At 45.6% G+C, this 69711-nt stretch overlaps 5 protein-coding genes and 2 long non-coding RNA genes across 7 annotated transcripts; all 7 read right to left on the minus strand.

Moving 5' to 3' along the window:
• Positions 1–9496: 9496 nt before the first annotated feature.
• Positions 9497–12632, minus strand: LOC146756105 (uncharacterized). Its single transcript, XM_085524920.1, has 8 exons — positions 12538–12632; positions 12237–12356; positions 11587–11710; positions 11173–11259; positions 10985–11089; positions 10534–10673; positions 10289–10356; positions 9497–9810 (listed from the first exon to the last, which is right to left on the minus strand). Exons 1-8 carry the CDS (start codon positions 12589–12591, stop codon positions 9723–9725), a joined length of 786 nt encoding a protein of 261 aa, XP_085381046.1. The 5' UTR covers positions 12592–12632; the 3' UTR covers positions 9497–9722.
• Positions 12633–28900: 16268 nt separating this feature from the next.
• On the minus strand, positions 28901–33115 carry LOC146756106 (uncharacterized). The gene is made up of 2 exons (XR_014937595.1): positions 32569–33115; positions 28901–30302 (listed from the first exon to the last, which is right to left on the minus strand). It is a non-coding gene; the product is annotated as an uncharacterized LOC146756106 (long non-coding RNA).
• A 3632-nt stretch (positions 33116–36747) lies between these two features.
• LOC146756107 (obscurin-like) lies at positions 36748–38054 on the minus strand. The gene is made up of 2 exons (XM_085524802.1): positions 37757–38054; positions 36748–37128 (listed from the first exon to the last, which is right to left on the minus strand). The coding sequence occupies exons 1-2, from the start codon at positions 38052–38054 to the stop codon at positions 36749–36751; spliced, it is 678 nt and encodes a 225-aa protein (XP_085380928.1). The 3' UTR covers position 36748.
• Positions 38055–39217: 1163 nt separating this feature from the next.
• LOC146756108 (obscurin-like) lies at positions 39218–41137 on the minus strand. The gene is made up of 2 exons (XM_085524803.1): positions 40827–41137; positions 39218–39842 (listed from the first exon to the last, which is right to left on the minus strand). The coding sequence occupies exons 1-2, from the start codon at positions 41135–41137 to the stop codon at positions 39809–39811; spliced, it is 345 nt and encodes a 114-aa protein (XP_085380929.1). The 3' UTR covers positions 39218–39808.
• Positions 41138–41679: 542 nt separating this feature from the next.
• LOC146756109 (myosin-binding protein C, fast-type-like) lies at positions 41680–48697 on the minus strand. The gene is made up of 5 exons (XM_085524804.1): positions 48630–48697; positions 46203–46330; positions 44185–44346; positions 43460–43564; positions 41680–42559 (listed from the first exon to the last, which is right to left on the minus strand). The coding sequence occupies exons 1-5, from the start codon at positions 48695–48697 to the stop codon at positions 42114–42116; spliced, it is 909 nt and encodes a 302-aa protein (XP_085380930.1). The 3' UTR covers positions 41680–42113.
• Positions 47550–52745, minus strand: LOC146756110 (uncharacterized). The gene has a single exon (XM_085524862.1). The coding sequence runs from the start codon at positions 51222–51224 to the stop codon at positions 49770–49772; it is 1455 nt and encodes a 484-aa protein (XP_085380988.1). The 5' UTR covers positions 51225–52745; the 3' UTR covers positions 47550–49769.
• Positions 52746–52842: 97 nt separating this feature from the next.
• Positions 52843–55185, minus strand: LOC146756111 (uncharacterized). Its single transcript, XR_014937623.1, has 3 exons — positions 55130–55185; positions 54429–54545; positions 52843–53028 (listed from the first exon to the last, which is right to left on the minus strand). It is a non-coding gene; the product is annotated as an uncharacterized LOC146756111 (long non-coding RNA).
• Between the last annotated feature and the right edge of the window lie 14526 nt (positions 55186–69711).

Raw genomic sequence — 69711 nt, forward strand, 5'->3', positions numbered from 1 at the left:
TGAGTCCAGAGATGACAAGAGCAGCATTACCATCACCCCCAAAGGTATGTCTCTGGAAATGAAGGCTGACAGTGTGGAAGGATCCTTGGCTTCCCTCATCAGCCATTACAACACTGCAAAGCTGAGTTCATTTGTGTGTTTATGCTGTTCTTTGTGTTAACAACCAAGTACAAAACCTGTCTTTCTCTCTAAATAACTGTGGAACAACTGCTTCTGAAGAGCACAGCTGTTAAGTGGGCAAATCAGCCTTCAAGGCTGGAATTAAGCATCCCAAATGTAAGATGGGATTTATTTTACCCCTTCTTTGCCTCTTTTCTTCTTGCATCTTTGTAGATGCAAGGAGGATCTCCTCTACACGCAGGAGATGTGAGTGTGAGTTATGGTGATCACTTACTGCGAGTCATAAAATCTGATGCTTCCAATGAAATCATTGACTCTGTTGGCTCTTTGAAGGTGCTCATATATAATATGATAGCAGGCTTTGAGTATATAAAAGGCTTTTAGAAAGTGGAAGCAAACAATCTGTTCTCTGTGCAGAAATAAGGGACTTCAATTGCAATGACAAAGATGCAAGTTCTACAACAGAAAAGCTTTTTAATGGTTGGATGAGTGGATAAGTCATTTGGAGGGGCTTTGAAGCCTTCACTGTGGGATTCAGAAAAGGTTAGTGAAATATCTGGGGCACAAAGAGCTGAGCATGTCCTGGAGCAATGGAGAAGGGCTGGATGATTTTTGCGGGTATTTTCAGCCATAGAATTTTGTGTTCTGGTGGTATCAGTACATTCTTCTGTACAACATGGACGGGTTGGTTTGTTGCATTGGTTCAGACTTTTGTACTAGGAGCTCAGCAGTGGTTAAAGCTCACACTTGTGCAAAGTAAACAAGCTCCTGCAATTCGTCTCTACTCTGTTTTAGCTGTGGATTAGCTTGACAGTTCCCTTCCATAAGCTTTATGGTTCCCTTCTGTAAGTCTACTTACATAGAGTGAGTTGCTTAACTTTAAGTCTTGCTCCAGGACTTTAAGCATATTATTAGCAAAAAATATCACAAATAATTTCACCAACAATTCTCCCCACCTATATGTAGCTTTCTTTTTTTTCACTGGAAGGTTTTACACTGGCAGATAGGGTGGGCATGTAGAAACAACCCCATTAATTCTGACAAAGCTCTGATTTCTCTGACTGGCCTTTGTTTTGTGATTCTGCATGCATGCCCTGTAGCTAAAGCCTGGATGTCTTCCCCCAACACCTTCAGTCTCCCATCCTTACTTAAGTTACTCCATTGTAAATCTCTCTGCTAGTCCAAGAGAGTTTTTATTTTACCCCTTCTGTGAGGCAGCAGCTGGATGGGAAGGATGAGATGAGGACAAGGTTGTTTGGGTGGCTTTTTTTTTTTTTTGCCTAAGAGCCAACTGGGAATCAAAGATACCAAAAATTGAAGACAAACTGTGTCATACCGAGCAGGGTTTGTCAAATCACTGGCATGCACTGTTAGGACAACTTCATCATCAACATATTCTGGGCTGACAGTTGTCACAAAATTCTGCTTCTGTGTCCCAGAATGTGCACTTATCACTTCTATTGGCAGTTGCTCATCTTTTCTCCAAACTGAATGGTTGTAGGAAATAAAACAGACAAGCAAACAAACCAAACAACCCGCAGATATTAACTTGCAGCTGATTGTCAGTGCTGATCGTTGGGCCATGTGCATCACTTCACATACTTCTGCGGCCAACAGACATTGGAAAATACAAAGACCTTCAGAGACTACTTGAATTTCTAGATGCACTGAATTACCCTCTAGAGTGTATTTCTGAATATATATAGAACCACGGGTGACTATGATCCTGATTTATATCTAGGTTCAGGCTTACTGTTTCAGTTAGGTTAGATGAATAATAGTTCCAGAGAAGATAGGGAAATACAGCACTTCATTGATACCACATGTCGAAAGAATGCAGCTCAGTGCTGGGCAGTTTGCTGCTTCATTCCCTCTTACAAGTTGCACCCAAGGCTGGAAAAGACCACTGAGATAGCTGAGCCCAACCCAGCCCACCCTCACTGGACTTACTAACCACGTCCCCAGTGCCACATACCCGTGGCTCTTGAGCACCTCCAGTGACTGCGGTATATCAGCGTGGTTGCTTCAGCTGTGTGAGTTTTCACCACTGGATGTTGTTCTAGCGAGGCAAAAAACCCAAACTGATGGAAAAGTGTCTATACAGGAAGCAACTGGCTGTCCTGATGGCTGCCAACAGTTTTGCACAAGGTGTGTCATGCAAGCTTGCATGAGTCTGGTTTAAAAACTTGCTGTTCTGATGGAAGGAGAGGATGTTGGTGCAGGATAACTGCGGGATTTGTGCTCTCCCGACATCCAGTTGCAATCACAGCTTATTGTTGCTATAGAAAACAGCTTCTCTGTAGACAAACTGAGTTAGTACCATTAAGTGGCTGAATCCCTAAGTGATCCAAGGTGAAGCATGATCCAAAATGGAATTTAGCTAATTGTAGTAGGGAATCCAAGCCTTAATGAGCTGAGTTATTTAAAGTATGAGTCTTCCATCTAAAACAGCATTGAACTGTTACCCTGGTTGATGATAGAAGTGAGAGTTGAACAGCAGAAGTCTGAAGTTATGCTCCATATTTCTCATCACTCAAGAGAATATTTGAATATGTGAATTCCTTTGGCTATGTTAGAGCTCATAATGAGGTAAGCTGATGTTCTTTAAATGCTCGGAGTCTAGCAATGTGGGGAAGTGGACTGCTATTTGCTGTTGAGCTTTAGGCTAAGAAGCCTGATTTTAGAGGACAGTGGACTTCCCCTTTCCCTTCCCCTCTCCTCCCCTTCTCCCTGGACTGATCCCGCATGGTTTGTGAATGATTTCAGAGCAAGGTAAATGAGGAATAGCCATGTGAAAACCTGTTGTTTTACTGCACTGTAAAAGACACTTAGTCAAAAGACAAGTGTGTGTTCCAAGCTTGAGATTGCAGGAGATCCTAGAAACAACCCAGCTGCTCAAACCTGTAGTCTGGCTGAATATTTTATTGTCAGTTTTGGTCAGGAGGAGATGCTTGAGTAAGACAAATAAAAGGTCATGAGTAACTTGGTCCTTCTTGTGATATACTTCTAGGCTTTCATCAGGGAAAAGCTTAATTAGTCCAAATAATTATAGCAGAAACATCACACCAAGAACATGTGAGTGATATTTCAAATTTCTTGACGTGACGGTAAATTTTACCCCATTCTGCCATTCCCCAAATGTTTGTTTCCTTATGACAAGAAGAACTTTGCAAAAGTAATTTCTTTTCAGTCTTGTGTGCAACACAAAAAGGGGTAAAATCTAGGAGGCCACCTGAAATGTTTTTTCCATCTGGAAGAATCCATTTAAGAGCACCCATGGACCTGGTTATGAACAAGTTTTCTTCTTTGCAAAGGCTGTTGCTTAATTAGCAGATACTGTACCTGGGAGAGGAAGAGGGAAGTAACTTGTTTTGGAAGTCCTGATGCTATTCAAGCATTCAAGGCCGGGCTGGATGGGGCTTTGTGCAATCTGGTGTAGAGGGAAGCATCCCTGCCTACAGCAGGGGGGGGTTGGATCTGGATGATCTCAAAGGTCCCTTCCAACCTACACCTTTCTCTGATTCCTTTGATGATTCTATTTCTCAGCTGCTGGTGTGAGATCTCCAACCTGTCCCCATTGTCTTTCAGTGTGGCAGATGAAGCTGGTGAAAGGTCTGCAGCCCCTGGAATTCCCTGAGAAGGGAACTGTCACCTTTTCGGTGGAGGTGTCCCATGAGGATGTGGAAGGGACTTGGCAGAAGGACGGCGTGCGGCTGAAGCCTGCACCAAATATCACGATGGGTGTCCAGGGGAAGAAACATTCCTTGACACTTTCTTCTGTGACCCTTGAAGATGCAGGACTCATTTCCTTTAAAGCAGAAGGCATTAATTCATCGGGGAGGCTCACTGTGACTGGTATTGGTTGGTGCAAGGTGTCATTATCTGCTCCTGTCCCAGATTACTTGAACAGCAGAACCAGCTTTCCTTCCAGCTGCAAAGAATGTTATGCACTGGGCCATTGCCACCAGAATATCCCTCCAATATGAAGAGGATTGTTGTAACATGATTGTCCCTAGCACAAGTAATGATAATGGGCTCAAAACTGCAGGTTTTATTGTTGTTAATTTCAAGCTCTAATAAGCATGGAGAGTAGGCACTGCCTTTCATTATTCTTTATGCCAGATGCTCCTAGAGACCTCATTCCCAACTAAATACACATCCTTCTTTCTACTTCTCAGAATTGCCTTTGTAAATCAGCAAACCATTGGCAGACATTAGCATCACTCAGAAGGACAAGGTCACATTTGAGTGTGAGCTGTCCAGGCCCAAGGTGGACATCAAGTGGTTCAAGGTATGGCATGTAATGGAATTTTCCTTTCTGACTTCTCTGGAAATGAATGAGAGCCTTTAATTTCACTTCCAAGGGATGCGAGTCTGAGCTTTTGCCTGATAGCTTTTGCACTGCTCTCTTTTCTCTATGGTCTTTTACTTGCCCAGATCAGCACTCTTTGTTATTATGTCCTGAGTTCATTTATCAAGTTTAAATTGAAGTTTGTTTTTGGTTTCTTGTGAACTCCTGAGGTCTTGCTGTACAAAATATTGTTGGTTGGAGTAGAGTCTTGAGCTTCAACTCTAACACAGAAATTGTCAGCCAGGATTTTGTAGCCTTGTTGTGAACTGGGTTTTAGGGTGAAATCTCAGTTTTCTTTGCACCTGACAGTGTGAGAATTTGCTCTGGCACTTTGTGTACCTCCCTGGTGCTCAGTTGTTCCTTCCCTTACTTGGGGATAACGTCATTTATTCAAGATGATGTCCAAACGAGTTTGTTAACAGTCCTCCACAGTGGTTTAAGCTGTCATAGGTCAGCCAGAATTTCTGAATTTTCTATAGCCATTCCTACATGTTGAAAACACTTCACTGTGCTTAAGCTTCAGCATATGTGCCAGTAAGCACAGTTCCATTAATTCTAGGGGATTGGGTGAATTAAGCATAGATCTGAAGGCTGCATTTGCTCAGTGCAGAGATGGAAGGACTCATGGAGATCTGACTTGATATTTTCCCTTCTAGGATAGGAAAGAGCTCCATCAAAGTAAAAAAAGGGGGCATTACTTCCCAGGGAAATAAGAGAAGTCTCATTATTCACAAGTGGTGAACTCTCATTTTCTCTCTCAGTCTGCAACCAGGTTGGGTTGCTGTTTCAGTACTGGCTGTTTTATGCAGGAACTCTGCTCCTGAGGTTAATCCAAGTTGTATCCGAGCCCTTCAGAATGAAAGGGAAATAGCAGTACAGAAATATGGTCTGATTCTGACATAAATAAGTGCAGACCTGGAGATTTAAAATGGATTGTGTGATGTTCAAGGGATTTTGAAGCAAAGACGTCCCCTGGGTAAGATTTGTGGCTGACATTCCTCATACATAGTGGGCACACAAGCTAAGGAGAGACTAATGATGAGCATGCAGAGAAGCCAATGGTTCAGACAGGTTTGTTGTTTGGAAAATAAAGATGAGGTGATTGGTGGTAACCAATATGGCTTCATCGAGGTCAAGCCATGCCTGACAAACTTGGTGGCCTTTCATGATGGAGTAACAGCATCAGTGGATAATGGGAGAGCAACTGACATCATCTACTTGGACTTGTGCAGAGCATTTGATCCCGTCCTGCATGACATCCTGGTCACCAAACTGGAGAAAAATGGTTTTGATGGATGTACCAGTTGCAGGATAGGGAACTGTCTGGATGGTCACACTCAGAGAGCAGCAGTCAATAGCTCAGTGTCCAGGTGGAGGGTGGTGTTGGGACCAGTGTTATTTAACATTTTTGTAGGCAACATGGAGAGTGGAATCAAATGCAGCCTCAGCAAGTTTGCAGATGACACCAAGCTGAGCGGTGCTGTTGATGTGCTAGAGGGAAGGGATGCTACCCAGAGGGAACTGGACAGGCTGGAGAGGTGGGCCCTTGGCAGCCTCATGAACTTGAGTGTGGCCAAGTACAAGGCCCTGCACCTGGGTCAGGGCAATCCCAAGCACAGGCACAGGCTTAGAGGAGAATGATTTGAGAGAAGCCTTGACCCTGTTAAGAAGAGTTGGTGTGGAGGGAGGTGTCCCTGCCTATAGCAGGGGCATTGGAACTAAATGACCTTAAAGATTCATTCCATCCTATTGTTTTTCTAACCTTAATTTTGCTTGAAGAGTTTTAGAATAAATGAGATTCTGGTTTCCGTGAAAAGTGTTTGCAGGGAGCTCCATTGTAGCTAGTAAGTCTATCTTTAAGTTCAAAGGCAATAATGCATTTACCGTGTTGAAGAGAGAAATGACTCAGGAATGGATGATGGTTTAGAATAAAACATAATCCTACTTATTTTCCAAGCAAATATGTGTAAGGAAAAGATGCTGCACTCAGTTCTGGAAATACCCTGACAAATATATCTCTAGTGTTTCACAGCTGGAGATATCAAGATTGTTAAACCACTGGAAGATGTGGAAGTGAATGAATATGGGAGTGAATCTTTTGTCTGTGAGATTTCACACGATGAGGTTCAGAGCCAGTGGTACAAAGATGACGACAAGCTGAAGGCTGATGACAACATCAGAATGCGGCAAGATGGTAGGGTGTAAGAGGGAGATCTTTCTCCTGAGTGGGTTGTGGGTTGGAGATCAAGCAGAAAGGACATCTGAAATGAAGCGAAGAAAGTTCAGAAGGGAGTTCCCCTTTTGTTTTGGGACTGAGGTTATGGTGGAACAAGTGACATGGTGGGAAGCTTAGTGTGGGAAGTGTGATGCTATCCCACCATCCCACACTGCCAGGAGCAGGTAGGAAATGAGTGCAGTTCTTTCCAAAGTGGGGGTGACCAGGGCAGTCAGTTCACCTCTCCAAAGAGGTTTTGTCTGACAGTGAGTGTGATCCTTCTGTCTCAGGTACTTTAATGGTGACGGTGGCCGCATTCGGTCAGTCCTTGTAGAAGCCATGTTTAGATTCCACTTTGGTGGGGATGTGGATGTGGGGGAATGGGTGGTTTCATTGACATGAGAGAACAGGCAGTGATGCTGTGAAACCAGATGGGTGATGCTCAGCCTGGCCATGTGCCTCAGAACTCTTTGCTCAAGGAAGCCAAGTATAGTTGTGGGTTTGCTCTCAAGAGCACAGTTTGGTAGGGATGAGTTGGAGGTTGGACTAGATGACCTTAGTGGTCTTTTCCAGCCTTAGTGACTCTGTGGTTCTCTGCTTCAGTAAAGACCTACTTGCTGACTTACACACGTGTCCAAGTCAATGATGCAGCAGAAATCGAATTTGTAGCATAAAGGGCAGAATCTCGTGCCCATCTTACAGTTAAAGGTAACTATGCTTCTGATGATGATTTCGCTTAAATTATGTTATAAACCAGCTAACATCCTTTGCTTTAATGTCAAGGAAGTTAAACACCACCAGGACCTTTGACAAAAATAAAAACTCCTACCTACCTACCTTTGTGCCCACAAAATCTCCAGCTTGTCTTTTGGGATTTACTTTTGCTAAGTAAAACAGATTATTTTCTTAGGAGGTTGATTTTCTACCTTTAGTCTTCAGATTTGTGTTTGAATGTTGAGGGATAAAAAACATAGCTTGACTTTTTCTTCATTTTCTCTGTCTGTTTCAGAAGAGCACAGGTTTTGGGTTTTTTTTAATATATACAATGTTAGGGTATATATATGATGTTAAGTGTGATAAAGAAAATGGAGACATTTGAGTTAGCACACTACTCAAGAGTTCAGTCCCCAGCTTTGCCACTGTTAGAATGGTAAGGGCAAGAACATCCTGGAAAAGGAATTTCTCCTAAGTAGAGTCATTACATTTGAGCTACAGAGACCTTTACTAGGAGAAAACTTGTTGTTCAGAGCTAAGTTGCTGTATTTAACCAAAGTATTTATCAGTGTTCGTGTTTCATTGAACCTCTTTTCCATTTTGTAATGCGAGGAGTTTGATATTGGGATGGGAAGGTCATGGTTTGATTTGGATGTTGAACTGGGAATCAGAAGATCTGGGCTCTCTTCAGGTTGTCAGTCTTATTGTCTGACTTCTTAACAATATTCCTTTCTTTCTATTATTTTTTAATGATTTTTTAAGGCATTTTGAGGTGATAGGTGTAGTGTTCATGTGCAGTAATGCTGACGTGAGTAAGTAGGGTGATAATGTAAGAGTTTTTTACATTCTTTCTAAATATCTGCTTTCTCTTGTTCCATCCTTCTTAAAGAGCAATCCATTAATCTAGTAAAGGAGCTGTGTGATGAGGATGTGACTGAGCCTGAAGAAGCCAAATTTGAATGCGAGATATCCATTCCTTCTGTGAAACCTCCCAAGTGGTTTCTACGTGGGGAAGTCTAACAGGCTGGCAGAAACTTGATTATGCAGCAAGAAGGACAGCCCTCCTGCCCACGTGACCGCTACTGTCCAATCACCGTCTCCGCCACCCCCGCCCCTCGTGGTGCTGTGCTGTCCTGTGGTGCATTGTGCGGTGTCGGTAAGATGGCGGCCGTGAGTCTGAGGCTCGGAGACCTGGTGTGGTGAGTTCAGTGCGCTGCGCTGAGGGCGGAGTGCGGTCCGATCCCATCCGATGGAGTAGAAGGACGCTAAAGCCAAACATGGGGCAAAGCAATGGCAATGGCACCTGCAGCACGGACACCCCGCAGCTCTGCCCGGCCCTGCACCTTCATAGATGATCCCGCATCCTCCCCGCTGGGTGGGCGGGGAGGAACGAAAAGGGACGGGATGGGGATGGGGTGGGATGGGATGGGATGGATGGGGTGGGATGGGATGGGATGGATGGGGTGGGATGGGATGGGATGGATGGGGTGGGATGGGGATGGGATGGGATAGAGATGGGATGGGGATGGGATGGGGTGGGATGGGATGGGATGGGGAATGGGAGGGAATGGAAAGGAACGTAAGGGCTGTGCCAGCAATGCCGCCGCCAGAGGCCGCCCAGGCCCCGACCACCGGGGTACCACGAAGCCACGGCGGCTGCTGGGGCCGCTCCCTGCACAGCGGCTTTGCCCCCAGCTCCTGAATCCCCCGTCGTTGTGTTCCCCCATGAGCCCCTGCCCTGAGTGCTGTGCTTCAGCCTCAGTTATTGAGCCCACTGTTACTGCCTTCTCAAAGGGTTGCCCAAGGAATCAGAACAGCAGAGCTCCCATTGGGCCCAAGGCAGAGTTTTGCTGAGGGTGAAGGAAGGAGGAAGTTTCAGCCCTGGATGGACGCCATTCTGTGCCCACAGAGGAGCTTTGTGCCCTCGATGCTGAAGCAGCACCCAGAGCTGGCGGCGGGTGCAGGACCTGAACTCAGAGCCACAAGGAAATCAGAACAGGATGCAGTCAGTGCTGATTGTCACTGCTTTGACTCGGCTTTAAGACTGTGCAGAGTCTCAGAAATACCCACAGAGTAACAACAAAAAGGAGCAGGGCTGGAAAGGAACAGGGCTGGTTTTAATTGTTGTTGTTTTAAACTGTCCAATCAGGCGATGGTGTTAAGCCGTCATGTCGGACAGGTCCAGAAGGAGCTCATCCACATCCTCAACGTCACATCAGTTTCTCCTTCCAGTTCTTCTGTGAGCTCCATCAGAAGCTCCTCAAGGTTGTTGTCTTCAGTGATGGCTGCTTCCCCCGCCCCTGTGCAGCTCAGCTGCTAATTTTATGCCCCTTGTGAGGAACATGATGTAGTGCTGGATTCCTCTGGCTGTGCCATGGGGTCTGCATGGCTTCCTGGGAGCAGCTCCAGACTTGTGGGAAGGAAAAGAACAATCTACGTGACATTTCTGAGATGTGCTTTCAGCTCTGAGGTCTGTAGTTGACCCTCCCGCCCCTCACACCCACATAGGGATGGTGATTCGATTAACCTGCGGCTGCCTTTGGAGTTAAGGAAACCAGCAGGTGCCTTTTTCATCTGTTCAAGTAGAGCAGTTTGAGTCTGGCAATCAGGGGCTGGGCTTTGTAGCAGAAACACATTGCCACCCTCAATGCTTTGTCTGTAAACATGTCAAGAAATCTTCCTCTGCAAAATCCTGCTTGCTGGCTGAGGTACTTTTCCCCATGAACTCAACAGAGGTTTTGACAAAGCAGTTTCAATGATCTCAGATGACCTCTTCCTTTGTTGCATTATGCCATGACACATCTCAAACACCCCATTTTCCCCCAGTGTGAAAGAACTTCTGTCTGATGGGAAAAGGGCATTAAGGAAGAACAAGTTGTGGTCATCACCTGCTTGGAAGCTTTATGACTTCGGTGCTGAGCACGGTGTATTCGGGCGGGACTGAAGCAAGAGTCTCCTAGGAAGAAACAAGACAGAGTATGAAGCACAGGTCAGAGTTTCCACAAGTACCTTGTGAGACATCTGCTGCCTTCAAGGGAAACAGAAGAGCTGTAGAACACTTGGAATTTCTTCCTTTTCTTCAAGGGCAATGTAAACCTTTCATATCCACTACTGCTTTTTCCACTGCTCTTACCATTGGTAGTTTTTTAGCTGGGGGCTCATCCGCGTCCTCAGCAGCAGATGGATGAATTTCTGCTGCTTTTCGTTTCTGTCTCCGCGTTGGGGGGAAGGTGTTTTTCCAATCAATGGGCCTCACAGAGACCCTGCGCCCACCTAAAGTAAAAGGAAGAGAGAGCTGGTACTGTCTTGCTGCGCCTCAAGAGAGATCAAGTTCTCTTATCAGTCCCACCACCCTTCCACAAAGTTAAATACATTTGGCCAGTGGAATTGCAATGCCCTGTCCGGGATTCTCAGCCATGTTTTGCACACGGTCATCTCTGTGTACCAACAACGCGTACAAAGGAACAAAGAAACCCAATAGCTGCACTCAGTAATAATCCAGGGCAAGGAAAAGTCTGACAGAGAGCAATGCAAAATGACAGCACTGCTTTTCTGAGGCACCGTAACGAGTTCCTCGTGCTCACCTTTAACTCTTTTCTTGCAGGGCGATTCCCCCGCTTTTCCCTTCTCCTCCTCTGACCGTTTGCGTTTAAGTCCAGCCGGGCCATGGGAGGAAACTGGGATGTCAACTGCAAAGAGTCCCGGGAAAGAACAGTCAGATCTCAGTAGAAAAACAGAGCATCAAACCCAGGAGCCTGTTGAGTATCTGTACCTCTCTCTGGTGCCTTGTCAACCTCTGTCTGGTTCCCCAGACTTTTTGCAAGGCCGCTCTTTGGAGGAAGGCCACTGGTGTCAACTTCTGGCAGAAAAGAAACAAGGAATGATTGATGAGCGTCTCTTTGGGGGCAGGTTTGAGCACAGTCAACCACAAGCTTCACATTTTCAAGCACTGTTTGTTACATTTGCCTTCCGCTGCCCAAATGCTGTGCAGTCAGCACAGACCTGCAGTGCATCTTCCTCACTCCAGAAAAAGCCCAGCGCTGCTCTGACAGCCAAAGCACAGACGGATATTTCACTATCACGACTCTCCCCTGCCACCCCAATGAATGGTGACATGCATCCCGCACCCGCTCAGAACTGACATTCAGAATTGAGCCTTTCATGCTTCACGCCATCGGACACTCACTGTGGCTCAGCAGTGCAGTTGGTCTGTTCCCACCGCGTTCCTTCAGGTGACGAAAGGCGCAGTGTGGTTTCTGGCAGCCTCCGGGCTGGTTCTCCCAGAAGCAGGGAATCAAACTGCGCTGCTTCTGCAGAGAGAAGGAAAGAAAGGGCCATGGAAACGGGCACATCAGGTCTGCAGGGAGATGCCGCGCTCCAACAGCCATCAGAAACCATTGTGTGGAGCCTTAGCTCTGTACCCTCATTTCCTGCCCCTCCTTTCACTACTCCAAGCAGCCAGAATGAACTGCTCTGGAGAAATCCAGGATGGAGAAGGCCCGATAGGGCACAACCGAGCCCTGTTGGCAGGAGGGCAGTGCCACTCTCTCCTACCACCCAGCTCCAGCAGCTTTAGGAGGCTGAGCAATGCGAGCTTTTTGCATCTGGGGAGAAAATGCTTTTGGCTCCTAATGCAAACATCTCCCGCTGTGATATACCTAAGGCACTGAATTCTCTGCCTTCTTTACCTCCTCCCAGTCCCCTCTAGAAACAGAAACCAGTAAGATTTTCACAGCAAACATATCCAGCCTGCAGAAGTGCATTCAGCCCAACCACAGCCATGAAAAGTGGTGTTGTAGACTAAGCTGGAAAGCACATCTTTAGGCAAACACTCACATCAATCCTCATGTGACGGAACTTGCAGTTACTCCTCGAGCAGCCGCCCTCCATCCACAGTCTGCAGACTCGTTCGCTCCCCAGAGCCGCTTCACAGTGGCGGAAGGGGCAGCTGTCTCCCTGCAAGCACAAGGAAACCACAGGAAAATAAGAGCACAGCCTGAAACATGTCCATGCCATTAGCCCAGGCTGTTAGCAGCGCTATGAGGGTAACATCACCAGCAGGTCTCCCCTGCTCCACCACTTTCTCTTCAACATGAGGAAATGGAAGAAAACCCAGGCAGAAGAAAGTCAACCGTACCTTAGTGCAGGTGGAGTAGAAGTAGAAGTAGCAGTCGCCTCTTTGCTGAGACATGGTGAAATTCTTAGAGCCCGTCTGGGTTATCTCCAGAGGAATTCCCTGCTCTTGCAAAGAGACGGTTGTGCTCGAACTGCTTGGATCCCCAAAGAGTCCTCTCGGACCGGAACCCTACAGGAAGTGCCTACAAGGGAAGAATCATGAGGAATAAGCATTTTCCCAGCTTTCTTTTGATGCAGTTTGGGCTCTCGAGGAGGGCAATGCCTTGGAAGCAGCTGATTGCAAGAACTGTGCCAGCTCTGGAACCAATGTGTGTCTAAGTGCCATGACTTCCCCAGCAAGTGCTGTTCTCCATCCCACCAGCAGTTATATACCTTGCAGCATACATTTTGTGTTCCTGCCATGAGAAGGACTCCATCATCTACCCTTGCTGCAGCTGCAGTGGATGCAGCGCTACCACTCACACGTTTGAGAAACCTCCAGTTCTGGCTTACCCGGGCACAGCTGCAGTTCTCCTCCCTTCCAGCTAACACACCAGTGCAATGGCTGGGCAACACTGTCAGTGAGAGCAGGTAGCACCAGCAGCCACCACCACCGTCACTGCCAGCCGGGACAAGGGCTGACACAGCGTGTCCACACTCTGCGCAGCACTCACGGCTCTGGCACTCACTGGTGGCAGCCGTGGCCCCAGGCAGCGCTTGTGAGCTCACTGTGCTTGTGATGTCACTGCACAGCCCACGGCCCAGCTCAGCACCTGGATCTCACCAGGACTTCAGGGGGTTCTGTTAAAAATGTGCTGGATCCGGGGGTCAATAAAGCACAAGTTGCACTCCATGAAGTCTGTGCTCTCCTTCCCTTCTAATGTCTAAAACAAAGGCTGGGGACCAGCAGCAGTTCTGCAGGGCTGTAGCAGCGATGCTCAGTCACGGCTTGAAGCAGAGATTGAGCACCTGGTGGGATGGCAGGGCCAACCCAGGGCAGCTCAGGCACATGCAAACCCCTCCCAGACATCACTGAAAGGTTGGCAGTGCAGGTGAGGGTGTCTGACTGGAGATCACTGCCTGCCTGAGCCCTTCCAATGGTCAGCAGTTTTTTCCTTCCTTTCTGTGCCCCACAGCTGCTGCACTCGGGCTTATCCTCACCTGCTGCAGCCCAGGACTTTGATACCCCATTATCACTGCTGTGCTTTCCATTGCACTGCAGCATCACACAGGGCAGTAATGGCAGTTCATCATCCTCACCAAAACGTGTGACAGAATCTCACAAGGAATCAATTTCCCCTGCAAACAGCCACTCGGAAGGGCCTCCATTGAGCTGGGAGCTCCTCCCCAGCCCAGCTGTTCTGCTCAGACTCCTTCCAGCAGCCGCCCAGCACCAAACCCAGCTCACCTTATTGGCCTGGTCAGTCCGGGCTGTGCCCAGCTCACACACACGCCGCAGCGGTGCCTGCAGTGGGCTCCCAAAGGATGATCTCCAACAAGGAATGCTCACAGCTCAGTGTCTGTGTGCAGTACGCTCACCAGAGCACCAGCTCTGCTCGACAGCTGGGGGCCAAACCCTCCCAACCCAGCAATGACTGTGACCTCACACAGACCCACATCACTGCTGCTCTTTCATCATAAACACAGGCAGCCAGCACCTCCTAGATCCAATTGTAAGAGACCAACACAAGGGTCACCCAGTGGGGTTATCTGAAGTAAAGTAACAGAGAACTGAGGTGACTCTTGTCACAACACTGGGAATGGGGACCAAACCTTCAGGCCAGGTTTCTTGCAGTTAAGATTCCTCAGAGGGAGGTTTGCAGTCCCAGAGAAGCCCATGAGCTCCTCTGCACGATGCTCGGAGCAGAGCTGCCTCGTGATTCATCAGTGCTCCATTCCATAACTAAGTACATCTCAGATGAAATAATAATATTTCATGGTCACTTCTTCCTTTCTGTGAGACAAGCCTTAAATGTGTCTTTTTAAAGTCGTCGTGCACCGAATCTACAGCATGCTAGCAATATAGGTATAATGACATCACATAGAATGGAGTGTTTGCAGGGCTTAAGGCCGTGAATCACGGGTGAGATGTGATATTCCCACTGCAATGATGCATTTAGGGCAGGTTTAAGTGCCTTCCGCTTTGTGTAACGTGGAGTCTGTAGGATGACAATAATGATTGTGGAATCACACTCATCTTTGAGCTCTAACTCACATCCACGTCAGGAGCCTTCCCAAAGATCAGGCCCTGGTTTGCCTGCCCTGCTGGGCCCAGCTCAGTGCAGGACAGGAGATGGATTTCTGCTGTCCCTGTGCTCAGACTCCAAAGCCCAAGATAAGCTGCAGCTGAGATCTCACAGAGCACTCTGAGGTTTCTCTGCAGCTGTTTTCTGCTGCTGTTACACAGCACGGAATAGCTGGGATCCCCCAGGCACTGCCCTCGCACCAATAACTCCATTGTGCTCAGGAAGTCAAACTGTGCCATGTGGGTTTCACACAGATCGAACACAGGCTGCAGATCTGCTGGCAGCCCTCAGGAGCTCCCCTGCCCTAATCCCACTCTTGCACTCCTTCCCTTCGTGCAAGGGAAGTGCTCTTGTGGCCTTTAATAACACCGTGACACCTGACAGCCTCCTCCTGTCTGTAAGCTGTCATTTTATGCAGCCGTTTCTCTTCCGTTTACCCCCCAAACTGAAGATGTTTCCCTGCAGTGAATAAGCGATGAGGTTCTTTTCACCTCTCCTTGGACAACTTCCTTTATTGTTTTTTCGGAGCATTAGGGACTCTGAGACCCTGGAGTGTGTCCAGAGAGGAGCAATGGAGCTGAGAAGGGCCTGGAGCTCAGTGGGGTCCTATGGGGGTGACCAAGGGGACGGCAGGCAGCCAGTTTTCCCTGTTTTTCTCTCTGGATCCATCCCCGCCTCAATGGGGCCATCAAACCCTTTTGCTGCAGAACCCGCAGGCACTTCACCTTGAAGGATCATTACCTACATTGAAACTACTGTTACATGCAGGCGCACAGGAGTGCCCTGGTTTTCACAGGCTCTGGGCAGGGACGTTCAGGTCTGGAGGCGTTTGGGGCATCACTAATTGAGCTGCAAAATGAGCCTATAGCTCCTGACTCCTCCCATCCAGAAATATCGCTCCTATATCGGCCCGCGCTGCCGGAGCTCACGGGACTCGGCTCCCCGCCGCGGGGATTGGGTGGTGCGTGCAGGGCTGGGGGTCGGGCTGTATTGTGCTGTTGTGTTGTGTTGTTGTGTTGTGTTATGTTGTGTGTTCCCGGTGTTCCCCTGCCGCTCTCCAGCTCGGCTCGTTCCGGCCCCGCATCGTTCTGTGACTCCCCCCCCCCCGCCCCTTGGCGGCTCCATACATGCACACGGCGGCAGCGCGGCCCGCACGGCGCACACGGGGATGCCGCAGCTCCGCCCCACCCCGCCCGGCTGCAGCTCCGTCCGCTCAGCGCCGCGTCTCGGTGTCGGGGCGGCGCCGCGCGGCTCATTGGGTCCCGTTGGCGGGCAGAGCGCGGTGGGTCTCGGCAGCGGCGGATTGGAACGGAGCGGATCGGAACAGAACGGAGCGGATCGACGCGGGGCGCAGCGCATCGCTGTGGGGCTGGCACGATGCTGGAGATCCAGCTGGATGATGGCGGCGTGGGGGGGTACCCGGGCAACGACTATTGCTCGGGGTCGGTGATGTCGGAGCGGGTGTCGGGCCTGGCCAACAGCATCTACCGCGAGTTCGAGCGGCTCATCCACTGCTACAACGAGGAGGTGGTGAAGGAGCTGATGCCGCTGGTGGTGACGGTGCTGGAGAACCTGGACTCGGTGCTGACCGATAACCAGGAGCACGAGGTGGAGCTGGAGCTGCTGCAGGAGGACAATGAGCAGCTGCTCACACAGTACGAGTGGGAGAAGGTGCTGCGCAAACAGGCCGAGGAGGTGAGTGAGAGCGGCCCAGCGCCAACGGGGCCCGGCATCCATCTTGTGCGCGGCGCCAAAGGCCGGGGATGTGATGCAATGTGATGCGATGATATGATGCGATGCGATGTGATGATGTGATACGATGTGATGTGATGTGCTGCGGCGGTACCCGCATCGCAGGCCGCGCTCCCGGCCCCGCTCCATCTGCTCCGCACAGCCCGTGCGGAGGGGAAGGGGAATGGCTGGGAATGGCTGGGAATAGCTGGGAATGGCTGGGAATAGCTGGGAATGGCTCCGCGTTGCTGCGCTGCCCCGAGCTCGAACACCGGCTGCACGGGGATGACTGGAGGATTCCTGCCGGTTTCGGTTTTAAACGCGGCCCTCAGATGGTTGATGTCTTCCCTGTACTTCCCCTGCCCTGGAGATGGTTCCCTGTCTGATCTCAGCGGCCTTTCCCCGGGTGCTGCGGGTCCCGGATCCCCGGGGCTGCGGCAGGTGCTGGGAGCGGGCGGCATTGGGGCACAGCGCCTCATGCGGGGACAAAGGAGCCGAGCTGAGCGCGCTGCTCCGCACTGAGCGCTCGAGTCCGCTGACACCACCGGCATCTTTCTGGCCATAGGCGTGGCCGGGCGGCTCCGGCCTCCAGCAGGGCCGGTCTGCGACGTGCCGGACACATTGGTACCGCTAGAAGTGTAATGCTGTCGTGTCATCAGCATGTCTTTGCAAAGCTGCTGGGAAAGGAATGTATGCGTCTGTATTGGCTGTGTTTTAACACTGGGAGAGTAGAGGGTTTTTTCCGTCCCAGGAGTCTTGCTCAGAGTCGGGTTTTGATTTGCTTAGATGTGGTAAATGAAATCCCTTCATGACTCCAGAGTAAAGCGCCGTGCAGTATTTCAATGGAGGTGCTCTGGGTGCTGGATGGTGAGGACGTGAGCCCAGGACATTTATCGCCCTGTACTAATGCTGGTCAATTTGGGTTGTAGCCTTAAGTTTTAAGTATGTGTTAATAAAACTTACAGCTGATCTTTTCAAATTCATATGAAGGCAGGGAGGGATTGAAAAGCAATTCCAAGTGTGGGACTTCATTCCACAAGCCGGTATTTTGTAGCTTCTGAGAATTAAATACTTGGAAATGTGCTGCTGCTGGGGAGGAGTGGGGCTCGGGGCGTGGGGTGGAACAGCCCCATGGATGGATCCTGCATCTTTGGACTCGTATCTTTCTGCTCTCAGTTTACCAGGTACAGGGGGTGCTGCTTCCTGCTGTGCCTGCTCCTGGAAGCAGATGTGGTGACAACATTTACGTCCTGCAGGGACGCTCAGACCCACAGCATGGTGCTGTTGGCAGATGTAAAAGCACTCTGTCATCCTCAGGTGCATCTGAGCTGAATGGGCAAAAAAGTATCTGCATAGGGCCTTGTTAGCAGAAAGGAATAGATAATGTGCTTCTATGAGAACAAATGGGTTTTGCCCCCTGTGTAGCCTCTGCTATCAGCTCACGTGTGTGAGATACAGCTGTCATTCCCTTTGTGTGTGACCAAAGCACACCATTACCTGCAGCAGTTTCCTGTGTGCCTCTTCCTGTGCAGTGGATTACGTGTTATGGAAGTGAAAATCTCTTATGCTACAGAGAATTCTGCTGTTCATCAGCTCATTGTAAGCAGAGAAATGCACCCCCCACCAGAGCACGCCTTGCACTTCTGTAGCAGGGGAAGCCCATCTCCGTCCCTGAGCAGCACTCGGCGCTGTGTGCTTTGCCTGTCCTGGGTCTGCAGCTTCCAGCCCCACCTTCAGTGGGGGTTCCACCTCCAGGAGCGATGTTCAATCCCTTGCTGTTGAGTTCTTTGCGTGTATCAATGATCATTTCAACAGCTGCAGCAATGCTGGGGAGCTGGGAGTCGGTGATCACAAAGTAATTTGTTCCTGTATTGCAATATCATGTCATGGGCGTCTGATTACATCGTTAGTTTATTGATGTTAAGTGAACTGAAACCAGCAGTGGATGTTATTCTCTGGCATAAAAGTTGTGTCGTATCCTCCTGTTCCCGCTACTGCAGAACCACCAGATCTTGTTTTACATAAGCGTGCACCCAGCCATGTCCTGCTCCATTGGGGCAGCTTGCACAGCCTTCATTTCCCTTCCTCTGAAGCAGAGGTTTCTGTCTCCATGTTCTGCCACTCATTTCCCCAGGATGGTTGCATTCAGTATCTTTCAAAATACTCTCAGCCAAAAGCGAAGCTTTTCTGGACACTTTGACTGCAGAGTGACTCAATATTTTCCACTTGCACTAAAATAGGGCAGCAGAAGCACCCGGACAAGAGCACTGAAGTCAGAAGTCCCTTGAAATGAAGCAGTGCAGTCAGTCTGTGATTGCAGGGCTCAGAATGTCACATTTCTTTTCCTTGACCTCCAAAACACTGAAGCTGTGGAACAGCGTCAGCTTTTCAGTATTGCCGTGTTCTTCCACCTGCTTTGCATTGTGTGAGCGCAGGGTAATGGCTGCACCTCTCCTAGAGCCCATTTAGGGGCTGACTGCTGCTGGCAAGGGTCTCTTTCTGGAGATCCCCCCTTGGTGCAGCTTTCCCATGTGAATCCGAGATCTTCTGCTCCAGGTGAGCGATCTTCTTCCCTTCCTTTATAGCACCTCTGTTGTGCCGCTCCTGTCATTGCACAGAGCTGGGGCTGCCCTGTCCCAGTGCAGAGTACAGCACTTCCCTTGTTAATCCTCATGTGGAGCCTAATGCACATCCCACTAACTCGTCAAGCTCTCACTGCAAGGCCTCCCTACACTCCAGGGAGCCAGCAGCTCCCACTATTTAGTGACATCTGCAGCTTATGCATAGGACCTTGCATAGGAATTTTCTTCCTGCTCTGTAGCGGGTGTTAGGATGGCACCCACTTGTAGGAGCACAGAACTGGGAGGGACCTGCTGACTCAGCAGCCCATTCCTCAGCACTGCAGGCAGTTGCATTACAGAAGCTGCTTCATAAATGTATCAGGCTTTGTCTTAAAGCCATTACTTAAACCTCTTGCGTCTGCTCTTCTAAAAGTGACCTCCTCCTGAATTCCACTTTCTTTTTTTTTTTTAACTTGCAGCCTGTTTTTACTGGTTTGTTCTTGTGCCAGCATTGACTTTTACTCCAAGTAACTTCTGCCTCCATGAGATATCTGTGCCTTTGAAGTATTAATAGAAACCAGTCCTGCCTTTGGTCTCCATTGTGTTGGTGGCACGAGCCGAGCTCTGCTCGCTGCCTGCTGGAGGAGGGTCAGGTTGGAGTGCCCCATGGAGGGATCTGTGTGCAGCTGGTTTGGGTGACACTTGGCTGTGCCTGGTTTGATCCCTGGGCGTGTGGGGCTGCAATAGCAGGTGGCTTTCCTGGAAGGCTTCAGCATGAATTGGAGTGTTGCACTGTTCAAAATGACAATGGTAGGATTTATCTGGTGTGATCACCCTGCGTGTTCACCTGTGTGACATCCTGTTGGCTGGAGATGGCAGCACGTCTGTCTGTCTCCTCACACTGTGTTGCAGCTGACCTGGGGCTCATCTTTGCTTTCTGCTCAGCTCCCTTCTCTCAAGTCTTCTCATTGCAGTCACGATGTTTGCATGCCCTTGCCCAGTCCCAGCTCCTCTCTGACCATCAGCATCGCTTCGTTCCTCCTGTGTGATGTTTTGATTCTCTTCATGAGTGGCATCTCCCAGTCCGGTCTCATCTGCTGCACTCGAGTAGCACCTCCTGCCCTGTCAGCCCCACTTACCACAAGGCTGCCTTGAAGAGCTCTGTTAGCTGCCCGTGCTCCCTTTGTGCTCCTCTACAGTGATCCATGGTGTGCGGGGGCAGAGCTGTGTCAGGGCTGAGAAGAGCCCATCTGCCTGCCCTGGCTCTGCCATAGCACCAGGCCTGCTTCATGGAGAGCATTTAAAGGGCAGAGCATCTCATTCTTCAAAAAAAGGCTCAGATCCCTTGGAATAGGAATCCAGGAGATGCTTTTATTGATATATGCCAAAATAACAGCATTTGATTTCACAGAAGCATTTGAAGACCAATCTACAACTATAAAGTAGCTAACACATAAAAGATGTGCTTGTGAATCCTTGAAATTAGCAAGAGAAGCAAAAGCCCTTAAGGGCTGCAGTTGTCAAGGGGATGTTATTTCACTGAGGCTGTGTGCTCCTGTGCAGGTGGAGGTGTTCCTTCAGAGGAGTGTTTCTCTTTGGGGAGGATAGCAAAGATTTGAGCGTGGGGTGTAGCTCAAAGCATCTGCCCACCAGGCAGTACTGCGTCCTGCCACCAGTGGGTTCTGCCCTATTTCTTTGTCTTGGCCTCCTAAGACAGAATACTGTCAACGTAACTTCCCGAACTGCCAGTTAATTACTGCCCCAAATTGTGAGTTGGAGGCTGCACAGCCTGCATTGGCTCCCTGGCTGACAGCCTTCCTGCAGGTGGGGAGTGGAATGCGGTGTGAGTCCTTCCTGCCCTGCAGACAGCCCCCTCCTCACAGGCACCTGTGCGTCCAGCTGTGCATCCAGCTGTGCGTCCAGCTGTGCGTCCAGCTGTGCATCCAGCTGTGCATCCTCCCTGTTCTCCCGGGCAGTGCATCCCAGCGCTGCTCTCTGCCCAGCCGCAGGGTAAGGTGACGACTGAGCTGCTGCTGTTCCCGTCAGCATGTAATACGTGCTGCCAGCCAGCCCAGATTAAGACCTTATAATAAGATTTCTGCATATATGCACACCTAGCTCACTCTGCCTGATTTATTGTTAATATGATATGATGGTTTCTGACCGCATGCTACTATTTTTAGTCATTTTCTTCCTCTGAAAGCCAGTAATGCAGGAAGCTCAGCCATCTCCAGTGTACCGCTGCTTTGCAGAGGAATACTCGTTCTTTCACTTAAGATGATTTTGTGCTCGTTGTTTTCCATTTAACGATGAGCGTGTGAACCATGGTGCTGGTTGTAACCTTATCCTGAGATGTTAGAGACCAGCGATCCTGCTTGAAATCCAGGGAGAGGCTCCAGCAAGACTAATTTGTATGTGTACAGCAGCATCATGTTCCATCATTACTAACTGTTTAAAATATATCTGGCTCCTATAACTGCTGGAAAATTATCCTTTGAAAGCAAGTATGAAGGGATTGGAAAAAATAGTAATGCTGTGCTCGGCTTTGCTCTCCCAGGACAAGTGGGAGTGGGCTCTTTGTTCTTCCAGTTCACCCATTGATTTCATTGTAGTGGGGTAGAAAAGAAAGGAAGATTTTCCCTTCAACATCATTTGAATTACCTGTTCCTGAGGCCTCACTTCTTGAGCCTGTCCAGGCTCCATGGCATCCCTTCCTTCTGTTCTGGTGCAGTTTGTAAACATATGTGTGGAAAATAGATAGCTGTGTGTTACTGTCAGTTAACATCTGCAATGTTGAAGTCACCCATAAGGACCAGGGCAGCTGGGTTTCAGGTCTCTCTCAGTTCCTTAGAGAACAGTGCCTCCATGTCCCCATGCTTGCTGGGTGGCCACTCCCACGGCACCCACTTTATTTGCTTGTCTTGACTTTCTGATGCAGGGGGAGACACTGGCTGGGAGATTCTGATGGAGGAACAGCCAAGAAGCGTTTTGGAGCCAGACAGAGTGAGGAGCCGTTGGGTCCCTGTGCCCAGAGCTGGTGTTCGATCTCCGTAGGAGATGGAGCAGGATATTGCTGCAGTGCACTCACCTGAGATGCTCTTCTTCCCTGAGAACACTTAGAGTGGCATTAATTTTTAATGCTGCTGTCTCTGTTTCTTCTCCACGTGGTCGGCTCATTGCTAGTTTGCAGTTTGTTTGAGTACTTTGAGGCTGCAAGACAGACAGGACTAAGAAGAGCCTTAGTGTGGAATGTTTAATCTTCCAATCGGTTTCACTAAACTAAACCAAAGCAACGGTAGCAAATCCAGGAATCCTATTAAAGTTGACCTACATAGTGGGAATAAAATTGGTCTCCTGCTTTCTTTTGCTTCCTGTTTTACTGTTGAGAGTTCTGTGAATGTTTTCCTTAGAGTCAGTTAAAGTTTATTGCTACTCCAAGCACAATTCCTGCCTGGCTGGGTGGCACACGCCTGGGTGGGGAGCTGGGAAGAGATGGGCACCTTGTGCCAGGAGAGCTGCACAAGAGTGAAAGCCAAGCAAGTGAGAACGGAGAGGGATTTAGCGCTGGGCTGTAATTGGAAGTTTGTCAACAGAGCATTAGCATGGAGTGCTTCCAGCAAACCCTGAGAGGGGGCAGAGGGAAATACTGCTTTTCTTAGCATAGCTTCAACCAGTCCAAACCAAGTGAAATGGCTTCTTTAGGCCTGTTGCTCAGTGTGGCTGTCTTGGTTAGAACTTTTTCTTTTTTACTGATGCCCAGAGAAGACTGGCCGGGATTTTCTTGCTGTGAGGTCTCATCACTCACTGCTTCCATTCTGCACCAATTGAGGCATAACTCAACTTACAGAACTGAAAAAGTAAGACTCAAGTTTTTCTTAGCAGCTCTGGAGCTGAATGTGCCATCCTTATAGAATCACCTGTCAAAGTTGCTCTGGTTTTTACCATGTAACTCTCTACCCCTTCTCTGATGTGTGCCTGAAAAAACCTCTGGTCTGAGATCTGGGAAGTGGATTGCAAAGGAGACTGTGAGGTGTGACGGTTGTGGGTTGGTTTTCCACAAGGCTTTTATGTTTCCTGCAAAATTTAGATGCAACATCATTAATAGTGGGAACTTTCTGATGTCTGAAGGAGATTTCTGACGTAGGCACTTCTAAATGCGTGACCGTAGACACAGAATTTGGCTTTTCTGACATAAAACTAACAGGAATCCAAATTCAGCCTAGCATGATAAAGGTGTTGTTGAAGATGATGGAACCGTGTTGGTTTACATAACTTGCATTGGCCAGCAGATTATATCTTAATGATACACAAAGTACATCTTTTACTTTATTTTAGAAGATAAGTATTTCTAGCTTGAGTAAATGCTGTTTTAACTTAAAGCACATAGAAATTCTTATCTCTTGCTTTTTTTGTGTGTGTACATATATATATGTATATATACGCACACATAGTATAGGAGGAGAGAAGAGGAAAAGTCAAATACGTTTAGGTCTGTTCCTCATCCTTGCTTCCTTCTCTGGTTTTTCCCTGTACAGAAGTTCATAGAGTTTGAAGATGCACTGGAACAGCAGAAGAAAGAGCTACAAATCCAAGTGGAACACCTTGAATTTCAGACTCGACAGTTGGAGCTGAAGACCAAAAACTATGCAGATCAGAGTAAGCAAAGTTGTGCACCAGATACGATTATGTAGTTTGCTTTCCATGAGCATATACTTGCAGATATTCTTCATGTGCTGTTTTTTCTTGTTTGTTTTAATGTAGTTTGTGGAAAGCCTGAAATCTGTGGCTGTCCCTTTCTTTGGTATAAAAATCAGAGCAATCTACAGGGTGCGACATATCCACACTAGTGTAGTGCAGGTTTCATTGCTTCTCTTGCATGGAGCATGTCTAGATCTGTATGTTAGCTGATGGGTGGAATCTTTTCTTGGCAGTTTCACGGCTGGAGGAGCGTGAATCAGAAATGAAGAAAGAGTATAATGCTTTACATCAGCGTCACACAGAGGTAAGCTGTTGCCTGATTCCTTCCAAATAAACAAACTCTTAGCTTACCCATAAAACCACATCAGAGAATTGGGTTTTTCATCCTGACAGTGACTAGAGCTTCAGAAACTTGAGAGCATCAACATTATCTGAAGGGAGGGTGCAAGGAGGATGAAGCCATGCTCTTTTCAGTGGTGCCCAGTGCCAGAACAAGAATCAGAGGGTGCAAACCGGAACACGGGAGGTTCTGTCTGAACATCAGATAGCACTTTTTAAAAGAAATTTTAAGTAATTGGAAGTAAATGCTGGAAAACAATATTCAAAAAACAGAAATAACAGAATATCCCAAGTTGGAAGGGACCCATAATGATCATGGAGTCCAATGGAGTCTTTTGTTTTATTCTGTTTGCCTCACGTATTTTTTCCTCTTCTCAGATGATCCAGACCTATGTGGAACACATCGAACGATCCAAGATGCAGCAGGTTGTGGGAAATAATCAAACTGAGGGCAGTGTACCTGGGAGAAGGTAGGGCCATAACCTCTCCATATAATGTTTGCCATCCAGGAACTTATCAAATGAGTGCATATTTGCAAGAGAAAGAAACCAAAGGATCTTTCCCTGTGGGCATGGATTGTACCTGAAGCTTTTTGTAATGGGTTGAGGGTGAGTTGTGGATAAGTTCTCTAAGGTTTGACAGAGAGGAGTTTTTTGTGTTCTGTTACAAAGCTTAGACTTCATTGTGCTGCTGCAGATGGACGTCTTCTGGAAAGCAACGTTTGTGTTCTCAGGTATCATGTAAAAGACTGATCCATAAAATGGATGGGGATGGAAGAGAGTGTTCATTTGTGTGTGTCTGTGTGCATGTGTGATAGCCAGCGAAACTGGAGTAGTTAAACGCATTAGCCTTTATGTAACTTCTTCCCCAGTTTCTTAAGGGAAGATTTATCTGAGTCAGTCACTCAATAGATCTACTTATGCCCATGAAAGTGCTTTGTTTTTTTCCCCTCTGTTTTCATAGCACCAAAGTGATCAGAGCCAGCCTCTGTTTAAAGGAATGGCAGTAGCAGGAAATGAAGTGCAGTATATAAAACCACTCTATTAAAACCACATATAAAAAGATAATTTCAAATGAAGAAAAGAAGAAATATTCTTCCTATTTTATAAAAATAAGGTTATTTTAGTACCTTCTGTTTAGATCCGTAACATTTAAATACTAGTGTGTCCATTAGGTTTGGGATAAAGAAAGTGGAAGGAAGTGTCAGGTCTTGAAATAAACAATATAAGCTCTCTGGAAGCTGTGGCTTCCTTTTGCTGGGTTGGAGTGCCTGGGAAGGAATTCAGATCATCAAGGTTTTGGTTGTGTATTGTAAAACAGCAGAGGAGAGAGCAAGAGAGACACAAACTGCTCCCCGATTCCTTGCAGACGTGATGTTCCTTCCCCAGCCAGTGCTTGGCCTCCTGCCCGAGCATCGTGCTGTGAGGGGAAGGTTTGGGGGTCAGCCTCTGGTTCTGTGCTGGTGCCTTACTGGTGTGAACACAGGGCTGCTGGGGGGAACGGGAGTTTTGTTCACAGCTGTTGGTAACGTAACATTGTGTTAGAAGGAAGGGAGGATGCTGAAGGAAAATGGGCTCTGTAACTGCAGAACATCCATGTTTGAGACTTCTGCTGGGCTGTGTGCCTCTGCTGTCAGATGTCTCTGTACAAGCTCTTAGGCACACCCATGGTGAAGGAGAAACAGGGTGGATTAGGTCTTTGTTCAGTCCAACTCACCTCTCCCACCTACCTGAAAGGTATGAATGTTTGTAGGAAGAACAGCTGTGCTGATGTGTGCGTTTCTGTCTTGTTGCCATCTCCATGTCTCAGCTGGGAACAGGGGGAGCTGGGAATTGCTGAGCTGGCAGGGTGCAGCATTGCAGGAAGCCAAGTGTCAGTGTGTGGTCCTGTTTCTTTTGTTCTGCAGAGAGCAGCTCAGCTCTCCTGCCATGGAGAATATCCAGCAGTGTTTCAGGGGCAGCAATATAGCAGTTTGAAGCAGTTATACCCTAAACTCCAGAGGCAGAGAGACTTATCTAGGCTTTCTCCTGCACAAACTCTGAAGGACAGCACAAATCTGTAGCGGATCTAAAAGGAACTGGAATAGGAACATTCTGATCTGGCTGAGTTCTTTCCATATAGTAAGTTCTCAGTGCTGTGTTTTCTGCAGAGCAGTAAATTGGTGTCATGTCAGAGAGTGGCTTAGAAAAATAAAACTGATTACAGAATACAGTGTAACCCTTTCCCATCTGAAGGTAATGCTTTTCTAGCAGACCAGTGGAAAAATATAGAAATCTATACAAGGAAAGAAGAGCAGAAGCTGGATGGTGGCCTCTGTAGGTGAATGGAGGCAGGCATGATGGGTATGGAAAGAGAAGATATGGGGTGAAAAGAACCAGTAGGTTGTTAGGATTGTGAGAGTGTGTGTTCCTGACAGCTCCCTCAATAGGTTGTTTCTGTTTTCCTCTGCCCCAAACCAATCCTGATCACAGCTGTAATGGTTGGAGTGTGTTAGGCTGGTTGCCCCCCCACACCCCGTTCTCTGGTATGAAGGACAAACCTTGCACTGAGGATTGTCTCTATGTTGGAGGGATGCTATTCCATGTAACGCGTTGCTAGTTCCTGGAAGAATGGGAAGAAAGAGCAGCTCCCTGTGTCTGTCACAGCCCTTGCCAGGCCTCCATCTGAATCTGTAGGAACAGCAGCTGGGAAGTGGGTCGTTTTCCTTCATTTCAAGCTTTGGGCTGTTCATGTGTGCTGTATTTGTGTATGTTTGTGCCTTTGAGGGTTGTGTGGTCCTGTGTCTGCACAGCTGCGTGTGGGTGAACACCAGCACTTGTGAGTTGGTACACTGATGTGTTTTGGGGGGGATATGGGTGTAATCTCTCAATGTCTTCCTACATGTTTGTGAGTGCATTTGGTTACCTTCACCTGTGGATGTGCTTGGGTGTGTTTTATATGGTAGACTGTGTAAATACATATTTGCATAAGGCTGTAAATGCACCAAGGGTGCTTCCTTGTCACTTGAGAGAAGATGGTGCAAGAACTGCTGGGGGGTGTGTGTGTCTGCTGCCATCTGAGGAGGGGAATGGGTACAGTGCACACCTCCAAGTAGTATGAATAAAAGTGCATGCATTCGCTGTCTCTGATAGGGCTGCATGTTTGCATGACCTTCATTCTCTAATAGTTGTTGTTGTGTTTTTTTGTTGGTTTTTTTTTGTCTTGCTTTTTGTGCAATTGCTGCTCTGTTTTGGCTGTTACGTTTGTCGCTGCAGTCATCGCCAGTCATGGAGGAAAAGGTAAATCCTACTGCTATTTGTTAATCATAGTTCTGGAGGTTGCTGTTGGGTGGTCGTGGTGTGATGCTGAAAGGTTCTGTGCTGGCCTATTTGCCCTCTTTGTGTACTGACATCTGCATTAGATTCACTCACATGGCACACTTCCCTTGGCTGGTGCAGAGGGAGCCAGCAAGCTGCTACATCAGGAAGGAGCTCATGCACCCAAAGCAGAAGGGGCAGAGGCTGGATTCCAAACTGGGATCATCCCTGTGTGATTGGACATTTGCACTTCACCTTCCAGATTACTTTAAAAAGTTGTCTTTTCTCCTTTAAATTAGAATCATCAAATCACCAAGGTTGGAAAAGATCCCCAATGATCCAAGTGTCCACCTACCACCAATATTTCCCTTCTAAACCATGCCCTGCCTACCGCATCTACACGTTTCTTGAGCACTTCCTATATGAGCACAAAATACACCTCTTTTCTAAGCAGGGCAGGAAATGCGTGTCACCAGTAACTGTCAGAATGCACATCTGACTTTGGCTGAGGCAGTGAGTTCTGCACCCTCAGCCTACAAAGAGGGCTGTTGCCACCTTGCAATGATGGCAAACCTAGTAGTTCTGTTACATTTTCTAAGCTTTAAGGTCTTACAGGAGGAGCATTCTGATCCAGGTTTTGGCTACTGCAAGCCCTTATAGAGGCTTTTGCTGTTTTCCTCACAACATGAGGTGGAACTAACCAAGTGCTCAGAGTCCCCCTGGACCAGAAGGACGTGGGTGTATGAAAGTCACTCCAAAGGGCTGTAGTCAGCACTGAAAATTTATAGCAACCCTGAGGATATTCTGAACTACTCTGGGGACTGGTAACACCAACGTCAGGACTGTGAAACTGAAGTTATCTTTCCTGCAGTTTTTCCTTGATGGGGCACAGAAAGCAGCCATTCCAAGCAGGAGCCATGCTGGCACAGCGGTGCAGTGCGCCGTGTCAGCTGGACAGTGCTCAGAATGGAAAGGCTGAGCATTGGTCTCTTCCGTTAGACATTTTGCTTTCACTTTGTAAATGAACTCTTTTCTGCCCCTGCCATGTCAGTGTGTTTGAGTCAGTCCTGGGGCAGCCTCAGATGCAGCTGCAGTTGTTTTTCACCCGTGGTCACAGATCACAGGATCACAGAACAGGTTGGGTTGAAGGGACTGCTGGAGGCTGCCGGTCCCACTGTGTGATGGTGGTAGCTGAGCTGAGTCTTGGTGAAATGATTGCTTTGTCCAGGAGCAGTGCTGTACTGGGCTGGCATGGAGCCTGATGGAGCAGGGAAGCAGATCGGTGTCTTGCAAGGAGGTGTTGACTGCTGCCCTGTTTCTGGAGTGTTCATGCTGACAAGCTACTTTCTTTTTTGAGTTTCCACCTCCACTGCTTGCTCTACATTTTCTCCCACTGGAACTTGGTCCCCAAATCTGTGCCAGCTTCCATATTGAGAATCAAATCCACAGCTTGCTGGTCACCTGCACTTGCCAGAAAGGAGAGTGATAAAGAAAAAGTAATACAGACATCTGGCTTTATGAGTGATGCATTTATTTATAAGTTTGTATAAATTCTGAATTTTGAGAAGACTGTAGTTGGATATGGAGGAGGAATCACAGAATGCAAGTATTACTTCTCTTGCTTAGTATTAGAAGTGATCCAAAACCCACTGATTTCTGCTGTTGGTGCAAACCAGGTTTGGGGTGGAATGTGCAGAAGTGGCGTGTAGGTGACTCACTTCAGCCTCTTTCTTCGTTCAATGATGCCCATTTTGTTGTGGGATTGTCTGCTGTGGCGTTTTCCCACGGTGCACCCATTTCTCAAAGGACACATTGGTTTGAATTTGCTCGGTTTCTTTGCACTTTTGCTTTTCCTTCAAACACTGCATGGGGGTGCTGATGTCAGTTGTGCCTGTCCTGGTCACTTGACCCCCTTTGACTTTCTAGGCAGATGGTTGGCTCTACCTGTAGACACTCTGGGTCTGAACAAACAGCACCATGGAGCTGTGGGTTTGGGAATCCACACAACTGCTAAGCTGGGGCAAGGAGTGCTGTTCAGTTTCTAATGACTAACATTTTGCATGAGCTAGTGTGCTGTTTCTTTTGTGTATGAAGCTCGTAAACAGCTAACAGATTGGCTTTCCCTCTCTCTCTGTTTCTCTGTTTAGCAGGAAGGAGCGTCCTAACTCTCTGAATGACGATTATGATTTTCAGCATTATTCAGTCCCGCCTTTAGGTTTTCATTGTCTTGAAGCAGTGCTTTGATGTGCTGACTTTTTTGTGAGGAAACATCAACAATACTTCTGCATACTTCCCAAATCCTTTCAAGACTATAGTTAAAGGAGAGGTCCTGCACAAGATCTGAGATGGAAGAAGTCTGTGACTGAATGCATCCAGAACTAATTTGAGATGTCCCTGGCTCATCTTTTTCACAGTCTGAGGAATCCTTTACACTGACAAAGTCAGTACCGATGGCGTGAAACTCTAAGTGACATTTGTATAATTCATCTAATTTGGTCCGCATTTCTTTTACTTGTGACACTTTATCAATTATATATTCTTTGGCAACTTCTATGTTGTTAGTTAGTTGGGCATTTTTGTTTTCAAGTGTCATATTTATAGATTTCTGTTCATCCAGTTCAGAAGCAATTTCCCGATAGTCAGCTTGACCCTGCAGAATTTGTTCACGGAGGGCATCAGCTGTTTCTTCAGAAAAAGAAAGCTCAATACGCAGGCTTGTTACCTGCTTACTGAAATCTTCTTTTTTATTTTTTTCTCTTCTGCATTGTTCTTCAAGCACAGCTAAATGATGTTCCAAGATTTCAGTTCTTTCCCTCAGTGCTAGTACTTCCTTTCGGTACGTGGAGCACTTTTGCTTCATGTGTTCAATTTTCTTTTGCTCTACAGTGTTCTTTTTCTTTCTCTCATTTACAACTACTGTAAAACAAACAAACAAACAAACAAAAAAAAGGGAAAAGGAATGTAGCTCAGATTGATTAAAATCATTATTACATAGCAGTTCACAACACCAAGTAGCAACTTCTAAGTGAAAAACTGTCATAATATGCAAGCCATGCCCTCACATCACATAGTATTTGATACTAGTGAAGGAATTAAAGTTCTCTGAACACGTAATCAGGTGCCTCAGATTTCTATACAGAATTAACAGCAAAAGGTTTTCAGTCTGGAAGAACACTTTTACCATGGCACTACTCAAACCTTCCACTCCACACCAGTAGAAAATCTAATTAGATTTAAGAAACATGGGAACGAGATAGATAATTCACAGCTATATTCTTTCTATCTTCCGTGCTTCAGCAATCCCTATAAGGCAGCCAGGAATCACTCCATCTACATCTAAATGGTAGATAAACAGTTCTCTAAGAAATTTCATTCCAACTCACAGTCCTCTTACTTTCAAAAGAAAGATAAAACCCTGGACAAGTTGATCACTTAAGTGTTGATATCTGTCTCTCTTATTCAGTTGATCTCTAAACAAAATATGAGGATTCCTACTTCTGTCCACACTTACTCTTTTGCATATAAAGTTCATTCATAAAGTTGTACAAATTTGCAGATTCAAGTTTCCATAAATATTCCATTAGCTTGGGGCTGTTTTTTTCTTTAACTGGTGAGCAATTAGCTAAAATCACATGCATTTTCTTTCTATCAAAAGCGACTTCTGCTGTAGCGCCCACGTGCAGCCTGCATTACATACAGATTCACATGTACTGCATGGAAACAGCCTCTTAACTCATCTAAGGAGTTTTATATACAGCCCTCAACTGATTTAAAAGTCATACTGAAGAAACAGCAGTGGCATATTCCACCCTAAACCAGGTTTGGGTTTTGATTGCTGCTCCCAGCATCACTAGTGAGGGGAATATGATTTATAAGTAATCTAAACACTTTATGCTGAAAACAACAAGCAAGCACTAAAGCAAGATAAATAAGACTAGGGAGAAGATGTGTAATGTTCAGTCTAGAAGCTCCTTACACAGGAAGTAGGGAAAAAGCATTATTACAGAGCATAGGAAACAAGACCTAAAAGCTCAGAGAATGGTGTAAATACCCTGAACTTGAAGCTGAGATAACCTAGCATCTCCTAAAACACTTTTGCTCGTGCTACTTATATAACTAATTCTACAAAAGAACCAGCACAACATACCTGTGCTCATTGTTCTACTGTGTATATTTAACATAGCTAAAGAATATATATTAAGCAGTTTTTGAAATTGGATGCTATTAATACTCACAAATAGAAGAAAATTTTAACATGATTGAATACTCAGTACTTCTTAACAGAAAACTTCATGCTGACATTGTGACTATCAGCTACCCATTTTAATTCCTATGTGGAGCACTGCTGGCATTAATTGTTAAATGAGAGCTTTGGTTATATGATTAGAACAAACCCACTACTATTTGGAGTATGGAGGAGTCCACATCCCTCCCTCAGTCTCTGGTAAGATGCTTATATGTGATGCCATTCAGTGGTCACATTAGGATTCAATATTTATGCCAAATAAAGGCAGCAGGGACAAATCATCCAAGAACAGTATCTCATCCAAAGAAGGCCTTGACTTTCTCCCTTGCACATATTTTGCAAGAGGAATACAAGAAAGGAAGGGACTACAGCTAAGTTTTAGATTTTCCCTTCTACATTGTATATGCCTTCCGTAATTCTAGGAACACTGATGCTCAGCTGTGCCCAGAAGTGAAGTTAAATGCATCAGAGCTTATCCAAACCATTTTGCTCAAATATTGCCCATGAGCGAGCAATTAGCAGGTCATCAACAATTTTGATAGTTGCTTCAGGAAAAACAAAACAAACAAACAAAAAAAAGCACTTGAACAGCTGATGCTACTCAGAAGATCAGCAACAGCAGTTGAAACAATCCTAAAGAAACTGCTTTAAAACTATTACCAAATCTGCAAGTGCATCAACAGATGAGGAAAAAGCAGCAAAAAGGAAAAAAATAGTGCAAAAAACTTTTATTCTTAAGCATTCAAAAATGAACAGCATAGGACCTTCTGAAAAAGGGATATTTACATAACAGTTACTTCTATTTACAGTTTAACACAGTGGCTTTTCTCCTTATACCATAAGGTACGCGCTTCACAGCCTTTTGCTTCCGATTCGGAATAGGAAGCAATTTATTGTTTTGGAAGACACCCTGTTCAACGATGGAAGAAACTGTACCTTTCTTTGGAGGTGGCTCTTCCACAGTAGGCTTATCCTCATCAGTACTGCGCTTTCTTCCCACTTCCAACTCAGTTTTCTCTTGTTTCAGTGCTTTAACTGAAAGCACTGAAAATTGGCTGCTTTCAGTTCCTTTATTAGTGTTCTCTTCTGCCGGTTCTGCTTTAATGGTAGTTAAATGGTAGGTAGTCTTTTCCTGTATTGATATAAGATCAGTTACATTGAAGCTTAACAAAAGGAGCACTTAAGTCTCAGTAATCTTCTGTAGGCAAATATTTACACAAAACCATACAGCTAAAATATTTACCCGGTGACTCTATAGACATCAGTTACAAATCTCAATAGAAGACAGAACAAGTACACCTTCAGATAATGACAAGTGCAATACTCGGTAGAGTATACAAGGGAAAGCAAGAGCCTAGCAGGTTACAAAGTAAAAGACTTGCACACAATCAAGAGTTTAGCAGTTTATCAAAGAATTTCCTGTTTCCAAGAAGTCAACAAAATTACAAACATGGTCAAAGAGCAAATGGTCAGCTCTCATACAAGTTCATCACATCACACTTCTGCTAAGCTGCTAAAATCACTTTCATCGTGACAGATATAATCCAACCTTAAAGCTTAGTCAGCTCTGTCACGCATATTTTAGATTGTGTCCTTGACCACAAGTGAAGCTTCCTTACTTACAAGATGACGATTGTTAAGCCATGCTGGCACTGCCAAGGACTGATTATTCATCTTTAGTAACTTATGAAAAGAAAAGCCTCAGAAGTGTTCAGGCCACACAATCTCACAGATAGAGTTGGAGCCTTGTTCTTGGAAGAAGTAATAGGTGAGGACATGACTACTCATCACAGTCAGCTTTAATACCATGGAAATACTAAGTTGCAGTGATGCAGACTAAGAAGGGTCAAGTTGCTAAGCTTACAAGGTTAGAGATCTGAGTGACAGAATTAACTATAAATGTTTTCAGAGCTACTTCAGGCTACCAAACATCAAAAAATGAACAAAAACCACCAGAAGTGGTATGCACACATACTTAATCAAGCTAGTCTTCACATATTCAGTAGCTGGCAGTACATTAGTCAGGATAAAGTTTTATGGACTGCATAGAACGTGGAGATATCCTGACCATTCCTACTCGTACTTCCAACTCTACTCAACATACTTTTACTGTTGCTCTTCCTCTGATGTAGGAGTGTGAGGCAGGAGTTAGTGGAACACACTGATATTTTTGTTGTTTGTGTTAACAACAACTACCTTCAGATAAATTTGAATTGTTTACAATTTCAAGCGAGTACCAGCTACATACAGAAAATCACTTTTCCAAAAATGTGTTGATTACAAGCATAGAATTAGTGTTTTTCTTGTTTTGTATAAGGATACGGAGATGTGTAAAACTCACATAATCTTTTACTTTTTCTTCTAAATGAGATTTTAAGTCTTGTAGCTCTGTAATAATGTCATCTTTCTGCACCACGATGTCCATTAGCTCTCGAATCCTTTCATTTTGTGTATTCATTTTCTTGGAAATAAAAAATAAAAAAAAATCAGTCATCAGTTTCTAATGTAGTGTTAAGTAGCTGAATTACACAATGCATTAAAGGCAAATTCAGTTAATCTAAGCTCGGTAAGAAATCTATTAATGGAGCCTACTGGAATAGCATTTTAAGCTACCACAAGTTGGTATTAAAACAATTTTACACAACATCTTCTTGATAAAGTTACCTCAGTTGCTTCTTTAAGTTGCTCAACAGACTCATCCAATTTAATCACCTGCATTTCAAAGTCTGTAACACACAGAAAAGGTTGTATTACATAAGTAGCCAATAGATAGTTTATTAAGTAATCAATTTTTCCAGATATTCTAATGTTTAGGTAGCTTTTGAACAGATTAATTAATTTGCATGTGGTCTTCACTTATTGGGAGTGATTCAAAAGTTTTCTATATTTCTTGGAACGAAAACATTGCATCAACAAGACATAAAGAAGAGTAGAGATTACAATATAAAAGTAAAAATCAAGATATAGACATTTAACCCCATACTTACGAAAGCGTAAAGCTGCTAGTTGCAGTTTAAAGGAGAGGGAGGAAAAAAGAAAAGAAATAACCAAAAACCGTGGAATTGCTGAACCTGAATATACACAAGGAACAAACTATCACTTATCTACAGGCTATGGTTCCAAAGGTAGAACATCTCCTCTAATTCCTACTCAAACTGGTTATTTCTATTTTATATTAATGAACTATTTCTGTCTTCTACCTTTCACATCGCATAACTCACCTTTGTTCTTCTGCATCAGCTCTTCTTCAGTTTTAAGTAGTTTGGTGTTTTTCTCTGTTAGCTCTTCTTTGGTCTCCATCAGTTCAAAGTTAGTTTTCTCCAGCTGCTTTTCAAACCAGCCAGTATCTTCCTTCGGGTCCCCCAGGGATACAATGGAACTATGTGCTGCCTCAGCTTGCTCTTTAATATCCATGACATCATAATGCACAGAATCAAGAATGTCCTCAGGATCAACACAGGTGTCAGGCACTATGCTATGTTCTCCACCCTGAAACGTAATTTATAATCAGTTAAAACTGGTGAATAGCTGACTACATAATAGCTGTTATTTCTACACATAGTCTGGATAGCCACTATGAAGACAGCCATACAAGAAGTTTTTAATTTCAGCCTCAAAACCCACCTCACAAATTCACATACAACATGACAGTGATTCGTATGGGGGGAAGATAAGTGGCATTCTAGTAACAGCTAATATATTTTATAGTATTTGATGACCACGCTCCCTTTTTTTTTTTTTTTTTTTTTTTTTTTTTTAAATATTACCCCAGATTGTTCTCCTTCAAATTTAACGTACAAGTTCGGACTCCCCTTTTCTTTGTATACAGCGTAAATTTTCATTTTGTGTTGCAGAAACAAGGAAAACGCCCAAATTCCCAAAGCTTTCTGAAACTGTTCTTAAGGCTCAGCAACTATTCCTGCTAGATGAAGAGTAGATGTATCTTGCTCATCATACAGCAACACAGCATGCACTTCTTTGTAAACAGCCTTGTGTTTCTATAAGATGTGCCCATAACATTTAAATAGTAAAAAGGAAAATATTTAAGAAAAAAAAAAAGAAAAATACCAGGGTGTCATGGTTTAATAATTTTGTAATTTTGCTATCAGTATTCCACATCATAACATCATATAAAGCATGAATAATTTTACTGCTCCCGAACACTTGCAGTATATTGATGATATTGTCGTGTGGGGCCATACAGCAGCAGAGATTTTCAAGAAAAGAAAACAGATAATCCTAATTCTTTTGCAAGCTGGTTTTGCCATTAAGCGCAGCAAGGTGAAGGGGTCTGCCCAGGAAATCCAGTTCTTAGGTGTAAAATGGCAAGATGGGCATCGACACATCCCAGCAGATGTGATTGACAAAATCACTGCTATGTCTCCGCCCACCAACAAGACAGAGACCCAATCTTTTCTGGGAGTAGTGGGCTTCTGGAGAATGCATGTCCCAAACTACAGCCACATAGTGAGCCCCCTCTATCAGGTAACACGGAAGAAGAATAATTTCTCATGGGGTCCTGAGCAGCAGCAGGCTTTTGAGCAAAGAAAACAAGAGATAGCCCGTGCCGTGGCCTTGGGGCCAGTACGGACGGGACAGGATGTAAAGAACATCCTCTACACTGCTGCTGGAGAGAAAGGTCCCACTTGGAGTTTGTGGCAAAGAGCTTTAGGAGAAACCCAAGGCCAACCCCCGGGACTTTGGAGTCGAGCATATAAAGGGTCTGAGGAGTGCTACACTCCAACTGAGAAGGAGATCTTAGCCGTGTACGAGGGGGTTTGGGCTGCTTCTGAAGTAGTTGGGACAGAGGTTCAGCTCCTTCTAGCACCTCGCTTGCCTGTGGCCCCCCTGTCACGGACACAGGTAGATTTTTGTTTAAACCGTGACAACTACCCAGAATGCAGCATAAGGGAATTTTTGCCTAGAACTCTGGAGGACTATTTTTAACTCAGAAAGGTCAGAGATAGAAAGTTCACACTGATTTCTGGGTCACCAGCCTCACCGTACATCAGCATTTTTGGTTTTTAAATGATACATAAAGTTCTCAATGGCACTGCTCTAGTCGGTAGCTGCCTTTCTGTGCAGCTTGCTCTGTGCATGGCTTGTGAACCGCTATTCAGGCCAGACAGCTGCAGCCCCAAAGACCTGCCATAAATGTACAAATTCTACCAGGATAATGTCTTGGGAGTGGAGAAACAGGATGCGCAGTCATATGGCTCTCACACATACCTTGTACAACCAGTTTGGCTCTGGACTGGGCATCACCAATGTCACAGGTGTACACGTCACTGTCACTTTTCTCCAAATTTTTTATGCTCAGCTGCAGGTCTCGTCCTTTCTGTGCCATCTCGTATTTCCTGCCAGGCCTGAGCTCAGCAATGCCTTTCCTCCATATGACGAAGGATGCAGCTTTCTCGCTCTGACATGTAAAAAGTGCACTTCCACTTTCTTCAGTTTTCACATCTGAAAGTTCCTTGATAAAGTAATTAGGTTTTTCTGGAATGAAAAAAAAAAGGATGATGGTGTAGGACAAAGGGATTTGTTACCCCAACAAGTCCCAAGCATACAGAGGTGTCCTGAATCTCCTTTGCCCTCATTTCAGAATATCACATAGAGATGCAAAGAGTCTAAGAAGACCACAGAGTCCACCCATTTACATAGGTTTGATAATTCCAGTAGATATCTGGAAAGTTCAATACCATTATACATGCGCTGTTAGGATCTCATCTGATAAACTGCATATAGTTTTGATTACACATATTCAATATAGACTAATTCAGATTGCCATCTTTTCTTGGCTCACTAACACCCAAGATCATAAAATCATAGAATGATCACAGAATCATAGAGTGGCCTGAGTAGAAAAGGACCTCAAAGATCATCTAGTTTCAAACCCCCTCCAAGGGGTCACCAACCACCAGACCAGGCTGCCCAGATCCACATCACACTGGAGAATCATTCAGTTTCCAGATTATTTTAAGGAAAAGATTTTAATCCATCATATTTTCTGAAAACTAAGAATTGATCCTGCTCAAGGAAACAGAAGAGAAAAACATCACCCACAGGCTGCAGATATTTACCTCGACTTCTCTACATGCCATCCCCAGTGTGCTTTTCAACTCACCTTGCACAGTGACCCTGGCTTTTGTTATGGAGTCCTCTGTCTCACAGGGGTACTCCCCACTGTCCTTGGCAGTAGAGTCATGGATGATCAGAATGGCCCCAGTTCCCTCCTGCTGCAAGTCGTACTTCTGGCTTTTTCTGATTGCTTTGCCATCCTTGTACCACCTGATGTTCAAATCCGGTTTTGACAGCTCACAGCTCAGGCTGATGTCCTGCCCTGCTGCTGCTGTCTTATCCTCCAGCTGTTTTGAAACCTCAGTAGGTTTTCCTGGAAGAAAACATTGCTTTTTGAGTAACATACACTTAGGGTAGGATGCCTCTCTCAAAATACATACATCTACATGCTGGAGATAAGTTAGAGAGGCACTTGCAACAGACGCCATCCTACAGCCAGCAGTAATCTGCAAAGTACAGACAATAGAATTCCAGGCAGCATTTATTCTCTCTTAAATCTACCCAATTGAGGATGATGAACCATGTCTGAAAACTGCCTCTTTCTTCTCTCCACTCATCACACTGGGAGCCTCGGATGATGCTCTCAGATGCACATGCTCTAGATAGGAATTTGTTGTACAGCTAGATGATGTGAAGGCCATCCCTTCAGCTTATACTTAGAGGATATTTGCTCCCACAGTTCCCTCAACAGAGCATTCCTGATTTACTGTTAATGGAACAAGCTGTAGTGAGATGCCCATTTCCAACACTACTCCAGTGCTTTGGGTAGTTCTCACATTTGTGTAAAATGTTTCCTCCTTTTACTTATTTTTAAGAGAAATTCTCAGTGCTTTGAGGTTCAAGTAGAAGGTTGCTATTCACTTTAACCATATTATGAGTTAGCTCTCACGACAATCTTATCAGAAGACAGTTGAAGGAATCAGGCCCCAGAATCTCTCCCATCTCATTACCTTTCACAGACAGAGAGGCTTTGGAGGTTAGACCACGGGCAGTAAAAACGACTTCCCCAGCGTCAGTAGGAGTCACACTTTTGATAATGAGAGTATATTTCCGACTCACGTTAGAAGCTTTAAATCGCCCACCACTTTCCACTCTGCTTCCAGTCAGTGTCCACTTGAACTCATCAATGCTTTCATGGGACAGAATGCATTCAAAAGTACAATCTTCTCCCTCCTGGATTTCAGTGTTTTTCAGCCATTTGGTAATGCCACTATTCAGCTCTGGAAGGTAAGAGATACGTTAGTATGAGGTTTATATGGAGAAAAGGCATTTGTGACTGACATGAGTAGCAGTACTGGTGTTTGAACTCAGGATTTGCAGAACATGGCTGTGTTCCTTACTGATGTATTCTCTAAGACATTCTCCACTCAGAATTACCAGAAAGCTATAAAAAAAAAAGAGACGTAAATCTCTTGTCTTTGCTCTGGAAGAACTACAATTAGAGCAGCTCAGTCCATGGAGCAGAATGAAGATTCAATGAGCTACAGAGGGAACAACCTAACAGAGAGGACAACTCTAGGATGCTGCGTGAGAAAAAGGGTTTTGCCTACGACAAGAAATTAAATGTTTCTATTAGCTAATTTGTTACCATCCTACCCCTACTGGTGTTCAAACCATTTCTCCATTTTAGGGATGTTTAGAAAGGAAACATTTCCAGGACATTCTTGACATGTTTGGTGATTTTCATGGCAAAATGAGATACATTTACATCAAAAGCAATGGGAATTTTCCAGACATCACTGTGCTAAATTGCAGTAATACACTTCTATTGTAGAAACTAGTAAGGCTCGTGGGGGAATAGGTGTAAGACATAGTGACCATACTGAATGTGCTTTTAGCACTCCTTTACTTTCCACAGTACTTACCCTGAATGCCGACCTTTGATTTGGCAACATCACGGACAATATCACAGGTATAGAAACCTGCATCTGGCTTCTCAAGGTCATGGAGAAGGAGACATAGGGTCTTCCCAGACTGTACCAGCTCATACTTGTTGCCAGAAGTGAGCACAACACCGTCCTTCTTCCACACTGGTTTGACCTTCTCTTTAGAGACTTCGCATTCCAATTTAATCACACCCCGCTCCTCACCAAAAACATCATCCAAGGACTTCATGAAGACAGCAGGGTTCTCTGCAATTAAAAAGGCAAAACAGAACAATGTGATACAGAAGTTGAGACATTTCCAGTTGCTTTCAGATTTTTAAAGAGGGATAAATAAATCTTTACCAGTACTGATGACATCAATATAGAACCTAAAGTGGTTTCATGTCTGTTGACTGAATGCACTTTATGGAATTCTGAACTAATCAGTAGGAGAATACAGGGAACAGGAGGGACAGCCTGCATTGCCGGTGGGTGGGACTGATATCATATGAAGTAATTGGGATGCAGCTCTTCTAAAGCTGGAGAGCTGGCATTGCCCTCACATGGAGCAGAGCTCATACAGCAGGCCACAGGATTAAGAGGATTAGCTGCTGAACAATTTTGATTTTCCTGTTTTATTGACTCCTTTTATCTATCTTCTATTTCACACATCAGATGTTTATACTGGGGAAAAAACTTCCACCAAATGCAAAAGAAAGGAGAAAGAGGAAATCCTTCAAACTCTGAGCGCATAGAGTAAAAGAGCTTAATTGCTGTGGAGAGCAGATTAGAATCACAGTACCCTTAGAATTGGAGGAGACCCTTAAAGGCCATCTAGCCCAGATCCCCTGCAATAAAAAGAGACATTCACAGCTAGATCAGGTTGCTCACAGCCTGGTCATTAGTCATCCCAGAGGCAAAACACACATTGAATGATCTCTCCTTCAGTCATAAATCCTTGGAGACAACAGCATTGACACTGCATGTTACTGAAGCAGTAAAAGAAACTGCTCTTGTAACTCTCCTTGTGCTAAATAAAATGATGATAAAAAGCAATGGAATGCTTTGGCAGGACACCAAAACCATCCTCCTTCCTTGATATCTGCTGCAATGGAACCTTCCACTGGAAGAAAGCCTCTGATGACTTGTCACCCCAGAGAGGTGAGCTTTAGAAGCAGGACTGCTGCACAATAGAATGAACTGGAGCTCCTTAGCATCTCTTACATCCAGGAGGGGTGTGATCAGACCCACCTATCACCTTCAGGCGCGCTTTCTGACACCTTGTCTGACTTCACTGTCACTGTGCCAGCATCCTCAGGCTTAACCTGCTTCATTGTCAGTGTGCAGCAATTGCCAACGTTCTTGATGTCATTGTAATTGTTGGTGTAAAGGAGGTTGCCATTCAGGAACCATTCCACGTCCTCGTCATCATGGGACAGCTCGCAGGAGAAGACAGCAGAGCTCTCTTCTTCAATTTCCACATCCTGCAGGTGCTTCGTTACTTCTACATTGCGGGCTGTGGGGAAACAAGGTGAACTGTTACCACTGTTACTATAAATCATACTGGGATGTGGTAGAATGGTAGGACTAGATGATCTTTGTGTAATCTTCTCAGTGAACATTATATGTTTATAAATTTAGCAGGAGAGAATGGCAGAAATCAACCCCAAGAAGAGAAATCTGAGGTGAAATAGGACATGGAAGAGGTCACCCTCCCTGCTCATACCTTCAGCTGTCAGCGTGGCCTCAGTCTCTGCAATTCCTGCCTTGCACTTGTACACACCAGCATCATCGGGCTTCAGCTTCAGAATCTTGAGCTCTGCTGAATGCTTATCCCTCTTGATCTTGTACTTCTCAGAGGGCTCGATGGGTGTGTGGCCCTTGAACCATTTCACAATTTTTGGAGAAGGCCTGAAGTCACAGGACAGGATGACAGAATGACGTTCCAAAGCTGTCTTGTCCTCCAACTTCCTGGTGATTTCTATATGGTAATCTGCAAAGCAGGGGTGGAAGAGAAGAAAGGATGAGGACAATTGGAAGAAGAGGAAAGTCTCTTGCGTGTATTCCATTCCAATTAATGTCATGTTCACAATGGTTCTTTGAACCACTCTAAAGATAAAACAAACGATTGTCTATAGGGAATGCCATTGACTACATTTCTATAAAGTAATACTGTATATTATCTACCAAATGCAAGGTCCAGCTCTTGTTCTGTGCTCCCACAAAACAAATTGCTCCCAATTGTTGAGGCTTTTATTCAAATAAGAGTGAGTTGAGTTGAATAAGAGTGAGTTGAAAATATAACAAGTACTTTAGGATGTGAATGGAGACTCTTACGCTGGGGACAACAGCAGATAAAAAGCCTGCAAGTTTCTTTCAGATGAAATCAATGACAAACTGCATCAAATTTAGGTGCTACCAAACTTAAACTTGTCTAGTTCAGAAATACAATTAATTTCACCTGATCTGACTTCTTTGGTATAGCCAAGGACAAAACCTCAGCTCTGTAGATCTGAATAGTAAGCACATCACAGCTATTCAAACAGATCTTTTACTGAGATGCAGCTGTCTCATTGATTGTCCAACGGCTTTGAACTGGAAATGGAGCAGACCCTCCAGACACACACACAATATTTCAAAGACCCCAGTGAAGGAAGGCTGTACGTTAATTAATTCTTCATCTTCATGATGTAAACCAAGCCTGGATATGTTACCTCTGACAAGCAGATTGGCTGTGGATTTTGATTTGCCAATTGAGAACTGAATGGTGCTTGTCATATCAGTGGTGGTTTTCGGTATGGTCAGCTGGTGGATGGTGCCTTCTTGCTGCATAATCAAGTTTCTGCCAGCCTGTAAGACTTCCCCACGTAGATACCACTTGGGAGGTTTCACAGAAGGAATGGATATCTCGCATTCAAATTTGGCTTCTTCAGGCTCAGTCACATAGTCATCACACAGCTCCTTCACTAGATTAATGGATTGCTCTTTAAGAAGGATGGAACAAGAGAAAGCAGAGATTTAGAAGGAATGTAAAAAACCCTTACATTATCACCCCACTTACTCACGTCAGCATTACTGCACATGAACACTACACCTATCAGCTCAGAATGCCTTAAAACATCATTAAAAAATAATAGAAAGAAAAGAATGTTGTTAAGAAGTCAGAGAATAAGACTGACAAACTGAAAAGAGCCCAGATCTTCTGATTCCCAGTCCAACATCCAAATCAAACCATGACCTTCCCATCCCGATATCAAACTCCTCGCATTACGAAATGGAAAAGAGGTTCAATGAAACACGGACATTGATAATTACTTTGGTTAAATACAGCAACTTAGCTCTGAACAACAAGTTTTCACCTAGTAAAGGTCTCTGTAGCTCAAATGTAATGACTCTACTTAAGAGAAATTCATTTTCCAGGAAGTTCTTGCCCTTATAATGTTAACAGTGGCAAAGGTGGGGACTGAACTCTTGAGTAGTGTGCTAACTCAAATGTCTCCGTTTTCTTTATCACACTTAACATCATATATATACCCTAACATTGTATATATTAAAAAAAAAAAAAAAACAACCCTGTGCTCTTTTCAAACAGCAAGAGAAAATGAAGAAAAAGTCAAGCTATGTTTTTTATCCCTCAACGTTCAAACACAAATCTGAAGTCTAAACGTAGAAAATCAACCTCCTAAGAAAATAATCTGTTTTACTTAGCGAAAGTAAATTGCAAAAGAGAAGCTGGATATTTTGTGGGCAGAAAGGTAGGTAGGTAGAAGTTTTTATTTCTGTGAAAGGTCCTGGTGGTGTTTAACTTCCTTGAAATTAAAGCAAAGGATGTTAGCTCATTTATAACATAATTTAATCAAAATTGTCATGAGAAGCATAATTACCTTTAACTGAAAGATGGGCACGAGATTCTGCCTTTTCTGCTAGAGATTTTATTTCTGCTGCATCCTTGACTTGGACACGTGTGTAAGTCAGCGAGTAGCTCTTTCCTGAAGCAGAGAACCACAGAGTCACTAAGGCTGGAAAAGACCACTAAGGTCATCTAGTCCAACCGCCAGCTCATCCCTACCAAACTGTGCTCTTGAGAGCAAACCCACAACTACACTTGGCTTCCTTGAGCAAAGAGCTCTGAGGCACGTGGCCAGGCTGAGCATCATCCATCTGGTTTCACAGCATCACTGCCTGTTCTCTCATGTCAATGAAACCACCCATTCCTCCACGTCCACATCCCCACCAAAGCATAATCTAAACATGGCTTCTACAAGGACTGACCAAATGTGGCCACCGTCACCTTCAAAGTACCTGATACAGAAGGATCACACTCACTGTCAGACAAAACCTCATTGGAGAGGTGAACTGACTGCCCTGTTCACCCCCACTTTCGAAATAACTGCACTCATTTCCTACCTGCTCCCGGCAGTGTGGGATGGTGGGATAGCATCACACTTCCCACACTAAGCATCCCACCATGTCACTTGTTCCACCCTAACCTCAGTCCCAAAACAAAAGGGGAACTCCCTTCTGAACCTTCTTCATTTCAGATGTCTTATATGCTTGATCTCCAACCCACCCCCCACTCAGGAGAAAGATCCCCCCTCTTACACCCTACCATCTTGCCGCATACTGATGTTGTCATCAGCCTTCAGCTTGTTGTCATCTTTGTACCACTGGCTCTGAACCTCATCGTGTGAAATCTCACAGACAAAAGATGCACTCCCATATTCATTCACTTCCACATCTTCCAGTGCTTTAACAATCTTGATATCTCCAGCTGTGAAACACTAGAGATATATTTGTCAGGGTATTTCCAGAACTGAGTGCAGCATCTTTTCCTTACACATATTTGCATAGAAAATAAGTAGGATTATGTTTTATTCTAAACCATCATCCATTCCTGAGTCATTTCTCTCTTCAACACAGTCAATGCATTATTGCCATTGAACTAAAAGATAGACTTACTAGCTACAATGGAGCTCCCTGCAAACAGTTTTCATGGAAACCAGAATCTCATTTATTCTAAAACCTTTCAAGCAAAATTAAGGGTAGAAAAACAATAGAACTGAATGAATCTTTAAGGTCATTTAGTTCCAGTCCCCCTGCTATAGGCAGGGACACCTCCCTCCAGACCAACTCTTCTCCTCAGGGTCAAGGCTTCTCTCAAATCATTCTCCTCTAAGCCTGTGCCTGTGCTTGGGATTGCCCTGACCCAGGTGCAGGGCCTTGTACTTGGCCACACTCAAGTTCATGAGGCTGCCAAGGGCCCACCTCTCCAGCCTGTCCAGGTCCCTCTGAGTAGCATCCCTTCCCTCTAGCACATCAACAGCACCGCTCAGCTTGGTGTCATCTGCAAACTTGCTGAGGGTTCATTTGATTCCACTCTCCATGTTGCCTACAAAAATGTTAAATAACACTGGTCCCAACACCACCCTCCACCTGGACACTGAACTATTGACTGCAGCTCTCTAAGTCTGACCATCCAGACAGTTCCCTATCCTGCAACTGGTCCATCCATCAAAACCATTTTTCTCCAGTTTGGTGACAAGGATGTCATGCAGGACAGGATCAAATGCTCTGCACAAGTCCAAGTAGATGATGTCAGTTGCTCTCCCATTATCCACTGATGCTGTTACTCCATCATGAAAGGCCACCAAGTTTGTCAGGCATGGCTTGACTTTGAGGAACCCATATTGGTTACCACCAATCTCCTCATCTTCATTTTCCAAACTATGCCAAGGAGAACTAGACAGAACTCTACAATGTCGTGTCACTACAAACCTGTCTGAACCATTGGCTTCTCTGCATGCTCATCACTAGTCTCTCCTTAGCTTGTGTGCCCACAGTGTATAGGGAATGTCAGCCACAAATCTTACCTAGGGGACATCTTTGCTTCAAAATCCCTTGAACATCACACAATCCCTTTTAACTCTCCAGGTCTGCACTTATTTGTGTCAGAATCAGACCATATTTCTGTGCTGCTATTTCCCTTTCCTTCTGAAGGGCCTGGATACAACTTGGATTAACCAGAGGAGCAGAGTTCCTGCATAAAACAGCCTGTACTGAAACAGCAACCCAGCCTGGTTGCAGACTGAGAGAGAAAATGAGAGTTCACCACCTGTGAATAATGAGACTTCTCTTATTTCCCTGGGAAGTAATGCCCACTTTTTTACTTTGACGGAGCTCCTTCCCATCATAGAAGGGAAAATATCAAGTCAAATCTACATTAGTCCTTCCATCTCTGCACTCAGCAAAGGGAGCCTTCAGATCTATGCTTAATTCACCCAATTCCCTAGAATTAATGGAACTGTACTTACTGGAACATATGCTGACGCTTAAGCACAGTGCAGTGTTTTCAACATGTAGGAATGGCTATAGAACACGCATAAATTCTGGCTGACATATGACAGCTTAAAGCACTGCGGAGGACTGTTAACAAGCCCGTTTGGACATCACCTTGAATAAATGACGTTATCCCCAAGTAAGGGAAGGAACAGCTGAGCACCGGGGAGGTGCACAAAGGGCCAGAGCAAACTCTCACACTGTCAGGTGCAAAGAAAACTGAGATTTCACCCTAAAACCCAGTTCACAACAAGGCTACAAAATCCTGGCTGAGAATTTCTGAATGCTCACCAGTTGTTTCCAGCTCAAAGGTCATCTTCTGGCCAGCAGCCTCGCAGATGTATTCTCCAGCATCTTTCCTCCCCAGCTGCTCCACAACCAGACGCCGTGTTTTGCCCACACATTCCAGTTTGAACCTTCTGGAGGAGGCAAGCAGTCTTCCATCCTTGTACCATTTTACTTCGGTTGGATCCTGTGCTACTTCACAGCTGAGGGAGGCACTAGCTGCCAGGGCAGCACTCACCTCTTTCTGCACCTTCTCCTGGTTTATAAACACAGGTTTTGGCTCTGAGGGAAGAAAAGAAAAACAGAAGGACTGAAATGAGACCATCTTGCAGGTTTGTATGTACAGGTTGGAACAGGTTTAGGTTACCACTTGTGCCCAAACTAATAGCCTTCACTAGAGAATATCAGCTCTTCTGTTGAAACTAAGTGTCAAATCTAGGCAAGAAAGAACCTAGGAACTGAAGGAACCAAGAGGGTCCTTGAACACCATCCCATGGTTGCAAGTCACTATGCAAACATATTGAACCCAAAAGAACATCTGTCCTGCAGGCAACCAAAACCTGAGTTCCTTTTACTTAAGACCCACTGTGAAACATCAAAACACATAAACATGTGATAGTCAAACCACTGGCTGCCTTTTCATGACCCAGAACAGTACTCCTGGCTTCCTGAACAGACTCCTCATGGCCTCTACCACTGCCACAACTGTGACTGTCAAAGGCACAAAGGAAATATGCTCACCAACGCAGTCCTTTGTTCTTTGTGTGTGATTTGCAGATATCTATCTTACTTTGAGCTCTGGCAATAGTCAGCTCTACCAGGTCTCTTACTGTGAGTAGCAGACTCACCTATCCAGATGCAGCCTCCAACATAAAGGCATAGTAAAAAGTCAGTGTACTACTAGGAGAAGTTCCTGCTTCTCCTGCCATGAAAGGCTGCACGTACAACATGCACTCCAGCCTCACTGCACATACTTATCTTAGTCAAATGTTTCGGTGAACAAGAATTACAGTTTGGGATCTCAGGCACAGGAGAGATTTGAATAATATCTTGAACACTGCTTCCATTGTACATATATCAGTAATTATTATTCTACAGACAGACTGAAACAGGTCTTTGTGCCATACTAAAACCAAATACTTTCTACAAACCCAGGCAATCAAGTATAGGGGAAAAACCTCAGCACAGACTACTGCACCTGGAGCACTGTATAATAGAAACTAGATTTTACTTGACTGTTCTCTGCTGTATTTCAGACAACACCTGTCTGTCTCGCTCCAATTTAGGAGTGAGGCAAAGGTTCTTTTAATAATGTTATGCCCGGCGTGAGATTAAGAAGAAGAAGCATTCAAATGTTGATCCGACCAGTTTATTGGAAATAATAGACAATTGAGGGGATGGGGAAGGGAGAGTGACGAATAAAATTAGGGTGATGGGGAAGGGAAAGTAGGCGATAGAAAAAGGTGGAAAAGAGCAAGAATTACGTTAAAGCGGGGAATAGTCACCTCCTGGATGCAGCAGCGTCCCGTAGCACGTTGTTAACGTTGGTCCGGGGCAGGGGAGAGCAGCAACGGAGTAGCAGGCTGCAAGCAGCAGATCGGTGAATCGCAGAAAAGACGGTCAGAGTACCGTGGTCTCTAGAAGCAGAGTCTCGGGCAGCGAGGTCCCTCGGAGCAGAGTCTCGAGCGGCAATCCCAGAAGAGATAATAGGCAGCAGTAGGACAACGGTGGAGGAATCTGAGATCGGATACCTAGATGCCCAGAAAGGTTCTTCAGCATGCAGCCATCTTCTTCAGCATGCAGGCGCTCGCGTAGAGAGGCATCTGGTGTCAGAAAACCTCTCCCTGAATTCGGGGTTTGTCCGTGCCCTTTTTATCCTTCTTTCCAGCCTTCGAGACATTTCGGGACGGCTCGGGTCAGTCTTGTGACTTCCTCAGAGCTGTCAATCTTCCTTGAGATGGGCAAACAGGAAAGACCACTTAAGGGCCATTGATCAGTATCTTATCTCCCTTTCGTAGCTCCCGGACTTGTCCATCTCCTGTGTGTCTCAGACAAAGGCAGTCCTGGAACCTTGGCCAGGACTTGCCTGAACTTGTCCATTTCAGCAAACTTTGAGACAGTAATGTAAAAAGCATGGCTTCTTACACCACCCCGTGACTCAAAGTTTGCTTAAAAAATGGACCACTGCTGATCCAGGTTGGTGAGAAAAAGATAGCAAGCATGAGGGGAAAAGGAGAGGGTAGGGGAATTAAAATGTTTAATACAATCATTACAAAAGATTTCTTGATGTGCTCCACTTCTCCATCACTTGAGGATGTTACAAAATACATGGACAATACAACACATTGGATAAGTTCAATGAAACATGGTATCACACACAGAACAAACATGAAAGTTGAGACAACACAATAGATAAAATAAGATGCATTTTACACACAGTCCACCTGGAAGCCAGGAAAAAAGGTCAAGGTCTGGGCTTTTCCAAGTTTGGACGGGAACATGTATACCATCAGCAATTTGTTTAACAACTTTACCATTATCAATCTTTAGACAACAGGTGGAATCATTTAATTTGCTACAGACACCACCCTGTGATTCTTCAGGAGGGGTGACACAAATATTACATAATGAATAAAAGATAGAAAGTGAGAAGGAACAGCCATACACTGAAAACAACCATACATTTAACAATAACCAATAGTAATAAATAAACAAGTAAAATAGGGATATTTGTATCAGGAGAACTTTCCACTTGAGCATTTCCAAAGCAGTTCAATTGCTGAGAGATATATACTAGTCTGGCAAGTCTAAGAACTGTTATAGTCACAACATAGTGTAGGATACCCCAGAATTTAAATCGTAGGGAGTAATCCCAGAAACATACACATTTCTTATCAAAAACGAAGACACTTTCCAACAACAGTGTTTTGAATGGAACTCCTGTACTGATGAGACACTGGAAAGCATCAGTGCAAAGGGTTTTATGATAAACTTCACTTTAGTGACCACATCTAACAGATATTAGATAGGTCCCATTGCTCATTTCCCAATTCATTAGGAATTTGGAAACACCATGGAGTTACATGCAAATCACCGTCAAGTTTGACCAAAAGAGGTGAAATATGGGGTTAAAAGGAATGATTACCATTGTGCAAAGAGTACAAGAAAGCCAGGATAACCTGAAAAAAAAAAAAAAACTTGGAACCCAATTGTGAAGTTTAAACAGATCCAAAGACTGATACCAATCACAACTCATAAGTACAGCAAACAAAACATAATACTATTGCAACCAAAATATGAAATAAAGAGGTATATCGGTATTCTAGCATGATCACATCTTCAATTTTTCTGTTACAAAACACAAATGGTTAAAATCAGCTACGAGCCATTCTGTTCCGTGAAGGTCCTGTGAAGGTCCTGCGGGGATCTTCTGTAAAAGAAAACAAGACAACTCGCCCTTTGGGGGCTTTGTTAATACAATTATCTTCTCCTTTTAGTCGTGAGCCTCCTAACAAACATCCATCCTTCACCGCCCCCCCACCTCCCTCTCATCTGGGGGAGGGGGCGAAAGTATCAACTTTCCTTGGGCTTTTGTTCTGGCCACAAGTTAACTAATTTCTCTAGCCTGACTGTGGGTAATCCATTCATCAAATCTCGTGGAACGCCCTTTTGCCAGCCCAGTGTCCAGAGACTATTACGTTTATGATCAATATTTCTCCTACCTGTTCTTTCTGAGGCTAGAGCCTTTTCTATTCTATTAAATTTTGGGCTAGGTGGCCTGAGAGCAAGGGTGGTTGCTGCGAGCCTTACTCCCCTTGGCTCAATTCTGCTGGTGGATGAAGCCACCGGTCCATACTTCCTACCATAATTAATCAATTCTTGGGCAACCTCTCCCCATGTCCATACCTTATAACCTGATTGTAAAGAGCCTGAAGAACCAACTCCCTCTAAAACAGCTCGAGCTCTCTCTCCCTGGGACATGGCCTGTATTTTACTTTGAAGTTGTATACCTATGGGTTTCAGCGATTCTGGAAGTCCCCTGATTAATGGAGTCATCCGTTCAGGATCAACAGGCATCATCAAAGGTGATTCGTGCCGTGGCTGCAATTTCCTGTCATACATCATTTGCAGGCAAGCGGCCTTTTGGACACTTTCAACCAATTGGTCAACTGTCCCATTAATGGCAAGAGGGTCTCCCCTTTCTAAAGGGTTGAGACCACCAGCCCAGTAAGCAGCCCTCTGTGTTAGGGACCAGGGAGCACGGTTATTACCAGTAGTCAAAAATACTCCTGGCCCCCAATAACCCTCAGCCTCCTTTTCGGTTAACATTATTTGGTCTCCACCAGTTAAGCTGACTCTCCAAACATATTCTGTTTCTGATTCCTTTGGAGAGCGGCTAAAATCTTTTTTCAGTTTTGCTAATTCAGTGGCAGAAAAGGGAATTTCTTTAACATTCATTTGAGGATCCAGGTCCTCTCCGTTATCAAAGGTATATTCTGTTTTTATTAGAGGGCGCAGAGGGGCTATTGGGGTTTCAAACTTATCAAAATTTTCTTTTGCTTCTTTTAGTTCTTCCTGAGGATACAGTTCTTCTTGTGGTGCACCATGAATATCAGTGTCACCAGTATCTTTATATGTTAAAATTTCCTTAAAAGCCATCTGTAACAAGGCCGAATTATGTCTCTCTCTTTCCAATTGTACTTCTAGATTTCCAATTTGGTTTTGCAAAGCTTTCACGAGTTCCTGGGTTGCTTTAACTGTTTCTTGTAACGACTGTATAGTCTGGTTTTCTGCCTCAAACTGCTGGTCTCGGAACTCCACGGCTGCTTTTAAAGCAGCACCGAGTACTGCACAAATAAATGATTTGCCTTTCCCGGCTCGAGTACGAGCTCCATGTTGTAAAACGCAAATGCGGTCAGAAACAGCCTGCAAATTATACCAATTTTCACGTGCCCAGTCCATCCCTGATGACGATGGCCGAGACGCGTGCTTTTCAAGGATATCAAACAACATATTTTCACCTTCCATATCAGATGTAATTTTACTCACAACCAAAAATCTACAGGCAACGAAATCTACGCTGAGGGAGGAGGCGATTCCTTATCTCCTCAGAGAGGCAAACACTTAACAAAACGAACAACTGCTCAAAACACTCCTTTACACAAAAGACCAAACGACTCAATCAACACTTCCAAAGAAAGTGTAAACACCTCAATCGGTCCTGGCTGTTCTGGCAAGCCACAACGAAAAACTTCAACCTCCAAGCAAAAAAAAAGTTAGAAATAACTTCTAAGTTTCTCAAAAGTAATAAACTTCTTGGAGAAGCACACACCACTTCCACAAGAGGCTCACACACAAAACTTTTAAAACCAAAGGTACGTCACAAGATACTTAAAACCACCACAATGCAAAATAGTCTTCCCAGGGAGGCACACACGTGTAAAACAAAAGCAAACAGTACAAAATTAATTCACTCGTCCCCGAGAGGTATACACGTAAGAAAGAAAGTTTCAGAATGTGGAGCGGTCTTCCTGGAGAGGTGCACACGTCAAATTAAGTTATCACAATCGCTCCTTGCAACTCCAGGAGAAATAGACAGAAAAGTTTTAGAGAAACTGGAAGGATAACACTCTCACGACGGGTAATCCTGCCGACTACGCCAATAAAAATGTCTCGCTCCAATTTAGGAGTGAGGCAAAGGTTCTTTTAATAATGTTATGCCCGGCGTGAGATTAAGAAGAAGAAGCATTCAAATGTTGATCCGACCAGTTTATTGGAAATAATAGACAATTGAGGGGATGGGGAAGGGAGAGTGACGAATAAAATTAGGGTGATGGGGAAGGGAAAGTAGGCGATAGAAAAAGGTGGAAAAGAGCAAGAATTACGTTAAAGCGGGGAATAGTCACCTCCTGGATGCAGCAGCGTCCCGTAGCACGTTGTTAACGTTGGTCCGGGGCAGGGGAGAGCAGCAACGGAGTAGCAGGCTGCAAGCAGCAGATCGGTGAATCGCAGAAAAGACGGTCAGAGTACCGTGGTCTCTAGAAGCAGAGTCTCGGGCAGCGAGGTCCCTCGGAGCAGAGTCTCGAGCGGCAATCCCAGAAGAGATAATAGGCAGCAGTAGGACAACGGTGGAGGAATCTGAGATCGGATACCTAGATGCCCAGAAAGGTTCTTCAGCATGCAGCCATCTTCTTCAGCATGCAGGCGCTCGCGTAGAGAGGCATCTGGTGTCAGAAAACCTCTCCCTGAATTCGGGGTTTGTCCGTGCCCTTTTTATCCTTCTTTCCAGCCTTCGAGACATTTCGGGACGGCTCGGGTCAGTCTTGTGACTTCCTCAGAGCTGTCAATCTTCCTTGAGATGGGCAAACAGGAAAGACCACTTAAGGGCCATTGATCAGTATCTTATCTCCCTTTCGTAGCTCCCGGACTTGTCCATCTCCTGTGTGTCTCAGACAAAGGCAGTCCTGGAACCTTGGCCAGGACTTGCCTGAACTTGTCCATTTCAGCAAACTTTGAGACAGTAATGTAAAAAGCATGGCTTCTTACACTGTCTTACCTGTGACATGAATCTTGAAGGTGAGTTTCTGGCCAGCAGCCTCGCAGCTGTACTCCCCTGCATCTTTCTTCTCCACCTGGCTCACCACCAGCCGACGCTGTTTGCCCTCTGACTCCACCCTGAACTTCTTGCTCGAGGTGATCAGTTTCCCCTCCTTGTACCACTTCACCTCCGTCTTCTCCTGGGCCACCTCGCAGCTCAGCGTGGCATTTTCTGTTGGTGCAGCCTTCACCTCCTTCTGCACCTTCTCCTTGTTGATAAAAGCATCCACTGCTTCTGGAATTTAAGGCAAACGGGCACATTTAAGACATGAATCTTTTCTACACAGCCTTCCCCAAATGCCCAAATTAGTCTTTGGACTGTACCGTTGAGGACAGCTTTCCCACTCACATTTCCTGACAGTGCTATGAACTGAATGCCAACATCTGAACTATATCAATTGCCAGTGAAGAACTTCCTCCCTGCCAGACCAAAATAGCTTAGATAGCCCTAAACTTGTTTTCATTTCCACCAGTATCATGTTCCAAAATCTTCAAAAATTAAAAAACACCCCTTTCCACACTGTCCAGCAGCACACCAGCATACGCAGTCATTGAAAAGTCTGTTTCATACAAGGGGACAGGCATTACATTGTCCAAACAAGCTGACAGCTGTAAGTTGCTTTGCCAGCAAAAGCCAGGTGAGGGTCAAGGTTAAATTCTGTTTGTAATTAAGTCATAGTGAGGAAATGTATTTTTCTCACCTACATATTTCTGAAAACAATTCTAATATCTCCTGAGTTTTCAGAGGCAGTAATAAAATGGTTTCCCCTATGGAATCATAGAACGATTTGGGTATAGAAGGAAGCTTTAAAGATCATCCAGTCCAACCTCTTGCCGTGGTCAGGGACATCATTCACTAAATGAGGCTGCCCAGGGTCCCCATCCAGCCTGGCCTTGGACACTCCAATGATGAGTCACCCACAACCTTCACCGGACAATCTGTTCCAGTGTATCACCACCCTCATCATAAAGAACTTTTCTCATGTCCAAACTGAGTCTACCCTCTTCACTTTTGAAACTATTGCCCTTTGTTATGTTGCTACAGACCCTGGTAAAAAGCCTTTTTCCACTTTCCTATCAGACTCTCCTAATAAATAGAACGCCTGTCTTCCTCCATTTTGGAAAGAAAAGCACCACCTTGAAGCCTTTCTATTTTTAAGCATTTCTTTTGTACCTGCTATAGAGAAGAAAACAAAAGAAAATACAGGAAAACCTTTTTAGTTGCAGGTTTCTTTAATTTAATAGAAACCACCAGTGCCGCCTTCTAGCATTGTGACCAAATGCTGTCTCTGAGACTACTTAGGAAGAAGCATTTGCAGGGGTGTGCTTGTGCCCTGAAGATATCTTTAATATTCTTTAATTTCCCCTGTAAATATTGACTTCTCATTTTGCTATCATTGCATCTACTTGAGATCCCCAGGGAAATTCCCCAGTTATTTCCAGTCTGTCTTAAGCTGAGGCTACCCAAGTCCTAAGTGTTCATAGCTTCAGAAGGCAAACAAAACAGTGCATGAAATAAACAGAATTTAAGCACCGTCTACATCACTGAATGCTGGGGCTGAATGTGTCAAACCACTTAACTTTCCCCTCCTTCTTTGTTGGGGGATTCAATACAGTCGAAACAATTTCTCTCACCTGTGACATGAATCTTGGTGAGTCTTCTCCTGGGCAAGCTCAGCGTGGTATTTTGAGTCAGTACAGCCTTCACTTCCTTTTGTACCTTGTCCTTGCTTGTAAACACGTCTTCTTTCTCTGCAGGGACATCAGAACAGTCAAACCGTTTTGCTGTAGTCTGCTGTAGAGCTTACTCCAGTTCCCCGTTTTCACTATACTTGCCCTTCACAGGGAGCATCGTGATGCCTCATTAAGACAGGAAAACACTTTCCTCTCTATTTTGCCTTCATGCGGGGGGGGCACAGCGTAAGGCAGCGGCTTTGAGGGGGGTGTTGGGGCTGTTTGGCACTGGGGGGGGGTTATTGGGTTATTGGGTGCCCCACCCCCACACACAATGGGGTGTTAATGTGGGGGGGGGGCTTAAATCAGTTGCGTTCCCTATAGCGCCGCCCCCCCCCCCCCCCACTAACCCCCCCCTTTATCCTCACGGCTGAGCCCCCCCCCCCTCAGCGCCCCATTCATCTTGATGGAGGGGGGGGGGGGTTTGGCACACGACCCCGGCGCGGCTTAAGGCACATCGTCGACAACACCCCCCCCACCAACCCCACCCGGGGGGGGGAGGGGGGCGATGTGGGGAGGGGGGGGGGTTGCGGGGTTGGGGGAGGGGGTGGGCAAAGCGCAATATGGGGGGGGGGGGTCACAAATTGGGGCGTGGTCTTTACCTGGAGGGCAGCGGCTGCACAAAGAGCCCGCGGGGGTCGGAGAGCAGCACTTTGGCTGGGGGGGGGGGTCCACGGGGTCCGGGGGTAATGCTGCCCCACCCCCTCCCCTACCCCACCCCACCCCCCACTGCCGACCCCCCCCCGCGTTGCCCCCCCGCCCCAACGTCAGCTCCTGCGGCAGCTCCTCGTCGCTCTCCTCCTCCTCTTCCTCGTCTGGGGGGTCAATACGTGGGGGGGGGGGGTCCCATCGGGCAGCGGCAGCTCCGCCGGCTCCGATTGGCTGAGCCGCAGTGCGTGGGAGTGGCTGTTGTGTGCCGGTCGGTGGAGGGGCGGCTCTTCATGGAGCTGCCCCGCAGCCAACAACAGCCTGAATGAGATCCTGGAGTCCCAGACGCTGGAGGATGAGCTGGGAAAGAGCAGAGGCTCCCCACAGAAGGGCAAATCACGTCTGATAACGTGAGTGTGGAGCACAGCCAGCCCCTTCCTCACATGTGTGGGGCTTCCATGTTCCTCTGTGCCCATTGCAGTGTGCCACCCCAATCCTGCTGCCCAGCCAGGAGTGGATGGGATGAGCAGGTTGGGATGCACAGAGCAGTGCTCAGACATTGCTGGGACATTTGTGCACTGCTGTTGAGCTTCCCTTTGTGCAGCAGGGGAGAGGATGGAGGTTTACAGGTGGATGGTTGTTCTTTCTATGGCATTGCACAGGTGGTAGAACCATGTCCATTCCCAAACTTATTCCAGGGCATGCGGGAATTTGTGCAGTTGTAGTTCCTGAATTGTGCTATTTAAAACCCTCCTGTAAATGGGGATGTTTTGTAATGCCTGCTGGGGCTGCAGGCAGCATTGCCTTCCTCCTTAGGGGGCAGGTTTAATCACAAACCTCCCTATTTCCTATCACAAACGTCCTACAAACCATGTCTGGGCATTGCTGTCTCGGCCTGGATCTCAGCTCCTGAGACTGTCAGATGTGAAGCAGCAGCAGCTGGGACAGGGCTGGCTCTGTGTGCCCTCTGTGGGTCTGTGGGCATAGAGTGGGGCAGAGGGATGACTGTGAGAGGGAGGAATTGCCCAGCCACTAGAAAGAGGAAATCAGCTGAAAAGGGGAGATTTGAGAAGCACTGAGGCTGTGGCTGCTTTGACAGTAAGAAGAAACCAAGCTGTCACTGTGCAGATGGGAACTCCAGTAGGAGAGCTGTGGTGGCTTTACAGATGGCAGACAGCAGCTGGAGTGTAGAGCCAAGGGTAGGGGGGGGATCTTCCTCTTAGCAATGCCATGCAAAGAATGATGCAGACTCCTGCAGGGTCGGCTTTGCTGTGTGACCCTGGGTGGAAGCAGCTGGAAGGTCTCAGCCCTTCTGCGTTATCCCAGGAGCTGGGGCAGTGCTCGGTCTCATCCCACCTCTGCTAATAGCAAATGCAGAATCCCTTATCTGAGTGCCCTTTTCTCTCATGTAGAGTCACCGACCCTGGGAAGTTCACAAAAAGTTTGGGTGTTGTGTTGAGGGATGTGATTTAACTGGGAAGTATTGGTGATGGTTGGACTGGATGATCATAAGATCATCCAGATCATAAGATCTGAGATCATAAGATCGTAAGATCATCCAGGTCTTTTCCAACCTTGAAAATTCTATGGAGTTGTAGCAGATTGTGGGGGTGTAGGTGTGGTATATATATGTACACAGATGGGAATATCCGTATGGAAAAGATAGATCCATGTGTGTTCTGGGCTGCACTGAAAAAGGGGTGGCCAGCAGGAGAGGGAGGTGATTGTCCCCTCCTGCTCAGCTCTTGTGAGGCCATATTTGCAGCACTGTGTCCAGGCCTGGGAAGGATGTGGAGCTGTTGGGGGGGGTCCAGAGGAGGGCCACTGTGATGATCAGAGGGCTGGAGCAGCTCTCCTATGAGGAAAGGTGGAGGGATCTGGGCTTGTTTAGCCTGGAGAATGGAAGGCTGTGGGGAGACCTCATTGTGGCCTTTGAGTACTTGATTGGAGCGTATAAACAGGAGGGGGAATGGCTGTTTATGAGGGTGGACAGTGATAGAACAAGGGGGAATGGTTTTAAACTGAGACAGGGGAGGTTTAGGTTGGATCTTAGGAAGATGTTTTTCGCTCAGAGGGTGGTGACGCACTGGAACAGGTTGCCCAAGGAGGCTGTGGATGCCCCATCCCTGCAGGCATTCAAGGCCAGGCTGGATGTGGCTCTGGGCAGCCTGGTCTGGTGGTTGGCGACCCTGCACATAGCAGGGGGTTGGAACTGGATGATCTTTGGGATCCTTTTCAACCCAGGCCATTCTATGACTGTACAGTTCCATAGTGGAACAAATATAAAATGCTAACTATGTAAAACATGGAGTCAGACCTGTGTGATTTGTCCACACCAGGAGGTGATTAGAAAACAATTTGTAAGCTACAAAGCTGCTTGCTGGAAAGGAAAAGAAAATAAAACTACAAGAATAAGGGAAAACATTTCTTCCTGAAAATAGGAAGAATAATGGACCTGACATGAAATTTGGGTGAAGCTGCCTGATTTTATGAAGCTATTCCCATTATTTTCTTGGTGCTGTGTTTCCCAAATGAGTGGTTTCTGGCTCTGCTGCAGCACCAGTCTGCATGTGAACATCAACTCTATTCACCATCTGGGAAGATTAGGACTTCCCTTCTCCCACCAGCACCACTGAATTACAGTTACTCAGTGGTTAAACAAAGGAATCCTTAAAGAAGGGTTTACAGCTGTCGTGTTATCTGAAGTGCTTGGGGCATTCTGATGCTATTAAGCTCTATGTATTAACAAGTTCAAAAAGAAAAGGTAGGCATCTGATTGTTGTGACAGTTTCTAAGTGATTTGGAAAGCTGTACCACCCAACCACTCCTTCTATTTGATGGAGGTGACAAAGCTCAGTTTAATTTCTGACTGCTGTTTAAATTCTGAAGCTCGAGCTGGTTCCTGGAGCAGAAAAAGCTCGGAAGCTGTCCCTCCTACAAGCAGGCACCTCTGAGCAAAATATGACATCTCGATTTCTGATGGTAAGGTCAGGAGATCTGATTCCAGCGTCTAGCTTTCGGCTTCATGCTGTGTTAGTGGGACCTTTGGCATCTAGCACTGACCAACAGCAACTGACAGGCTGGTAATAGTGCACCCCAAAACAGTTATGTGTCTGTTTATGTTATGAGGGAAAATGGTATCGCATTGAGATTTCATGTTTTTACACTTTGCAGATCTAACTAGCTGCTGGAAGAATCCTGTACGCCATGTTCACACCATTTTCAATGAGCTGGATGAGTCTGTTGTTGGCATTTTAATGCCATTTACCAGGCAGGCAATATGTATGGAGTATTTGGCTCTCTCTACAGTCATGAATATTTGAGTATCTTCAACATGTGGCTCATTGCTTCCATTTCAGGCTGCCCAGAGAAGCTGTGGATGCCTGTCCTTGGTGTTGAAGGCGAGGTTGGATGGGTGATGGGCAGCCTGAGCTGGTTAGTGGGCAGCCAGCCCATGGCAGGGTGTTTAGAACTGAATGATCTTGATGTTTTCTTCCAACCCAAGCCCTCCTGTGATCCTATGATTCTGTGATTTCATTCAGGTTTATTGAGATGAGTTCTCCTAAATGCGCTGTTCTCCATATGATTATAATTGGAGTCTAGATGGCTGACTGAAACCAGACACCAAACTTTCTGATGGCCAAAATGAAATGAAATCAATCCTTGACTGTGTCAGTAGTCTGAAACTAGAGCCCATCAGGTAATTCCCAGCCTCCTGCCTGTATCAGTGGCTGCACACAGTGAAAAAGTCTGATGGGATTTTAACCTCTAAAATGTTCCAAAGCAACCAGAGGGTCAATATATTCACTATGCAAATACCTGCAGGAATAAGCTTGTCATGTATGTCCTCAGGTACCACAGTAGTTAATGGTGGGACTCAGTAGGTCATGCTGAAAGTTGAGTCTGCTGATCTTGAAGGTCTTTTCCAGCCTAAATGACCTTATGCTAATATTTCTGTATTTATTTCTGTTCAGCTCCCAGAAAACCTCCCACCCAGCCCCCAACTGACCCCGTGGTGAAAAATAAAACAGAAACGTCAGTGACGCTGGCATGGTCCCCTCCGAAGATGCACCTCCCCATTCCAATCCATGGCTACATTGTGGAACCCAATAAACTAACTGGCTTCACGTGGGTGAGTGCCACAAGTCTCATGTCCCCGTCCCAGAGTTCACGGTGAGCAATCTGTCTGAAGAGGCTGATGATCAGTTCCGAGTGTCTGCAGTCAATGCGCATGGACAGAGCCCGTCTCTGGAATTCCCAGGGAGCGTGCACCTTGGTAAGCACAAAAACCCCAATGGAAATGGGTCAGTGTGTGCTGAGCAGCTGTGTTGGTTCCCTAAAGATGCTTCCTTTGACTTTAAGGACAGTAGTGCATTAACACACCAAAGGATTTCCTTTATTCCCAGTTCTCCTATCTCCTATCAACCTCCAGATACCACTAAAGTGATACGAGTTATGTTTCTGTGACAGAGACATGAATATCCTTATCTTTTGATATGTCACATGTGCAAGAGGCAGAACTTTCTGTAGCAGATCTTAAGCATAGAAGTGCTTCTTCAAGCACTCATGCAAAGGGAGAAGTAGAAATGTACCTATGATTTAATCTTCCATCTCTAAATGAGATACCAGACTTGCATCTAAAGAGCATTAAGACAAACGTTGTTCTTCCTCAGACCCAGTCCTGGCTGTGAAATCCCCCCTAACAACTGGTGAAGCTGTACCTGGAGGGGATGCCATGTTTACTATTGACCTTACAACAACGTGTTGCGGCACTGGATGCCTCAATGGTAAAGTCTTACAGGAAAGCGAGACCTGCATCATCAAGAGAACCCAAACTACTCACAGCCTAATCATGGAGAACGTCCCCAAGAACGATGATGGAGCAGAAGTGAAATTTGTTGCCAAAAATGTTGATGTCAGCACCAAGATGAGAGTGAGAGGTATTTGCTTTGATCCTTCTCCTTTCCTCTTACAGTCAAGGCATAGTTGCTGTGATCTGATGATTAGAACTGGGGCTGCAGGCATTCACTGACTGTACCAAATACCTGAAATTGCATCCCATGGACTGACGTGAGTCCTGGTAATGACCTAAACATGATAGCACTGACTGTAGGGTAAGCCAATCTACCCAGCTGCTTGGTATCTGAACCAGATTGCTTCATGCCAGCTGATGAATGTCTGCAGTTCACAGCTCTTGGCCAGTGCATTCAGTCACCATGTTTACCACTGCATCACCATAGAGCAGTACTTTCAGCTCCAGGTTCAGACAGCCTTTCTGATTGCGCTGGAATAGTTTAGAAGTAGGGGAGCAATCATTCCAATAATATCTCTATCAATCAGCTTAGCATGACAAAGTAGAACAAATAAAGATTCATTATGGGAGGAGCTGTTTGTCATTGGGTGGAAACCTCTGCAGAAGCATGTTTAGAGCATTATTAATCAGTAGAAGGAGATGTTTGGTTGATTTTTACTTAGTAAATCCTGTAAGAAGACCAAATGAAATATCTTGAATTGCTCAGCACTGACACAATGATGAGTGCAGGAACAAAAGGTGATACTTTTTCAGAGATGTTGCAGCAAACATTGACCACGTTAGCCTGATATCAATTGAAATAACGAGGCCTTTGCTCCTGACAGGTGCTGCAGTGAGATTTACCAATAAGAGCAAAGATGTAGAAAAGATCTGCGCTCGGCTGCGTGAGGAAGCTAAACTGCAGGCTGAGCTTTCAGACACAGGTGCTACTGTGGAGTGGATGAAGGATGGGAAGGAGCTCAAGGCCAGTGAAAATTATGAACTGCACATTGAGGGGAAGAAACACACCCTGAAAATTCACAGCGTCTCTATGGATGATGCTGGAAGTTGTCAGTGCATCTGTGAGGGGGATAAAATGCTCTATCAGCTTTCACTGAAAGGTATGTGACAGTCTGGGCTGTCCTCTTCCTGCCCAGGGCCAGCAGACTGCATTCACCTGACTCCCCGACAGTCCAGCTGTTGTAAGACAGCATCTGGGGTGTTTTCAGTGGCTGTTTTGACTTGAACTGGCCAATCTGCTTTGTAGAGCCATTTGATTTCTGTGTTCTGTCCTGTGATTCGTCCCTAAGATATAGAGGAAGTCAAGGGAAAGAGAGGAAAAAGAGCATCCCAGCCTTCCTGCTCTTCTCTCAGGGTGGCCACGAGAGATGATGTAAAATGCTCTTTTTGTAGCAGTGATCCCAAATGTAGAAGAGACCTGTGAAGAATCACAGGGATGTTTACTTAGCTGTCATTCCATGGTGGGCTTTTTCTTGCACAGATGTAGAGAGAAACTGAACTTTCCCACGCAGGTCTCTGTTTTGCTGCAGGGTGTAGGTCTGATCTCTGAGATCCACACGCTGGGCCTTGATTGCAATAAATGAGAGCCCTTTGTTTGCTCCAGTGGAAGACTTTCCATTTCTGCAGTACCCTCTGCAGATGACACAAATGCAAATGCACCTTCTTCCCAGCAACAATTGCCTTTTTTTTTTTCACACTGAGTATGCATGAGGCTCTTCATCATCTTCTGCTGGCTTGTAACCCTTGTTGGTCCATGGAGAAACAACAAAGCCCTAGAGCAGTGTATGCACTTTGGCATTGGAGAGCTTACTTAATTGCTTCTTCTCAAAGAACGAACTGCAGAGAGGCATGGAGACAGCTCCAAACAGAATTGAATAATGGGACTAAATTTATGGAGAAAAGAACTTCCTGCCAAGGCTTGTCAGCTAGTCTTAATTTTGCTTTTCTTCTCTCTCTTTGTCATGTTAGCATAATATTTCATACTGGCAGGTCTGCCCCCAGAATTAATTGAATTCGCTGATGGATGTTTCCATGTGCTTTGCACTGTAATGTGACTATCAAATGAGTAATCAATGCTGTTATTTTAAAACCTGTGTTGGCAAGCTGTAAGACAAACAACTGCTGTTGGTAGCTTGGTTACTGCAGAATCAGCTTTCGTGTATCTCATAGATAGGGAAGAGACCCTTAAGGGTCAGCTAGTTGGACTCCCCCCGCAATGAACAGGGGCACCGCAGCTCCATCAGGTGCTCTGAGCCCTGTCCAGCCTGACTTTGAACATCCTCAGGCTCACCAATCTTATACCCATGCCACACACTCGCAGTATTTCACCATTCAGCATCGCCACTTGTATCTTCTCTTGCTGTAAACCAGAGCTAGCTGGTAAATCGTCTGCTGTGTGGGTCAGCTGTGTCTCTCCCATGGGCATCACGTGGCTGCTGGGAGGCTCTGAAGAGCTGCAGCCAGAGGTGTGTCACCCGCTGGGCCTCGTGCCCAAAGGAGCCCACAGGAAAGTGTTGTTGCAGTTTGTCATGCACTGCACTGCCATGAGACTTGACGTGCCAGACATCCTCTGACACGTGACCTCCTGCATCCAGGCAGGACATCTGAGACGTCTCCTTCAGCCTGACATGGCTGCAGTTTCACACTGGTTTTACTAAGGAAGGAGAAGGCACGTGGATGAAACTCTTTTCCTGCTCTTCCTGGCATTAGCTCATAGTACAAGTAAAGCACTGTCAGGTCAAGCCTGGAGGAGTAATGCTTGTCACTGACATGTTCCTGTTCAGGGTGGAGCTGGAGGGTAAAATAACACAAGAAATTGTCATTGAAATTCAATATCTGTGAAATTCTGCTGGCTGCATTCACAGAACCTGGCGTTAAGATCTGTTTTCTGGTTTCTATCTTGAGCCTCTTTTCCATAACCCAGTTTTCATTTATGAACTGAAGCGCTACTGAAAGCCTTTCGCTGTGTATGCTCATGCTGCAGTACAGCGCTTGTGACCTCTAACAGCACATTCACATTCCTCTGATCACAGGATCCTTAAGGTTGATTAAGACCCTCTAGTCCGACTGCTCACCCATCACCACCATGATGCTCACCATCAGCTAGCTAAAAACTCAGCAGAGATGATAGATCAAGCACAACACTGGATTTGGGATGGCTAGAGATTCCTAAGATATTGAAGGATTGCTTGCAGGTGGTATTGGCTCAGGTGTTCACCCTGCATCCCACCTGCTGTTCTGTTTGGTTGAGAATCATGCATTCTGCAATTTCACTTTGTAATTCAAAGACCCTGGCTTTATCTGTTGAAAAACTGATCTAAAACAAGCCAAGAAGACTCCGTTGGAACTGGTTGATGCAGAACAAAGGCATCCCCAAAGGACAAGTTGCACTGTTTGATGAACATTATTGGATGAGAGCTAAGCTAAGATTTTAAAAGTTCTGGGGCTGTCTCTGAGCATCAAATACAGAGGAAGCCTGCATGATTCCCTGAGAATGGATGCCTCCTACTTTGGTGTTGGGTTAAGGGAACACTAGCAGTAACTCCTATCACAAAATGTCACATGGCTCAGACAAAAAAGCCATCAAGAGGGCTTAATTAATAGCACCAAATGGTCACAAGATGGTTTAGGGCAGGGAAGTAATCTATCTATGTGATATTGGTTGGTGCTATTAGTTCTTCACAGTTTGACTCTAGAGGGACTGTTCTTCTTTGGTCATCTAGTTTTAAAAGAATACATGGCTCCTGTCTATTACAATTTTTAACGAATTATTTTTTTACTGATGCCATAAATGTGCCTGGCATAGCAATTGGCCTTGGTGTATTCAGTGACTGAAAGCGACAGTTGTTGCTCTAAGAAATGCAATACTAAGCTAGGTCTGCCTGTAGCTAACAGCCATCAGCTTGCTCCTCAGGCAGGTTCTGTGTGGATGGAATGAAGGGCATGAAATACTGATGTGCTCATCAAACGCTGCTTGTTAGCTTAGAGACAAGGTGTTGAATAGGTTTGTTCATGTATTGCAAACACGTTACTTAGCTGCCTTCATTTTAGCTTCAGAAGAACATGTGCAGAATACAGAATTGATTAAAAGAAATAAGAACTGTCTGCATAGAACTTACTCTTTCCTTACACAGGAGAATCAAGCAGATGTTTGTATGTGAGTACCTCCAGAGGTGAAACTCAATCACCCAAATGTAATGAGCAGAGACATTACAATCAGTTCTAACTGTATCTTCATGCTGTGCCGAATAAGCCTGAGTCAGGATGTAAACCACTTTCTCTTTTTTTCTTCAGATGAAGCCATTAATCTTGTCAGCAAGTCCAAAACGACTCCCGAAATATCAGTCACTCCTTCTGAAGACCTGGAGCTGGTGTGTGAGGTGTCAGCTGCAAGCGGAGCTGTCGTATTGAAGAAAGATCAAACAGAGGTGAAGCAGGACCAGAGGACAACCATCATTTCCCAGGGGACGCACCTCAAGCTCATGGTCAAATATGTGACCCTGAAAGACCAAGGGAGCTACAGCTGTGAAACAAAAGATGACAAAGCAACATTCCAAGTGAAAGTCAGAGGTGAGAAAATGCTTGGAATCCCAGAGATAAAGGAACGCTTCATTTGGTGTGTCTTGCATTGGGAGGATCAACTGACAGCCTCTCTGGTGCAAAACATTTTGGCTATAGGACTTTCTTTGTCATCTAGTGTCATAGCAACTCTTTTCTACATGTGCTTTTCCATCGAGGAATGAATTACTGCAACAAACAATAGGCAAGGAGGGTAACTTGTGCAGCTCTTGTAGTCAGCTGGTGTCTGCAGGGTTACAGTGCAAGAGCACACCAGGCATGCAAGGAGTGAGAAAAGGGGAGGTGTTTGAAGAGATCTGGTTACAAAATTTTAATGACACAATTAGGTGGAAAATGCCACTAATCAGACTCATAAATGGCCTGGGTTGCAAAGCCCCACAGTGCTCATCCAGTTCCAACCCCCTTCTTCCTATGTGCAGGGTTGCCAAGCAGCAGCCCAGGCTGCCCAGAACCACATCCAGCCTGGCCTTGAATGCCTGCAGGGATGGAGCATCCACAGTCTCCTTGGGCAACCTGTTCTAGAGGGCCGTTCCCTTCTGATTTTCTGGAAATGTAGAGAGACATGAGAAGAAAAAAAGATAAGGGAGGAGGTTCAGCAGTGCATGCAGGTGTTCTAAATCTCATGTCCAAATCTGCTATCAGACTGCGAAATGTTTAGCTTTGTGATATGATGTGATATGATGTGATATGAAATGATATGCTTATCATTTCCCAAGGCAAAATAGAGGGGAAAGTATTTTCCTGTCTTAATGAGGCATCACGATGCTCTCTGTGAAGGGCAAGTATAGTGAAAACGGGGAACTGGAGTTAGCTCTGCAGCAGACTACAGCAAAACGGTGTGACTGTTCTGATGTCCCTGCAGAGAAAGAAGATGTGTTTACAAACAAGGACAAGGTACAAAAAGAGGTGAAGGCTGTACTGACTCAAAATGCCACGCTGAGCTGCGAGGTGGCCCAGGAGAAGACGGAGGTGAAGTGGTACAAGGAGGGGAAACTGATCACCTCGAGCAAGAAGTTCAAGGCTGAGTCAGAGGGCAAACAGCGTCGGCTGGTGGTGAGCCAGGTGGAGAAGAAAGATGCAGGGGAGTACAGCTGCGAGGCTGCTGGCCAGAAACTCACCTTCAAGATTCATGTAACTGGTAGGAAACACATTTTGGTTGATATTCTTTGATTATTCCATAGTCTGGCTGTGGAAACGTCTGTGTGAATGTGTCCTCTTGATTCTGCCATGAAACTGTTTTTGGGAGGATGAAAAGAAATGCTTACAAACGTGCAGCTAAAATGATTATTTGTTTTTAACAGTGTTTCATCCAGCTCTTCCCCAACGACTACTTTTATAATGAGCTGTCCATAGATGTCCAAGTGTGATTTATACAATGTGCAACACTGCTCTACCAGTTGATATTTCAACAGTAGTAGTTACAGTTCTCTACTGTGGGTGCACTGAGGTTTGGTTGTTGGTGTCCTAAGAACTTTTAGTCAGAGGCATTGCACTTGCCTTTGGCTTGTTGAATCCCACGTTGACGACCATTCGTTCCATGTTCTGTAAATGTAATGACCAGTTGTCATGGTTTTGTAATTTTGTAATTTTGCTATCAGTATTCCACATCATAACATCATGTAAAGTATGGATACTTCTATTGAATGTGCAGTCCACAGAAGAAGACTACATATCCCAGAGAACAACAGGGTTAATGATAAGTCACGGGACCAGGACTCTATATAATCTCATTTCCAGGCTGGAGTGCCCTCCTTCTTCTCTCGAACTTCTCGGAGAGTGGGAAGCGTTACAGCCGTGTCGCCTAGAGTTCACAGTAGGCCTCTCGGTTTTCGGGGACTCTCTCTCTCTCTCTGTTTCGTTCGATTTGTTAGCCTCAATTATATTATATGTGTTATCTTGTATTTCGGTATCATATTTAGTAAAATAAGTTTTTCCTCCTTAGATTGTCGCTGTTTTATCCCACTCCCTTTTTCCCCCTCCTTTCCGGGCCCCGGGGGGGGGGGGGGCCACGGGGTGGCTTCCCCTGTCACGGGCATAGGTAAATCTAAGTAACCCGTGACAGATTTTTTGGTGGAGAATGCGGGCATAGAGCTTTTTAACTTTTAGAACGACTCTCTCTTTACTCTTAAAGAGCTTCGTTAGGGGAGTGTTATCTTTTCGTAGCTGCTCACTGAGAACGTGACCTTGAAATACCAGACAAATTGTCAGCATTAAGGGCTGCTGTACATTCTCAGCACTGCTATCTAACTTTTGTGTAGAAAACAAAGGGATTTCTTTCTCCCTTAGAGCAAAGCTAGCTAGCTCTGACTTTTACAGAGCCTGCCAGCTATGAATCCACTCTTCATCCCAGTTGCTCTGTTTAAGGGATTGAAAGCAATTATGATCTTCTTAAAGTATTGGTCAACTATTAACACCATAATTTGGTGTTGTGGAATTGTGCAGGTATATAGCCTAATAAGGTGGATACTGATGGAGACACCTGCCTGGTACTTTTATGAGATGTGGTATGGTCAGAATTTTGGCACCTACACCCCAGATGGAATTGTGAATCTTACAAACACTTGCATCCCAGATGGAATTGCGAATCTTACAAGTACTTGCATCCCAGATGGAACAGGCAATTTTACAAACAGCACCATGTTTAATTCATTGTACAGGCTAAAAAAACCCTTTTTATTTAGGTTGTACTCTCAGGTTTCCACACGCCTTTCAGTAACTGAGATAGGGTTCATACTTGCATCCATGTTATCACTATTAATGAATGCATATATGTTCCTATGCATTCGTTCTATGCGGAAGTCTCCTCCAGAACCAGAGAATGATGACTGGCAGGGAATATGGAAAGGTTTAGGAAAAGTCTTAGAAGCATGGGGACCCGCAGTGTCATGGGATTTCACTCTTGAACACCTAAGGGACCCTAAGAAATTAAGTGAGTATTTGGGTCAGAGATCTAAGGAGGTAAACCTTATGTGGGGTTTGGCTTATGCATACCGTGCTTTGTATCATACTATTCTGGAGAGAGAGAGTTTCCGATCTGAGATTCAAGCCCAAGTTAATTCTGATCAGTCACAGGAGGCATCAGTAGCAATATCAGTTGCCCCTGTGGAAGGCAAGAAATGGAAACGGGTGTCCATGCGTCTAGAACAAAAAGAAGGAGAAGCACAGGGGGGGGTTGCAGAAGACCCAGGTGCCGGGCATGGAGCAGTACCGAAAAAAGCAAAGGCAAAAACCAAGAGGCATGAAGAAGAGACTGATGAGGAGGAGGAAATCACCTATTGTCGACCTCTGAAGCTGACTGAAATCCAAGGCTCAAGAAAGGAGTTCACACGGCGTCAAGATGAAGGTATCCTTGCTTGGTTGCTTCGCTGCTGGGACAACGGGGCCAACAGCTTGTCTCTAGATGGTAATGAAGCTCGCCAACTAGGAAGCATTGCCCAAGATGCAGGTATCGACAGAGGGATTAGCAGATGTTCGGATGGAGCTGCCACTCTCTGGTTGCGGCTGTTAGAAGCCGTGAGAGAAAGGTACCCCTATAAGGATGCTTTGAAGCCTAAATTTGATAGTTGGAATACCGTCCAAAAAGGTATTCAGCGCTTGAGGGAATTGGCCATGGCGAAAATGTTGTACAGCCCTGATCCAAGCGAACTTGACCCTGAGAGAGTGAGGGCCGATCCTGACATGTGGCAGAAAATCACAAGTACAGCACCAGAGAGAATGGCACAGTCATTGGTAACAGGTTCTAAAGGGTTCGTGGACAGATGGCCCCGAGTTGTTGAGCTGATTATAATGCTTCAAACCACCGATCAGCAGCTCCCTCAACTGCATGCCGCAGTTTCTGCCATCTCACGGCTAGAAAACCGAGTAGATGAAATGTGCAAGAAATTGTTTCCATCAACTAATTGCAATGATCCCGTAATAGTATCAGAAACAACTGATGAAGGTCAATCCTCGTACGGGCCACCAGGTCTAATGAAGGATCTGATCAAAGTATTCCAGTCCTACTCCTCACCTGCATCATCAAAAGTCTCAGCTGTTAAACGCACACGCTTCCCAGCTCGAGCAAAGAACAACAGTACGATTGCACCGCATGTTTCCATGTGGCGCTACCTACGTGACCGTGGAGAAGACATGAGGAAGTGGCATGATCAGCCTACTTCTGCACTACGAGCACGGGTGAAAGAACTACTAGACATACCAACCACCAGTGGAGTTGCTCCAGTCATCACAGGTAACCAATAGAGGGGCCCTGCCCTCAGTCAGGGGAGGGAAAGGGATAATAGAGTTTATTGGACTGTGTGGATTCGATGGCCTGGCACATCAGAACCACAGGAATATAAGGCGCTGGTGGATACCGGTGCACAGTGCACCCTAATGCCCTCCAGTCATGAAGGGACAGAATCAATCCATATTTCTGGAGTGACTGGGGGCTCTCAAGAATTGACTGTGCTGGAGGCTGAAATAAGCTTCACTGGCAAAGACTGGCAAAAACACCCTATTGTGACTGGCCCAGGGGCTCCATGTATACTGGGTATTGATTACCTCAGAAGGGGGCATTTCAAGGATCCTAAGGGGTATCGATGGGCCTTTGGGATAGCTGCTGTAGATATGGACAACATTAAGCAGCTGTCTGTTTTGCCTGGCCTGTCAGAGGACCCGTCTGTTGTGGGGCTGCTACGAGTAAAAGAGCAGCAGGTACCAATTGCTACAAAGACAGTGCACAGACGGCAGTATCGCACCAACAGGGATTCCTTGCTCCCTATTCATGATTTGATTCGCCAGTTGGAGAATCAGGGAGTGATCAGTAAAACTCACTCACCTTTTAACAGTCCCATATGGCCAGTGCGTAAAGCCAGTGGAGAATGGAGGCTGACAGTAGACTACCGTGGCCTGAATGAGGTCACACCCCCATTGAGCGCTGCTGTGCCGGACATGTTGGAACTCCAGTACGAGCTGGAGTCAAAAGCAGCCAAATGGTATGCCACCATTGACATTGCCAATGCCTTCTTCTCTATTCCTTTGGCTGCAGAATGTAAGCCACAGTTTGCCTTCACCTGGAGGGGCATTCAGTATACTTGGAACCGTTTGCCCCAAGGGTGGAAACACAGCCCAACCATTTGCCATGGGTTGGTCCAAACTGTACTGGAA

Source organism: Coturnix japonica, chromosome 28 (genome assembly GCF_054131305.1).
Source record: "Coturnix japonica strain WE chromosome 28, WE-NBRP24, whole genome shotgun sequence".
In the NCBI taxonomy this organism is placed as follows: domain Eukaryota; kingdom Metazoa; phylum Chordata; class Aves; order Galliformes; family Phasianidae; genus Coturnix; species Coturnix japonica.

Coding starts and splice junctions, on each gene's coding strand:
- LOC146756105 (XM_085524920.1), bottom strand. CDS start 12,591: ATGTCTCAGCAAAGAGGCGACTGCTACTTCTACTTCTACTCCACCTGC. Junction 12,357..12,537: donor TCTACTCCACCTGCACTAAG/GTACGGTTGACT, acceptor TTGTGCTTGCAG/GGAGACAGCTGCCCCTTCCG. Junction 11,090..11,172: donor TGACAAGGCACCAGAGAGAG/GTACAGATACTC, acceptor GACTCTTTGCAG/TTGACATCCCAGTTTCCTCC.
- LOC146756107 (XM_085524802.1), bottom strand. CDS start 38,054: ATGTTACTCAAAAAGCAATGTTTTCTTCCAGGAAAACCTACTGAGGTT. Junction 37,129..37,756: donor AGCCAGGGTCACTGTGCAAG/GTGAGTTGAAAA, acceptor TTTTCATTCCAG/AAAAACCTAATTACTTTATC.
- LOC146756108 (XM_085524803.1), bottom strand. CDS start 41,137: ATGATTTATAGTAACAGTGGTAACAGTTCACCTTGTTTCCCCACAGCC. Junction 39,843..40,826: donor AGCGCGCCTGAAGGTGATAG/GTGGGTCTGATC, acceptor TTTTAATTGCAG/AGAACCCTGCTGTCTTCATG.
- LOC146756109 (XM_085524804.1), bottom strand. CDS start 48,697: ATGTTCCCGTCCAAACTTGGAAAAGCCCAGACCTTGACCTTTTTTCCT. Junction 44,347..46,202: donor CTTTGAGCTGGAAACAACTG/GTGAGCATTCAG, acceptor AGTGTTTCACAG/CTGGAGATATCAAGATTGTT. Junction 43,565..44,184: donor CATCAGTATGCGGCAAGATG/GTAGGGTGTAAG, acceptor TCTCTGCTTCAG/GAAAGAGCTACTCGCTGACT.
- LOC146756110 (XM_085524862.1), bottom strand. CDS start 51,224: ATGGAAGGTGAAAATATGTTGTTTGATATCCTTGAAAAGCACGCGTCT.